The sequence below is a fragment of the Prosopis cineraria genome, unplaced genomic scaffold (assembly GCF_029017545.1).
Source record: "Prosopis cineraria cultivar Desert tree isolate PC_DT_omini unplaced genomic scaffold, ASM2901754v1 PC5, whole genome shotgun sequence".
Lineage (NCBI taxonomy): Eukaryota > Viridiplantae > Streptophyta > Magnoliopsida > Fabales > Fabaceae > Prosopis > Prosopis cineraria.
The window spans coordinates 5,424,883-5,496,971 of NW_026555336.1; the positions used below are offsets into that span (position 1 = coordinate 5,424,883).

The 72,089-nt window shown below is 32.2% G+C and overlaps 2 protein-coding genes and 4 non-coding genes across 8 annotated transcripts; 4 read left to right on the forward strand and 2 right to left on the reverse strand.

Moving 5' to 3' along the window:
• The first annotated feature begins 22,823 nt into the window (after positions 1-22,823).
• On the forward strand, positions 22,824-22,908 carry LOC129312235 (small nucleolar RNA snoR14). Its single transcript, XR_008593484.1, has one exon. It is a non-coding gene; the product is annotated as a small nucleolar RNA snoR14 (small nucleolar RNA).
• A 158-nt stretch (positions 22,909-23,066) lies between these two features.
• Positions 23,067-23,160, forward strand: LOC129312233 (small nucleolar RNA Z101). Its single transcript, XR_008593482.1, has one exon. It is a non-coding gene; the product is annotated as a small nucleolar RNA Z101 (small nucleolar RNA).
• Positions 23,161-23,801: 641 nt separating this feature from the next.
• On the forward strand, positions 23,802-23,935 carry LOC129312234 (small nucleolar RNA U19). Its single transcript, XR_008593483.1, has one exon. It is a non-coding gene; the product is annotated as a small nucleolar RNA U19 (small nucleolar RNA).
• A 160-nt stretch (positions 23,936-24,095) lies between these two features.
• On the forward strand, positions 24,096-24,228 carry LOC129312236 (small nucleolar RNA snoR138). Its single transcript, XR_008593485.1, has one exon. It is a non-coding gene; the product is annotated as a small nucleolar RNA snoR138 (small nucleolar RNA).
• Positions 24,229-24,526: 298 nt separating this feature from the next.
• Positions 24,527-32,865, reverse strand: LOC129311496 (type I inositol polyphosphate 5-phosphatase 2-like). The gene is made up of 10 exons (XM_054953826.1): positions 32,335-32,865; positions 31,827-31,966; positions 30,479-30,584; positions 30,290-30,388; positions 28,678-28,777; positions 28,475-28,579; positions 26,890-27,667; positions 26,368-26,517; positions 25,344-25,486; positions 24,527-25,185 (listed from the first exon to the last, which is right to left on the reverse strand). The coding sequence occupies exons 2-10, from the start codon at positions 31,890-31,892 to the stop codon at positions 25,026-25,028; spliced, it is 1,707 nt and encodes a 568-aa protein (XP_054809801.1). The 5' UTR covers positions 31,893-31,966; positions 32,335-32,865; the 3' UTR covers positions 24,527-25,025.
• Positions 32,866-61,808: 28,943 nt separating this feature from the next.
• LOC129310983 (tobamovirus multiplication protein 2A-like) lies at positions 61,809-70,853 on the reverse strand. Of its 3 annotated transcripts, none has more exons than XM_054952893.1 (7): positions 70,663-70,853; positions 69,781-70,029; positions 68,482-68,581; positions 68,220-68,300; positions 68,039-68,143; positions 63,295-63,504; positions 61,809-62,188 (listed from the first exon to the last, which is right to left on the reverse strand). In XM_054952893.1, exons 2-7 carry the CDS (start codon positions 70,008-70,010, stop codon positions 62,081-62,083), a joined length of 834 nt encoding a protein of 277 aa, XP_054808868.1. In that variant the 5' UTR covers positions 70,011-70,029; positions 70,663-70,853; the 3' UTR covers positions 61,809-62,080. The 3 variants fall into 3 exon arrangements, with proteins under 3 accessions (XP_054808868.1, XP_054808866.1, XP_054808867.1); XM_054952891.1 differs by having other exon boundaries at positions 69,781-70,095; positions 70,663-70,851; XM_054952892.1 differs by lacking the exon at positions 70,663-70,853 and adding an exon at positions 70,558-70,574 and having other exon boundaries at positions 69,781-70,095.
• Between the last annotated feature and the right edge of the window lie 1,236 nt (positions 70,854-72,089).

Genomic DNA, 72,089 nt, shown 5'->3' on the forward strand with positions numbered 1-72,089 from the left:
CAGACGCACGGTGAGAGCTCCGACAGACCAAGAGCTTTCAGAAAGTGAGAAGAAAAGGATGAGACAAACCGAGCTTGTGGAAGAAAAAGAAAGCCAGTGAGGTTCTGCGAGTCAGACGGTTTTATTGTGTTTCAAGGGCAATATCATAATTTTATAAAAATAATGAGGGCAAATTAGTCAACAAATTTAACTCTCCCTCTAAAAAACCCCAATTTGGAGGGAGCCAAAATAAGTGGAACCTCCAAAAATTTTGAACCAAATGAGAGAAATGGAACCCCTTCCCTCCCTTCCATTTACCTCTAACCAAACAGACCCAAAGACCACATATTTATTCAAAGCTGTACTGTTTTGCACGTGGAGCTTGTTAGAAAATGACTTTTCGTGTTGTGATTGTAGTTGACGCGTCGTCTAATACACAAGCCAAGTCCAATAACCAGCCTGATTTTGAGACGCCAGGCTAAAAAACAACAGAGTCAAGACACATACATACATACATACATACATATACATATATGGATTCGCAAGGTTGAAACACATGCCTCCTGCCAAGTTGGTAATTTTAATCAAGCCCAACAGATAGCTTGAACCCAATCAAAAAAAGTTAGGATTGAGCTTAATTATATGAGCTTTTTTTAAAAGAACAGAATACTTTAAGTTCGATTTGAATAAACCCAAACTAAATTAAGCATGGCCAGCCTGAATTATTGACTCTAAACTAAAGCCATGCTGCAACTGTACACACCGTCCTGTCCCGTAGGTACCTTTTTTAGGCAAGAAGTGCCTCCACTTCTCTCTCTCCTTCCACACTAATACAAAAAGAGATATTTGTGCCAATTAAAATTGGCTATCAAAACCAGTTTTGCAACCGGCGTATATAAGATCAATGTAAAAAGCCTGTTAATTGCTACATTGATCATACAATTGATATAGATATGCACATATATGTACTGGTTGTGACCATAACCAGTGTATATATACTACTTTTTTAAAAAAATGTCACATATCTACATCAATTATGACTATAACCAATGTAGATATATGACATTTTTTTTAAAAAAAAATAGGGTAGTTTTTAGGATAGCTCTTATCCAAAAAAAAATTCCCTTGTTTAGACAATAATATATTTAAATTATCTACTATCTAAAAAATACCTATATAAAACAACATAGCAAGAAAATAAATTTAAACATGAAAATATTAAAATAGCTATAAAGATTATCAAGCATTTAAATAGTTTTCAAGTATCGCAGTGTTCAAGGCATACACTAAATAAATAGAGATTATCAATATCATTACCAAACTTATTTTTCTGCCAAGCATGTCATTACAAAACATGCCCTTCTTAAAGTTTTCCACTAAAGTGCGAGTATGTGCTGGCCTAACAAGTGTCCCCTTTTTAAGGGGATCCCCAATTTTGACTTGTTTATACAATCCAATTAGTTGATCTACCATATTTTGATAAAGACTGAAGAAACTACAATATTAAGAAAGAAGGAAAAACATGAGGTAATTGGTATGTGATGCAGAAGCCAAGTAGTAGTCAATTAGTATTTGGCATTTATAATAGTTAAATAGGCATGTACCATTACATAAATACAAAATCCTTAATGCATTAAAGAGTTGGATATGATAATAGTGAAAAAACCTAAAAAATTGCCATTCCTAAACTACAAAATATATCCGACGAAGACAAATTGAAATGATCTAAGATAGATGAAGCATTTTTTTAGTAAAATGCATTAAATACTATTAGAACTCTCATTTATGCGTGGACAAGTACGATCTAAGTATGGATGAGCTAACTTCACTTTAGCTCACTTAACACTTCACCTAATCCAAGCGTAGACTGGTTTGGGTTTAACCATGTTTGATAAAGGTTGAAATACTAAGTTTCATTATAAGCTTAAAACAAGCATGGGCAACTTTTAATTCAGGCATGGATGAGTTTACTAAGGCACCTTACCTCACTGTGATATGAAATATGTAACATCCTAAGGAAATTTAACCCTAATAAATTAACCATGATTATTAAGTGATTTGATGTGATGTGTAGCTGGAGAACTATAATAAGTGCATTTAGTTATGATTTCAGCCCTAACTATAGGTTTGAAGTGAAGTTGGGCTACCTAGCCTCAAAAGGAGAAAACATGAATGAAGTTCCTTTGTACCATATATGGCAGCATGTGACACATTTGCCGTAGCGCACATATAACAATTGAAGGAAGAGGATTTCTCTGTACCATGCACCATGGTGTGGCCAAAATTTTTGATAAGTGACTCGCGAACAGAAATAGAAGTCAGAAAAGGAAGAAGAGGAAAATGAAGGAGCTCATTCTTGCTCTATTAGGGTTTGCCATATTGGTGGTTTGGGAGTGTTTTGTGTAACATCTTGAATTTCTTAATCCTTTAATTAGCTATTAATCGGGGATAAAGTGGTAATTAGTAAATGATTAAGAATTTAGATGGTTGCTTGATAATTTGTGTCCTTTAATGTTAAATGAATAAATATGGGTGGAAGGATCATGTTTCGGGTCTAAATGAGTGCACTTGATGAGAATAATTCTCATTGTACCATGTGTCACGACAAATATTGCTTGCACCATGGCATATGGACTAGAAAGTGACTTCTTAAGTCATGAAATTTCATGAATTTAAGAAGGGAGAAATTAGAAACACATGGGACAGAGTGGAGAAGAGTAAAAGGTTAGCTAAGGCAAGCTATTTCAGGGCATTGAAAAGCATCTTCGACTAGTAACTTATCAAGTAAGTTATGTATAACTCTTACCTTTCATTTTAAAATTTCTTTGAATATGAGTTATATAGAAATTGAATTAGTGAAATTTAAGGGATTTAATTCTTATCCAATAGTAATAAAAATGTTCTCGAGAGTTAAATTAGAGCTTTGCGACTAGTTTAGAGCTGAACAATAGAGTTTTGAACCCGTAAGCTTATTTTAGCCCTAATGTAAGGAAAATAGGGGTGGAAATCTTGGTTAGCTAAAATGGGATCATATGAGGTAATGTAAAGTGATAATTTAATGATAATGAACTTAGAATGGATAAATGGAGAGAAATAAATAGCTAGTTTTAGTCATAGTTAGTAATTAAGCACTTTTGGTCAATTTAGACTAATTGTCTAAATTGTGTATAGATTGGCGTATTCCGTGAGTGAGTTGAGAAAGGAAGCTTGTAACAAGTTGTTGTGGTAATATAAACCCACATGTAACCTTTCTATTAACAAAAGGGTTGAGGTAACCGAATAACTTCATTTATTTGATTATTTATTGTAACTATGTGTGAGTATGCTATTTAATGCATGAAATGGTTTCAAACTAAGGATGATTTATGACATGTTGTGAATGTTGCACGAAAATAGATTTTGATTGAATAGATGAGTGAAAATAGGTGATCTCATACTTTACATATATAAATATATAGACACTATATGTTGTGGATACATGTATGAGTGTGGAACCTATGATTAGCTTGAAAAGCATGATCATAAGGGTAGGAGTTTATCGTGTGAAGTGTGGTGATAAGACCATATGACATATTCTTTTTAGTGTTCGAGGTGCAGTGTTAGAGAATTATATCTCCTTAATGCCTTTCGAGGTATGGTATTAGAAATTATCTTCTTAATGCCTATTAAGGTGCGGTGTTGGAGATCTAGACTTCTTAATGTTTGTGTGATATGGTGTTAGAGTTAATGATACTCTATTATGTGTATTGGGAGAAACTATAATCCAGAAGTGTGATAGAACACCTTTGACTGGGTCTTCTACCACTAAATGTGAGTTCAAGGCTAATAAAAGTGTATATTAGTATAAGGGGAGCCTATGATTTTGAGTTAGGGTGATTTGGAGGTTCGATCGGTAGTGATCATGCTATATGTAGAAAAGTAGTGCAAAGTAAAAAATAAGTAAAAAAAGAGTGAATTGACATATGTAGTAGAAATTTGAAATGAAATGTCTGATATATGCTATGTTAAAAGATATATTATGCTTTACTTTTATATAGTTGAATGTAATAGTCAATAGTAGTGACTTATTTTGTTACTGAGATTTTTATCTCACTCTCGTGGTTACATTTTTATAATACAAAGTGGTGATCAGAAATAAGGGTCTGGACCAGCATAGTGGTGCTATGACTACAAGACCTCTAAGTTTGTGTAATGAAGTGAATCCTTAGTGGAAATTATGTATATAAGTTGCCATAGGAATCGCATGTATGTTTTGAGTAGTGTAATAGAGAAATTGTAGAGATTTATGATGATAGTTGTGAATCTTAGCCCATGTGTGAAATTATGTGATGAAATGAGTAATTAGGGCTAATATTAAGTTGTGAATATGTTATGAATATGTAAAGTAATAAATTTGTGGTGATATGTGGTGAAAAAAAGCTAAGTGAGCTAAATTGTGTTAAGTGGTGAAATTTTGTAAAATGTGATTTGATATACATGTATGTAGGTGATGAAGTGTGGTCAATAAGGTGTAATAGGTTCTTTTGAACTTGATTCAAGGCCTTTTGTGGTTTAATAAGATAAATGAATTGATTTGAGTGTTTGGGTGAAATTCTTTTAAAAAGTGATTTTTTACACTTGGGGGTTCAAATTTTGTTCAGATTGTTAGATCGTGTCCAAACTTGTCTCATTAGCTTATGAGATAAGCTTCATGTGGGCACTTGAATCACTTTGATCAGATGTCGGATGTGAAAACGGCATACACTAGAAGTTCGTCATTTCTACTGTGAAATGATAGCAATAAATTCGGACTAGCATATGGTATCTCACGCCACAGTGTATGATACAGTGAAAGTTTGGGCTTGTGGTTTTGTGCCATATGCCACGGCACATGCGCTATCTGCCACAATGCATTGCCCATAACTTGACCTGATTTTATATTTTGTGGTGCATGCAATGATGGTTATGAATGCATATGATGTTTTCTTTGCATATGATGTTTTGATAATTATGTAAATGAGTTTTGGGCTCAAGCTTTTCAAACAAACTATTTCATTATTGTGTAGTATATTAGAGTGGTGATTTAGTTAATCTTCTCCTGTATCTCGCGAACATAGGGAAGGGTTATATTTTGGTGCTAGAAAGCACCTAAGGTAAGTGGCCTACACTCTTTTCCTCTCTCTCTCTCTCTCTTTCTCTCTCTCTCTCTCTTCCATCATTACAAGGATTAAAATTAAGATTTTAGATGTGGTGATGAATTTTAGTTCATATAGGTTATGGTTTTGAACTCATTAATTTAAATAGAATTAATAGGAGTTGTTTAGGTTGTTTAAACCTTGCACTGATGGTTTTATAAGCTTTTGGTTAGTAAGTTTCATTAATGTATGAAAATAAGGTATTAAATGCGAGTTATAGGGATCGTTAAGGAAGTAATGGAAATATGGGAGCTTAATGAAGCTATATAATGCCAAAGAAAGTTGATACACGCAATGGGTAGGCTTAAATGTGAGAAATATGAGTATTAGTTATTTTAGACATGAAAAATGAGAGTTAAAAGTGTTTTTATAGCAATGTTAATTGAGGTTGGACTTTATTAATTGTAGATTAATCATATGAGCACCACATTTAGCTTGGCAAGCAAGTTTAGAAGCTAATTATTGAGGGCTAAACCTTTGACCTCTCAAAGGTTTGAGATAATCTGGAAAACCTTACTTTAGGTAGTTGTTTGTTGATTGTGAAAATTTACATATTGGCATGTATAATTTGATTGTAAATGAGAAAGCATGTCATGAGTGTGGATGTTTGGTTGAATTGTGGATGTGTACAAATCTTGTTTTGATTTGAAATGTGAATTTAATTCAAAATGTTTTGCAAGCTATGACATGTAATTGAAATAAGAAGCATGTGATATGGATGTGATGATAATATAATTATGTTGAGGTGTGAGTACTACATGCCAGGAATGGGAGAATGTTATGAGGTTAAAAATTGAAATGGATAATGATTGAGAAAAATAATATTGATGCCCACTTGGGCAACGTATTGTCCTAAACCTAATGTGTTGATATTAAAATAATGAAATTATGAAATGAGTGAATATTACACATTACATGATTAGTTGGCAGAGTTCGTTTAAAGAGAGGAGTAGTTAAAATTTATATAATATTTATGGTTGCCTTCTGATACTTGAGAGTAAAGTCTTGTCCCATAGTTTGTTAAGAGATTAGAACCTAGCTATCTCCACTAGTTTATCAAGGAGGTTAATTTAGGGTACAAAACAACCTAGAGATTTGAGAGTAGGGGAAACCGTGGTTCGATAGTGAGTCATATGATTTTTAGTCGGGTCACACCTTACAATTGGTGAGCTTATGTAATCCAATCACATAGAGCCCTATTAGATATTATAATCCATGATTTTAGTTAAGGGAAATAAGATGGTTTTATCATGCATTTGTGTGTCATATGGTTGTTTAAGTTTGTGGCAAGTCGTGATAATAAATTAGGCCATTGTCATATGCCTATATGTTTTATGGCAATGAGCCGTGTAATTTGAGATGAGAATTGTGAAAATGAATCAAATTGAGAAATGACAAATTATGTTACATGTAATAATGTATATATTGAGAAATCAAATCCATTTATATGTGTTTATTCAATTGATGTACAACTGTAAGGGGTATGTGTACCTTGATTATTGAGTAGCTAGACTCACCCCTCTATTTCAACATTTTTAGGCTCTAGCTCAGGTGTGGAAAGGAAAAAGCTTCCAGAGGCTTAAGAATCTAAGGTTCCTATTGTAAAGCTTCTCATTCTTAATTATTTTGTGTAATGGATAAGTATATTATTAATTAGGATGCATTTTATTTACACTTACACTATATAGTTGTTTATGATGTCTAGAATATATTTTAGGCCCTAAGATGTTATTTATGATAACTTGTAGATATTGGCTAAAATATTAGTGCAAGTATAGTAAAATTGATTTAAACATAATATGGATGATTTCTTGTGAAATGCAATGCCAAAATCTCTCCCTTCTATTTTTGGTATTAAGGGATTAAGGAGTGAAAATTTGATATGGTGGTGTATATGTGCATGTGGTGTGCTGTACAGGTAGTTTTAAGTCCAATGAGTATGGTTTAGGTATTAGAAATGGCTTTTGGCAATTACGTGAGGTTTTGGACACCTTTTTGGTTACGAAAATGAGAAAATGTCGTGAAAGTATTTGAGTATCCAACTTTCTTGGGTGACTTAATTTGGAAGAAAAACATATGCCATTAGTTAGTCTATGAAAAGAGCTTTTCATAAACACTTAGATTATCTCATTTGAATATTGGATGAAGAAATGAGACATTTCAAAAGTTGCTCAGAATTGCTGTCATGTGATAGCAAATTGTAAAAAACGTGCAACACATCGCAGCGCATTTACTCATGCCATAGCGCACTGCTCTAGTTTTCATATTATAATGTTTTTCAACTGCTTTTGACTCTATTTCACTCATTTGAGATATCACATGTTTTCTAAACATTATTTTACTTTGACTAAAAGTTTAATAAAGATTTTCATTTACTTTAATCTATGAAAACTTAGGATCCCATTTCTACAAAACTCAAACTTGGTAATCTTTATTGGGATTAGACCTTGATTACCTTGGTTTATGGTGAAATCGTGATTAATATATAGAGATATCTCAAAACACGCTTGGGTACTTCTAAGCTTGAATTATTTGTTTAATGCTAAGGCCTACTTTAAGTCAAACTTGAAGACAAATGAGTATTTTATCCATTCAAGCATGAATTTAACAAAATCTAAGCATGCATTCAAAAATCTAAGCATGGATTACTTCTTAAGCACCCTTCAAGCTAATACTTATGATCAATCAAATGTGGATAAAAATAACATCCAAGCATAAATCAGATTACAGAAGCTTATCCAAGATGTTTCTCTATATTGACCTACCAATCAAGTATTGACATAAAGATGTCTAAGTGTGAACCATCATATAGTGTTATATCTTCACTTCTAATATTCTGATTCAAAAGTAAACTAATTATAGCTCAAGCTCAAATGAGATTCACTAAGTCCTATATGCGCATATAATGATTAAACAGACGTGGAACACTTACAATTCCAGCATGGATAGAACAATGTAAATCATGAATGCTTCCAAAGATGTGTCAAATATGCGTGGATATATCTTATCTTTAAGTGGATGAGATTTTTAACCTTAAAGGACTTATGAGCTTATGATTTTTTATATAATGCATTCTTACTTCAAATATGTTCTTAATCTCAATTAATTTTCAAAAAATATATCTAGAAGAATAAAATAACCTATGTAAGTTTTATTTCTTCTCTTAATTATTCTTTCTTTCTCATGAGTATAGTATGCATGATATGACTTTAGTCTTCTTCTTCATGCTCACTTCCATTTCTTCGTGTGCAATATGCTTGAGATAATTTCATTAAAGGTTCCTCATGCACATTCTTTCTTCTTGAGGCTTTATCACTTGATTCATGATATTCAATCTGTATAATTAACAAATATATTTCTCTTTGTTCTGTTATCATCAAAATACTTGGTTCAACAAATCTAATTGGTAGCCAATGTTCTATAAAAGGTAGATAAAACCAAACTTGATTATGTTTTCCTTCCCTTCTCTTCCTTTTCCTCAATAATAACAGTGATCAGCAACAAAAATACCCACCACAATAGAAAACCCACATTTTGCGAGCTTATAAAAAGAAAATTAACAAAAAATTGAGATAAATTCCAATAAAACAAACTGTGTACACAACTCCTATCGAATAATAGTGAGCGAGCAAAACATAAGATACAACTCTAGTAGAATAAAAAAAATAATAAACACCCTCAAATAAAGCGACATTCCTTTCCTATAATTTTTCAAAAACCCTAAAGGCATGACAAAAAAAAAGAGCAAGAAAGAGGGAGTTAATGCTTATAGGAGTCATTACACTATAGTTAGAGAGCTTCCTAAATTTGAGAGAGGATGCTTTGAATCTACAATAACCAGAGTTTATGTAACACTCTAAAATGTACTAATACTAAATCAGCTGAAGGATCGCATTTTGAAATGAAGCATGTATGCATAGTGAGGATTTTTCTCACTGCGCCACGCACTATGGCACAAGCTGTATACATCGTGGACATGATACAGATTAAATAATTGATATGCATGGTCAGCTTGTGAATTCTAAAGAGGAAAGGATAGGAAATGTAAAAGGAAAGGAAGAGAGGAGTATTGGTTTTTAGCGCAAGAAGATTTGAGGTCTCGAGAGACATTTCTAACCAATAGCTTATCAAATAAGTTTCATACCACCCTTAGCTTTTATTCTACACTAATTTTTCTTAATTTAAATTATAGAGAAATTGAATCAAGAAATTTTAAGAAATTTATTTCTTACCATTTGATAATGAAAAGATTATTAGGAATTGAATTAAGGTTTTACAAGTGGCTTTGAGTTAAATGATAAAGCTTTGAAGTTGTAACTATAAGTAAGCCCTAAATTAGTGATAAAAAGGGGTAAAAATTGGTGTGAATTGGTTTAGGAATTGATAGAAGTGATAGAAAGGGGTGATTGGATTGTAAGGAACTTAGGTTGACCACGTGAAAGGAAAGGAATAGCTAATTTTGGTTTTAAGTAATAATTAATACTCATAGTCAATGAGATTAATTGACTAATAGTGCTAATAATGCATAGATTGCTATGTTGTGCATGTAACTTAAGAAAGAATGTGTGTGGGGACATTAATAGTTGAAAGAAATTCAAGGTAATCTTTTCTTGTGACAGAAGGTTGAGATAATCGAATAACTTATCTTATTTGATTATCTATTAGAACTGTGTGAGTAATATAGCTAGTGCATGAAATTATTTTCAGATTGAGCATGTTTTTGAGAAACAAATGATTGTGCATGAAAAGGGATTTTAAAGAAATAAATCTATAAAAATATACGACTATGCAACTGTATATATAAATGTGTATAGAAACAAGCAGTTTGTATATGAGCATGATCATAGAGGGTGAAAATTCACCCATAGAGAGGAGTGGTGAGAAGTCCATATGGCATATATTTTCTTCAGTGTCTATTGAGGTGTGATATTAGAGATTATCTCTTTAGTGCCTAAGTAGCTTACAATGTTAGAGATTAGAGCTCCATAGTATTTGTGTAATATAGTGTTAGAGTAATGATGCCTTGATCATTATGTGATAGGGAGAAATCATAGTTCGAAAGTGGGACATAATACCTTTAGCTAGGTGATTCTACTACTAAAGATGCGCTTAAACCAATGAGTGTGTATTGGCCTAACAGAGCCTATGATTTCGATCAAGGTGATATGGAGGCTCGAATGGTATTTGATCATGCTAGTCGTGATTGTTTTATAGGAATATGATTTCTATGAAGTGAAATTATATTATAAATTTTACTTGTTTATATATATATAAGCAGTACTTGTTTATGGTTACTTGTGATAGTTAATGGTAACAAATTATTCTATTTCTGAGATTATTATCTCATCCTGTGATTACATTTTCATAGGTACTAGTAGTGAGCTGGGAAAGGGAAAGACACCGGATCGGCATAGTAGTGCTATTGCCCTAAAATCTAGAGGTTGCGTAATGAATACGGATTTTGTTGTAAATTTGTAAACGGTTAAGTTGCCATAGAACGCATATACATGTTTCAGTTGTGACATGTGGTGATTTTGAGAATCTTAACCTAATGTATGTGAAAATATGCTACTTGTGGTGAATTTTGTGATAATAGGCTAAGATTTGTTTGTGAATGTGTGGTGAATGTGAAAGTGGTGAATTTTGTAGTGAATTTGGCCAAGAAAGTATTATTGTGTAAAGTTATGAAAAGCAACCCTTTATTATGTAAATAGGCAATTTAATAGCCAAATTTTGATATGTACGATTGTATTATTAGTCAATCAGGTGCAAATGGTCCTTTTAGATTTAGTTCTAGACATAAAACAGCCTAATAAGATAAAGTATGTGATTTAAACACTATGTTGCTTGAATTTTTAAGGAAAGCAGCTTTATGCACCAAATTATCCAAATTTATATCGAACCATTTGATCATATTCAAACTTCTCTTATTACTTAGTTAGCTTATGAGATGAACTTTGTGTGAGCGTTTGAATCACTTTGATCGAATGTCATATGTAAAAATGGCACACGTCGAAAGTTTACCATATTAAACTGTCATATGATAATAAATTCTTATCATGTGGCCCATAGCATGGCACAAAATGGTGCTCATGGCTCTGTGCCACATGCCATGGTTCATGTGGTGCATGCCATGGCATATGGCACACAGTATGTGAAGTAGTAGTTAAATAGATATTCTGTAAATATGTATATCAAAATACATACAAATGTATGACTATACAATGCATCATCAACACACTACCTTACATCTTCCTTATTTTCTCTAACTGAATTTATAAGCTGACAATTCAATAGAATCGAATCCATGTGACTGGATTGGCTAAAGCTCACCAATCATAGGAGGCAGCCCCGACTAAAAGTGCCTTCACCTACTATAGACCACAGATTCCCCCTTTCTATAAATACTCGAAGTGTCGTATGCCCAATCTATCTCAAATAGTACTGAAACTTTTAAACAAATATAAAACTATGCACCAAGGCTTTCATGGTGCTAGTATACTATATGAATTTTTAAATAATATTTTCAAATACAACACTAGGGTGAACCCTCACCCTTTCATAATGATCACGTCAAACATATGCTCAACAATTTTACACATGGCCATAGACATATAATTTACACTCAGATGATCATTTCCACTATAAACCATACAATTTTGCAAGTACATGTACATGAACATAGGATTTAGCGTAAAACCTTCAAAACCATAATTATATAAAACATAACTATTAATTCCACTTCACATAAAATTTCTAAGTTATAATTTCATATTAATACTATGTTAGTTCAAAATCATAATAATAGCTTTTGCAATTAACATAAAACCATCCAAATACATAAATAGAGAGTTTAGATAATTCAATTACCTTAACTCTTTTGCCACAAAAAGGGTTATCGTGGTAAATCTTCGCTTTACATGTGTCTACTAGCTTAACGGGCTCGATCAAAATTTAAACTATAAGATTAAACATTTAATCATCAATTTTCACTATAATTAACTTCTTTTTAGCATAATTTTGGGTACCCATTACTTCTAAAATTTCACTATATCACTATCAACTCTACCAATACACTTCATTAATCCCATTTAGCATTTAAACACTTAAAAAAGCTCAAATCTTTACTAACATTATTCCAAAACTCTCAAATTTTACTTAGAGTTCTTCCAGGCCTTAATAAAAAATTTTAAATTACTACAAAATCCATAAACTAAGGCTAAGAAACTTAATTTAACTCTCCATGACCTTAATTAAGGCAATGTGTTTGGTTACAATCTAAGAAACTTGAAATCAAGTCCCACATTACCCCAAACACTTAGAAATTTTACATAATGAGGGAGGGGATATATAGGAAGTTTATCCAAAGATGAATCTTACCCAAAATGCCTCTAAATGGCTCTCAAGATCAAGCTCTAATAGATCATAAGTCATCTTCCTTTCTTGTTCTGAAATCAGACACAACTCATATATGATTTAACCTAAAAATTGCCCATACGCCACGACGCAAGGTGTATATACCGCGCCACATGGCACAACAAATGCCATATGCTATTTGGCCACCCACTTGAGTCCAATTGACCCATACACCATTTTAGCTCCCTTCCAAAGCTATCCAAAGGTCCAAAAACATCACAAACTTTAAAACCCTTTTAAACATTTTAAAACCCTTCTATGCATAGAAATGCCTGTGTTTTGCACCCTGTTCGTGCATGGTTGAGCTCTGTGCTATGCTCATTCGAGCACAGTCAACCTTTAAAAACCTAATTCTACCCTTTTTGAGCTTAGTTTGGCCCAATTGCATATTTTGGATCCTATCTAACCCTTCTACTTTGTTTTTGGCCCAATAAAACTCATAATTAATTGCTTAAATATATCATTATCCTCAAATAACCTCAAATGTATTTTTATTTTTAAATTTTACCTTAAAGTAAATTTTGAATCCTATTATCAAATCCTCAAGTTCCTAATTCATTTCTTGATTAAAAATTAGGATGTTATAGTTCTTACCATGCTCTAGTAATTAAACATGCTAACATTGAATTAGCGGGGAAGATAGATAGCGGTGCCAAGAGGGAGAACTTTTCTTTAGATATCATGAGACATGATGTGAGTGTGGGCGATCAAGATCACAAATATAAATGGATGATGGAGATTTCACCACTAATCTAAATGACATTGTTTTGAATAAATAGAAGGGGAAAGAAGAATAACAAAATGGAGATACCCTATGCCCACCTTGTTCCTGGCATTTTTCATGCATTCATATAGGAAAGCTTTTTTTTATTTTTGTATTTTTTTTCAAATCGAGATTGATGTATGGGCATATATGGAAAGATAAAATTCCTAATGAATATATACAAAAAATAAAAATAAACATGATATCTATTAGGGAATGATAATAAAAAATTGTTTAAGATTGGTTAATGACATGAGAAGTATTAGTGAGAAGAGTGAAACAAATAGTCTTGTTCCTTATGAAGAGAAATAGAGAAAGACCAATAAGGATACTCAAAAAAATTGTTGAACAAAACCTTTTGATTAATAATACAGTTAAAGGCTTGGTCAATGGTAAAGCTTTACTGAGGGTGGGCATATGCCCCCTCACCATGAAAATTTACATATTAATAAACCAATTTTTATATTTAATTTGCACCCCTTACATTTTGATATTTTAAATTTTAAGGGTTAAAGTATATTTTTCTCCTATACTTTGCTTTAAAGAGCATTAGACACAGTGGGGCATTTTTTCCCTCGAATCATTTTCTAGAGGATCAAAAATCTCCCTCCATTAATGATTCACTAACTCTTCCATTTTCTATTGATGTAGCATATTCTTTGGTGCTAATTTATCTTTAAACTCTTTTTCTAGGAGTATTGGATACCTTGAAGTGTATTTTTTTTTGAAGAGTGCTAGACACCCTGTACTAATAAGTGGGGTATTTTTCCCAAATTATTTTCTAGAGGAGCAAAAATCTTCCTCTGTAATCCAGTACTCCTCAAAGGAGAGATAAGGAAAAATGCTCTTTAACCCTAAATTTTAATCCTATTTGAGTCTTAAATAACAATAAACTAATTGATCAATCATTCTACAACATAAAATCATCATAGATAAAATTTATAAGATATGTAATTATTGATTAATTTTTTCATTATTAAATTATTTTTCAATTATTAATATATATTTAAATAAAACTTTCCCCTTTGGCCTAGGGTCTTAGGTCTACTAGTGGGCTTAGTTGTTAATCAAGCACAATAGCAAGTATTGTGTAATCTATTTAGCCAACACCACATAATAAGATAAGGCTTGTTATATTCTATGTCAAACCTAACTATCCATGTGAATGCAAAAGGGAGAGCAAGAAGGAAATATCAAGAGAGAAACTCAATCCATTATGTTTTATAGGATAGTCTAAAATAGCACGAGACAACATTTACAATTATATAATTAGAAATAAAAATCATAATTATTTTAAAAAAATAAATAAGGATAAGGGAACTCATCCTTGTTAATGTTTGATTGAATTTAAGGATAATTTGAATTGATTGTGAGATAAATACAATGTTCTCACTAATTTTTGGGATTCGCTAAATCTTTTCAATTATACCTAGAAGTACACATGAGGATTGTATTCATAAACATATCATACTTATTAAAGGATTACAAGTTGATAACATTAACTAAGAATATAAGATCATTGTTAACAAATTCATCTAAAATGTGTAATGAGCTAAACAGGTTTGCACATTAGAATATTTTCATAAGAGATGAGATAATTAGAGTGGATGATAGGGGGAGGTAGTTTAAAGTCTCCCTTACAATTTTGTAATTAATTCAAATTTCAAGATAATCAAGGGATTATCCCAACAAATTACCAAAGGTATAAGTTTTACAAAACAAAAATTTCAAGTTGTGCCAATTTAAAACATTACACTAAACCTTTGTCATTCAAAATTAAGGTTAGTAGACACATGTGAAAGCATGGGATCTAAAAAAAAATCAACACATTTTCATATAAGTTGGAAACAATCAAACAGTGTGAAGAAGAGGTGTGCTTCACAGCTTGTATGCCTTTGTGCCATAGGCCACAACATATTACACGATTTTGATAGCATTATTACTATCATATAACAACAACTGGGGCAAACTTTTGACATACTCCGTTTCTCCATCCGATGTCCAATTAAGGTAATCTAGCTATTTACACAGAGCTTTCTCATAACTCTAGGTATGAGCTTTGGTTTCACAATCAAATTATTTCTCAATCAAAATTTGAACACTCATTTCACAATTCACTATTCACAATTTACACATATCTTGGGAGAGTTGTGGTAGAACATAGGCTTAGAAAGAAGAACCTGTACTTAAAGTTTTGTATTTTTCATTGATAAACTGTTCTATTATGTCTTGTACTTTATCTTTTATCAATAAACTATTCCAAGTTATTCTTTCATGTCTTCAAGATGTTGATTTCTAGATTAATTTTTTTACACTTTCAATTTTTATACTCTCATATTTGATTAAGGGGGAACCTTACATTGAACAGAACTAAGAACCTTAATCTTAAGGTTTTGTCATCATAAAAAAGGGAGAGATTGTTGCATCATGTGTTTTGATAATTTTAAAACTAAGAGAAGAGGTGTTCGTTATGTGTGCAAATAAATAAAGAATCATAGGTCAAGATAAAATCTCAAGAAAATGAAGATTTAAGAGAAGATGAAGATTTATAGGATAAGTTATTTAATTCTCTTGATTCAATATGAAAACTTTGAGAGTTTAATCACATATCATTATTAATAAAATGAATGCATCCTCTTTAGCTCATAAGTCTCAATTATGCATGATAAGACTCATCTTTGTACATTCAAACTTACAAGTTATGTCATTTTACCTTGTAATGGTTTATAGAAGTTGAGTGTTTTCATTGATTATAGAATCATGGGTGATTTAGTATGGTCACTAGCAAGATTTATCATGTTAGGCACACCAACTTATGTTTCACGCATAAATTAGACAGTGATCCATGCCAGATTTATTACTTGTATTTGTGTGATGCCTTGACATTACTCCTGTGTTCTAAATCATGCAAGCAACCCTATAATCTACACACCAAAATTGTCAAGTTGTGTTTCATTGCATTTTGTCAAGAACTATTTCACGTGTGAGAGTAGAAGGTAACCACATGTGATTTGTCATTAGTCCTTTTAAACACATCTTGCCAAATTGAGTCTTAAATCATCTCAAGCCTAGTTTAGCTTATACACTTACGTGATTTGTGATTCATTGTACCATATCTCTCGATCATGCAAAACTTACTTGAGTGCATATTATTTCCACACGTGATATGTATTTCATAATGGTTTAAGTTTTGCAACTTGTCATTTCACACATGAGTATTGTTGTGTTTCACACTTGATTTGTCTTCTCGAATGGTCTGAGTTTGAAATAAGCCATTCCACCTATGATTGTCTATTATTTCCACATGAATTTTGTTATATAGAATTGCTTGAGCATTCTTCCAGCTAAATCACATGTGAGAGCATGTTGGTTTTATGCAAGTTCTATTACACAAATTTAGCCTTATCATTCTATTAGCCAAATCACGCGTGAGGACAAGTTGGCCACATGTGAGTTTTATTACACAGAACTAGTTTTGGCTATTTACCAACCAAATCACGTGTGAGAGCATGAGGGTCACACATAAGTTTTATCACATAGAATAGGTTGCATATTCATTTACTCCAAGACATGAGATACCTTAAGATTTACACTTGAATTGTCACATATGCATATCTAAAACTTTGATATAAGCCATTTCATGCGTGATATATAAGGTTGCACGTAAGAAATGACATTAATGGCTAGTAACTCTGTTTTAATGGACCGTCAATTGCCAAAACTATATATGTGATACAATTCAAGTCTAAAAAAAAAATTTTTGATCCCTGAGCGAACTTTTCCTTATCTAAGCATTCAAAAAGCTTTCAAATTGTGCTAAACATTTAACAATCATTTATCATTCTTGAAAAGGATTGTGAAAAAGCTCTCACAAGCTTATAAGCTTTCATTTATAATCTATCTACGCTTTAGGAAAGTTTTTTTTTTATGAAAAATTAACTTACTCTTTTGAAATCTTTAAAAAAAAATTTTAGGTGTTTGCAACAACTTGCTGGATTGTAGCAAGGATTGTTGTTAATTCAAGACAAATTAAATTTTGTAAGTTATACTGTGGTGGCAAGCATCCATTGAAACTTGTGATTTTAGTGAAAATCTCAAGTGTAATATTAAGGACTGTATGTAGGCCAAGTTTGGGCTGAACCAAGATAAATCTTACATGTTTCATCTCTTTCCTTGTCATTCAAGTTTTTCACTCTTTAAGTTTTTGAAAATTATTAACTGTTATCCAATTCACCCCCTCTTGGGGGCTAGCCTATTGAATAATTTATGGCTCCTAACAGAAAAAAACACATGGAGTCATAAATGTTAGCTTTAAATAGCTCAATTAGCTCCCATTAACTCTATATGAGTCAATGGGTTTGAACTCATAGTCTCTATCGACTAAAAATAATCTTTTCTAACTAAACCCTAACTCCTAACATTATAAAAATGCAAGAGGAAGAGAGGGAAAGAGCTTAAAAATCTTACCTCTAATATTTAGAAGCTCTATAATACTCCAAATGCTTGAATCCTCTAAGCTCTACTAGAGCTCCTCGTGCTTCTCTTCATTTTCTCCCTTTTTTGTCTATTTTTTGAGTTGTAGAACACTCTTATTTTTGCAGAAAAATGATTATACATTGTGGCACATGGCATAAAAAGGTTTATCCCAAGTTGGTTGGCATACATGCGTCGTGGTAGATGAACCACAAGCCATAATGTATGGCACAAAATCACATCCTTTAGATTTTCTTGCTTTTTTGCATCCGAGCAACCTGATGTCACTTTGGATATGTAGTTAGGATTGAAATCACAATCAATCATACTAATTGGACCCTCTAGTTTCACACCACATCAATAAACTTAATTACCTTAATTAAGCTCATTTAATTAAGTTTAAATTTTTAAGATGTTATAGGTAGAGATCACCATTATGGACAACATCTTAGTAAGATGTTCATGCAAACCAATAAATTGTATCGTTGAATTTACAAATTCAAATTTTATTGATCATCTCAATGACCAATCTTATTTCAAAGATGAGGCCATATCAGTACCCACATTGTCAATAATGAATAAGGTCAATAAATATATGCTATTCATTATTCTTTGAAATGATGTGTTGTATTTAAGCTCAAATTGTGTGTGTAAGAAAGATGGGAGCACTAACCAATAGACAACATATATTCTACTTAGTTTCTAAACTGAATATCAATGTTTGGTTTAACAAGTCATGCATTGAAGCTTAAGATTGGAGCTCCTATTATACCTTAATTTGAGAAATATTAACAAGTCCTTGGGTCTTTGTAATGGCACATATATAATTGTTTCTTAAAATGAAAAGCATGTTTTTGAAGTGCAAAAAAAAATTTCAAGATCAAATGTTGGAATAAAGGTCTACATTCCAATAATTGACATGTCACTTTTAGCCTCTTAACTACCATTTACCCTTTACAAAGACAATTTCTTATTTTATTGTCCTTTGCCATGACTACAAACAAAAGTCAATATCAAGGCTTGCTTAGTGTTAAACTATACTTACCAAGACTAATTTTTACACATGATCAACTATATGTTATTATATCTTAAGTGCAAAGTAGGCAAATGTTGAATGTTAGTTCTTGAGGTAGATGGAAAATCCCACAAATGTGACTTTTAATGTAAAGTACAAGGAAATTTTTAATAATCTAACTTTTGTATAATAGCCACTTATATTCTTATGTGTTTCACTTTATTCTCATTTTTTTAACCTATCATTCTTTTTTAGAATAACAATTTGTTGTATTCCATTCAAATACAAGTCTAAAATTTCTTGTATTATCATCGCACCATTTTCTTGGTTATGGGTTCTCATAGATTGTTTCTTGATCATGTAATTTTGTTTTAAATAGTTTTACTCATGTCTAACATGTACTCATTTCCTTTTGCAAAACACTTAAAAAAGTTTGAAAAAGATTGATAGAGTTAGGAAATAAGTTAGTTGAGTTCATGTATACTTGGCCCTTATAGGTTCAGGCCCATAAGTTTGGTTTCTTTAAAATTAATCATTTTTTGAAATTTAGCCCTTATTTAAAGTATTCAAAGGCGGGCCTATAAACCTTATTTTTTTAAAAAATAAAGTTCAATATTATAATAATATAAATTAATTTCTTACTTTCCTTGAGTAATTTTGTTTGAAACAATTAAATTTGCAATCTCAACTTCCACATCTTGCTATAGATATTATCTTGAGAAAATATAACTTTGAGATTCTGCATTTTGTTATGTCCTTGCACTTTTTTTAATGTTTTAAATTTCTATACTTTTGTTTTTTTTTGAATAAAGTATAGGGACCTAAAATATTAAAAAAAAGTGTAGGGATTTAGAATATTAAAAAAATAAAAGTGTAGAGACCTAAAATACTAAAAAAAATATAGAAACTTATAACAAAAACTCATAAAGTGCAGGGATCCAAAGCTATGGTTTTCTTATTATTTTAAAATAATTAACAAGTACTTATATATAAGAAAAAAAATTAACAATTCAATTTTGTAAGGAATTAAATAAAAATATTTCATATGTTGAAAAAAAAACTGAAAAAATAATTTTATTATAAACTAAATTAAAAAATAACCTTTGTATGTGGCCCCGATGCTTTAATCTAAAAATTACTTGGTAAGTATGACCTTATATGGATCCTTTCCTCATCCGTCTTTTTCATTTTCTTCTCCTCATATCATCTATAAAACAATTATTATAATAATAAAAAACAACAACAACAACAACAACAAGCCTTTATCCCACTAGGTAGGGTCGGCTACATGGATTGCAAGACGCCATTGTGCTTTATCGTTTATCAAGCTTTTAGAAATATTATTAATTAAGAGATCACGTTTAACAACTTCCAAGAGTGTTCTCTTAGGCCTTCCTCTACCTCTCTTAATCGGACTCAAAGTTATATGTTCCACTCTTCTCACTGGTGCCTCCCTTGGTCTTCTTTGTACATGCCCAAACCATCTCAACCGATTTTCTACCATTTTTTCCTCAATAGGTGCCACCCTCACTTTTTCGCGTATGTGCTCATTTCGAATTTTATCTTTACGTGTATGTCCGCACATCCATCGTAACATTCTCATCTCTGTTACTCCAACTTTATGCTCTTGCTGTCCTGTTAGAGCCCAACATTCACTACTATATAACATTGCCGGTCTGATAGCAGTGCAATAAAACTTTCCTTTAAGTTTATTAGGCACCTTATGGTCACAAATAACTCCTTTAACTTTTCTCCAATTAAACCACCCAGCTTGAATTCTATGTGAAATATCTCCACTGATTTCGCCATCATTTTGAATAATGGCTCCCAAATATCTAAACTTTTTCACTTGAGGTATAATTTGATCTTCCAATTTCACTTCCAAATTATTGTCGAATAGTCCTTTACCAAATTTACAATATAAATATTCCGTCTTACTTCTACTCAGACGAAAACCTTTCGACTCCAATGTTCTCCTCTATAACTCAAGTTTGCAATTAACCTCTTCTCTTGTCTTTGCTATAAAAACTATATCATCCGTGAAGAGTATACATTTCGGGATTTCCTCTTGAATATGTTCCGTCAAAACATTTAAAATCAAGTTGAACAAATAAGGACTCAGAGATGATCCCTGATGTAGTCCAATCTTTATAGGAAAATCCTTTGTTTGACCACTAGGCGTTCTTATACTAGTTTTTACCCCCTCATACATATCTTGTATGGCTTTAATATAAGCAATCCATACTCCCTTTTTTTCCAACGCTTTCCAAAGCACTTCTCTTGGTATACGGTCATAAGCTTTTTCCAAATCAATAAAAACTATGTGTAGATCTTTATCTTTACAACGATACTTTTCCATTAATCCCCTTAGTAGATAAATCGCCTCTGTAGTTGATCTACCTAGCATAAAACCAAATTGATTCTCAGAAATACTTGTCTCCAATCTCAACCTGTGCTCAATTACTTTCTCCTACAATTTCATTGTGTGGCTCATGAGTTTAATCCCTCTATAGTTAGTACAATTCTGAATATCTCCTTTATTTTTATAAATAGGAATTAATATACTTCTCCTCCACTCATCAGGCATTTTCTTGGACCGTAAAATCACATTAAATAACTTAGTTAACTATCTCACCCCTTCTTCACCTAAACATTTCCACGCTTCGATAGATATACAATCAGGTCCGTTGGCTCTGCCATTTGCCATTTTCTTAAGAGCTTCCTTTACCTCCTTATCACGTATTATTCGATAGAATGGCAAATTTTGTTCTCCTTCACCGGTTACTAAATCCTCCAAGTTACTAGATGAATCCTCTCCATCATTGAAAAGTTTAGAAAAGTAAGTCTCCCATCTATTTTTAATTTCATCATCTGTAATTAAAATTCTTCCCTCTTCATCCTTAATACACCTTACCTGTTCTAGATCTCTTGATTTTCTTTCCCTACTCTTGGCAATCTTATAAATATTTTGCTCTCCTTCCTTCGTCTCAAGGTTCTTATAAAATTCTTCAAAAGCTTTAGAACAAGCTTCACCCACAGCTCTCTTAGTTTCTTTCTTAGCTATACGGTACCTCTCCCAATTTTTTTCATTGTTACACAAATATATGGCTTTAAAACAGTTCTTCTTATACTTGATTTTGTCCTGTACACTATTATTCCACCACCAAGACTCCTTATCTCTCGGACCAAAACCTTTCGATTCTCCCAAAACTACTTTTGCAACCTCCCGTATTTTTTTAGCCATATCCTTCCATATGATGTTAGCACTTCCCTGAGATTCCCAAATTTCTTTATTCAAAAGATTTTGCTTGAAAATATCTTACTTCTCACTTTTTAATTGTACCACCTAATCCTTGGTATTACTACTTGTCGACATATAAATTTTAATTAAAAAATAACAAATAAATTTAAATTGCTAAAATTTAACATGTCTAGTTTATAACTACAATAAAATAAATAAAAAATAATTTATATAAAATTTAATATATTGTAAACCTATGGGTTGGTCAAATTTTAATAACTTAAATTTGTTTATTTATTGAGGATACTTGGGCCTAAGATAGGCCGCTTTGGGTCAAGCTTTGTATGTCTCCCGTATGCAATTTTTTCCCCACAAGAAAAAAAAAAAAAAAAAACAAGCAAACGCTCCGAACCCTAAATTTTCTGGTGAATAACCCTACGCTGTATCTATAAATTGCCGGGAACATGCCGCTGTCACCGTAATCGCTGGTAACGAAAGGCTAATCTGTTAGTGTTACTCTTGTAGTTTTAAGTATTTTCTTGTGATTTGGTGAGTTCATTTTCCCTTCCTCTGGAGGGCTGATTCAAAACTTAAGAGAAAAAATTGAGTCTATGATGAAGCAATTGTGCCTGAGGCGGATCTGATCAGATCTCGTCGCTGATGGCGGATGCATCCACTAAGAAGCTCCGGGCTCAATATTTTCCTCGAAATCGATCCTTCATATGGTTTTGTAGATTAAGTAGGTTTGATTGTGGGGGAAAAGCGAAGTGATTATAGCAATTCATTTGTCTGTCAATCCACTGATATTAGTGTGATGTCACAATGAATCCCGACAGGTTCTGATCGCTACTTTTATTCCCTCCAGGATCTTCTTTTCATCGTCTGTAGCCCCTCCCTCCCTCTTGATATCAGGTCTAGATTTTTTTTTTGGGAGACGTAAAATTCAGCTGTTGAGGATTAATACCTAACATGCATGGATTTTGTAATTTAAAATGGAAAAAAAATTACGGGCGCGTGATGAATCTTAAACTTAACAAATGGGTAATTTGCGTCTGAATAACCATTGATGCTATCTCACCTTGGAGACCTGATGCTCGTAACTTCATAGCCATCATTGTTTTGTTTTGCTGATTGCTTCTTACATTGATGATTTTTTATTTTGATTGCTTTTTTTTTTAATATCTATATGCTTGAATTTGCGTTGGTCAGTGTTCTGTTTTCTCTTTTCCAAAAAGACGTCTGCCAGTGAAGTGAGGAATGTCTGATATTCTACCCTCTGCATGAATTTTTTTTATTCAATCTCTCCTTAGTTTTTTGTAATAATAGTGATTTACTTGTTTGTGTTATATCATTATTTCGGTCTCTTAGATTAGTTTATTAATGATTAATGCTACTTGGATCTTAATTAACCCGCATATAGCAAGTAAGTGAAGGTGCTCTTATTTAAAGGTTTTCAGCTATGCACCATTAATGGATTTCTTCTTCAGCAGCTGAATTTTATTTTCTTCATTCTTTCCTATATGGTTGTCTCATCTAAAGTACCCCATTTCAATTTAAATGGCTGCATAGTCTCTTGTTAGATTACAAGGTCTATTTGTTAGCCCCTAGTTATGTCACACTGTGTTATAATCTTGATGATGACAGAACTTTTGTTTGTATACTTGTGTTGATACTTTGATAGGTATGGTGTTTTTTGCTGCCTCTTTGAGTAGCCACATGAATTTGACGTTGAGATTTCATTTGTGGTTTAGTTAGGAGGCACACATAAAACAAGTCCGAGTCATCCGTTTTGGATGATTGGACCCTTTTAGAGGCCTTTTGAAGGGGCTCTGTTTTTCTCGCCTTAGTTGCCCCTCAAGCAGCCTTTAACATTCTATTCAGAACTCATCTATATTCATTGAAGGGATCTAATAAGTTCTATTTCTAATTTAAAGTTGCATTATTTGGCATGATTTTATTATCTGAATGCAGGAACTGGAATATAGTTTCCGGTTTCCCCGATGGACAGTGAAAGTTGTAATTCCATGTGCTGCCATCGCCTTAGAATAACCAGAAGGTGAAACACGACACCATTCTGGTTCAGACAAAGGCGCATATTAACACGAATTAGTTTGAGGGTAGGGAACGCTTCTTCTCCTGTTCCATACCTAGATGGCTTCGGATATTACCCAATTATTTAATCCGATTAATTATTATTCATAGCATAGTATTTTGGCAGTGAATTACAGTTGATTAGTTATTCATATTTTTCATTGGAATAGCAAGTGACAATGGTCCGTCGGTCAACAAATTTAATAGTACATTTTTAGAAGTCTATTGGTAATGATTTTAACACCCTTGAGGTATTGAGAAAAGAGGTGATTATAACAAATTCAATATGAAATGTTTGCATTAGAACAAGCTTATAGAGAGAGCATTGAAGTGTAAAATCTGCTCCTGTCAAGGCAAAATCTGTCCGGAAGGCGTACTAAAACAGCTGAACATGGGAATAACTTCCAAACAAAAATAGAATGGTAGCAAGTATCCATTCTAATGTATAGCTTGTGTAAAAATTTTGCTGACAGTAAAGGGCTTTACAAGAACTGAGGGAAACAGCCCAATTAAGAAAGCCTACATTGTGCGTCCTTGTGCTTTCGGCTTCAAGCTCCCTGTCGGAATTATTGCCGAGGCAGACAGCCCAAGCATCGGAATTATTGCTTTTGAATCTTGCATCCTACTGTCTTCACCGGAGGAAAATCACGCGCGAGTACATATTTAAGTGATCATTGCTGTTTTTGTGTTTTGGAATAAAAAAAAACTCATCTGAACAGTGGGCTTCTTCATAGAGAAGGGTTTCTCATGTTTGACTGGAAACCTGTTTGGTGTGAACCAATGTTTCTATCAAAGAAAGGTGAAGCATATCCGCAGTAAGAGTGTCACAAATCCCCAACTTCATCGAGGAAAAACCTCAGGGTATACGTTTGCTCAAGTGAAATTAAGAGCTCTCCGGAGCTTGCGATGGTCAAATACTTCAACTTCAACAGAGAAGATAGAACTAACTGGTCGATGATCTGAAAGGTTTATTTCAGCGCGCCCGTATGAAAGTTGTCGTATTCCTCTACCTCGCCACAATATACGATCACACCTGCATTGGTGAAATCTAGAATTACTTTTTCTAACCCACATCCCACCCCCTTGCACATCTATATGGATTTTCTACAGTTACAAGAATAAATACATATTTATGATATATTCAAAGTTTGAAAGTAAAAGGATAATGAGAGTCTAGTATTTTTTTGGTACCAAGCTGGGGATCTCTTCTTTCCTTTTGGGTTATCACCAACATATCTATTTGAATTAATCTCATATTTATAAGTGGGTGGGAAGTTTATCAATCCCTCTTTCCATCCATCGAATACATGCCCACTTCGCAGTTCTTTGCTTAGCTGCAGAGAGACCAAGAAATTAGAAAATTCTGTGCGGAAACTTCTAACCCTTCAGAAAATAGGATACAAATAAGTAGAATCGTCTAATTTAGACATAAAAGCAGCTACAGAAAAGAAAACATTATATCCCTCCTGTCCCATTTATAGGACAGAATTTTTTTTTTTTAATTTTATGTATAAGTTAAATTATTAAATTTTTATGTCAAATTTCCCTCTTTAGTCTTTACCCTACATTACATGTTGGTAAAGAGAAAGGTTGTCAAACTTGCCACTAGCCACTTTAATTAAACTTATAAAAAATGTATAAGCTCGTAACAATTTAGTTTTAGTAATAAATGATTATTAAAAATATATAATTAGATAATTAAAATATGAAATATGATCATAGTTTAATTTAAATATTTTAAATATAAATAATTGAAATTAAATTTCTTTTCACATCGATAAATTATCATGAAAATTTTAAGTCAGGATAACTTTTAATATTTCTTGTTTTCTTTTTAATATCCTTAACAACGAGAGGGTTCTGTGCAATGATTTAAAATTGAGGGGAATTTGCATATTTTAGCCTTTGAAAAATAGACAAACGCTCTTTAGCTGCTAGAGTAGTAAATCTTGCTTAAATGGTAGACTCCACGAAAACGTAGTAGATATCTTGTTATCCCTCACATTTGAGAGTTGGATACCTAGAACGACTTTATCTAAATCTAATTCAAATCATATTACAAATATGTCAAGAATATAAGGTCAATTGCAAGAAAACTATGCCGACAAACATAAAAACAAAAAAAATTGCAAGGGAACTGTCCTTCAGCTTTAGACTTATGTGAAATCACGCGCATGACTCATATTATGCAGAGTCGAGGTTTCGTGAGTCTCACCTGGTCATTCTTCATCAGTTCATCCCATTTCTTCAGAGCCACCAGTTTTCTCACCTCCTCATCCCACATATTGATACGATAATTTAAATCCCCGAACCAGAAAATTTGACTGTTGAAAGGAGAATTAGATTTCAAATGAGACATTTTGCCCTAGATGTACTTTCTTCTGTTAAATTCAGTTATAACCCCACTCAACAGGATTTCCCTCCAAATACTAGATTCTAAAAACGCATCCATATCATGATAGTACACTATTCACGCTTATGACCGAAAACAAAGAAAGAAACAAAAGAAAACTATTAATGATGAATTATAGCAAACACATGCTGTCTGAGTGTGATTTTCCACTATTTCTATCTCGTAGTGCATTTCCGAGTCGAAACCAGATCAAGCGACATGAATTATGGATGAACAAGATGCACTTTGCATGCATTCATGATCTTGAAGGAATATATGATTAAAAAACAAGCATTCTTACTCGTGAGATGCACTTTGCCCCTCCGGTTTGTGTGTGTGTGTTCATACTCTAGTGAGAGTTTGAGTAATGCATACCTTGTTTCCCATGTAGCCCATAAGGCCAACTCCAACAGGGGAAACTTTCAAGTTATTAACGTACTTTCTTAGACTACTCTGTGCCCAAACTGATACATGAATCCCTACCATCTGTTTGCTAACAATCCTTACATACTTAAGACATGACGATTTCATTGTGTATATGCTATTATCCTCTAGTTTCCTTGGAAATTCATCAAGAGTGTCATTTTCTTCATTGGAAATCGTGTCACAGGCATTAGATAGGGAATCGACCACTTCGGGAATGAGTTGCTGCACATTCCACATCGAACAAAGGTTTTCAGAACTGTGGCGTGAACGTTCCATTCCATTGCCATACACTAAATCATTCTCTCCCTCGTTAAATCCAATTCTTGCTGAGCTGCTTAGCACTTTTCGCAATTTTGAATCTGAATTAACAACTATTTGGGGGACTGCATCTAATGGACGTTCAGGCCAATCAAATTTAGTCTGATGATCAATGCCACACATTTCATATGACTCAAGATTCTGGTCTATCTCAAATAGTACTTCTTTCAGTTCTTGCTGTTCCTGCTCAGAACTGTCAACAGTTCCTATATATGTATTTTGTACCGGGGAAGCAGGAGCACTGAGGCATTTGTACTTACTTTCTGGTTCTGAATATTTGTTCAGAGTTCTTCTAATAATTGCCTCCCATTTTGAGATGGGTGTATTATCCTCGGCTCCCAGAACGTTTCCCGCATTCAATGGGACAACTTCCTGGAAACTGTCAAAAAATGAACATCCTCAGAAGACGAATTTCACAACCATATTAGAGATGTGGAATCTTAAAATTGTAGTAACTGCAATTAAGGCTGTCTACAAACAACTCAATCTATCAGGCTTAATAAGCAGTAGGTTAGATGTGTGGAAGCATAACTTTGGACCATTTAAATCCATTCTCTGAGATGATTCCAATGTGATTTAATATCTCAATTAAAAACCATTGGGCTTACAGAATGCTGAGTATCCACTTTCTTCTTGACGTGTATGTCGAACATTGCACTGGCAGGTCTCTTTCATAGACTGATCCAGTAAATAGCTAGCAATGCAAAGTAATACAAAACCAGATAAGATGAAGAAAAGACGCTCTTTATTAGTTTACTTTTTCTTTCTTTCTTTTTTTTTTTTTTAATTGACAAGGCCATGGTTAGAACCGTACAGTTACACACAAACCAGCATACGCCTAGAGTCCCTACAACTTATAGGTGGTTCGTTAAAAATCCTAACATTATTAATTAGTTTTACTTAGTATAGTTAACCAATAGGAAAATCCAACTACTTTATCATCAGCAAGATAGTAAGAGAAAATCCCCATATAACCTCTCAATATAGATGATAAGTAACATGTGCTACTTCAAAATTTTGTTAACATACAATTGTCATTGATGTATAAAATGGGTGCAGATGAAGAATTAAGTTGATGAGATTTTCAAGAAGAAAATTTTAAATATTTATTTTCATTTACTTTTGGCAAATAAAAAACAACAAAGCAAAAATGGTGAAGGGCGAAGCAACTTGAGAAACAAGTTACCCAAGAATGTAAATATCTGCTGGTTCTTCGGTACAAAGCCAGACATCAATCTCAAGATCCTCCCGTGGAAATCTTCCAGCGACATTCCAAGTGCCAATTGCTACTCTGTAAAATAACCAGATTTGATGGTGTATTTCGTTAGTTTTATCGGTAAATTATTGTGTCGGGTATGACATGGTATTGTAACCAGATAACCGGCACACCTCACTTCCTTTGTATTTATGTACTGAACTCGCATAGTTTCTGACTTTCCTCTTCGGTGTCTCCTCTTGTTGCCCTTGGAAGATGTATCTGAAATCAGAACTGTCTTTGATTATAACACTCTAAAGTCTAAACTCATCAGGTGTAATAAACATTTAATCTCTTGAAATTCAGAAAATTAATCACACTGGTTGCCTATAGTCATACGGGTTCATATGCTCCTTGCTTGCTTTAACATATTTTCTGTGATCCTTATTATAGAACACTTTTAACTATTTTATACATCTTTAAAAAAGTTAGCTTTTTTTTCCCCTCTTAATATCATATAAAAAAAAAAGAGATGTATTTTCATCTTTACTTTTGACTTTAAATAATAATACAATTATATTAAATACCTTCACGCTAATCAAAAATGATAAAATTAAAAAAAGTGATTTAATTATTATAAAGTGTCTTACATTTTAGACCAAAATTTTTTTCTAGAAAGTGTCCTACAAATAAGATTGGAGAGAGTATATTGAAAAATACAAGGTAAAAAAAATGCATATTGAAAAAAAATGCTTATGCTGTGCTTGGCTTGCAGAGGAAAATAGAAAGGAGAGAAAATGGGAGGAGAAAAAATAAAGAGAAGAAAAAATGGGAGGGATACAATTTTTTCTCATTACGCTTAGCTGACTGAGAAAAATTATTAATTTTATATGAATACAACAATAACCTTATTATTTGTAAAAATATTTATATAATAAAATTTAATATTTTAACATATTATATATATAATAATTTTTATCATATGTTATTGACTGAACAAGAACATAATTAAAAATTATTTTAATACATAACAATCTTAAAATTTGAAACTACAATCAAATATAAGGTACTTAACTGAAAATTATTTTGAAAATTTAGAATTATTATTTGTTTAATTAGTCTAAAAATTAAATATATTGCTTGTTTAATAAAAGTTCATGATCAAAATGTAAACACACTATAGATATCATAATAAAAATAAAGGAAAGCAAGGGATAGTTACAAAAAAATTGATGGGTAAATTTGAAAGTGAAATTTTCTTTTCAAAATCTCTCTATATTTGGAGAGAAAAGTTGAAGGTAAAAATATGTGGGTCTCATATGTTATTTTTCTTTCACTTTTCTCCCCTCTCCACTTTTTTCTCTGCAGCCAAGCAGGAAAAAAAAATTATTTTCCTTCCTACTTTTCTCTCCCCCCTCACTTTTCTCTCCATCAAAGCATAACAGCCTTCCAATATGCTATATTACCTTGGAAGTCCTTTTCCCTTCATATTATTATATTTAATGGAAACATGAAATTCCCAAGCATAAGTTGGCCAATTTTGACTCTCGATACAAACTAAGTCATGCTAACTGCAATGAGCTGCTATCTCTAGATGTTTGAGTTATAACAAGCTACCATTATAATTATAAATAATGTAAATAATCTTATAACTAGAGAATCCAGAGTAAGCAATGCAAGGAGATAAGATAAAAGACCCCGTAGAGGCACACAGTTTCAAACATGAAATTAATATTTATTATTTCTCCCCTAAAAGGAAAGGAACTAGATTATTGAAAAGGAACTAGAATCAGAATCAGATGTTACCTGACGTTTGCTTTTGACTTGGAAGTATGGATTGACTCTCTTGCCTTCTATGCGGAATGTCTTCTCGCACATACATTCTTGAGTCTTTAAGGGAGTAAGCTGGATGAAATTTCCGAACGAAATAAAGGAAAAATATAAGAATATGATCAAGTTAGCCTGCAAAAAATTAGAGCAGAACTCAGAGCTCACCATCATCTTCACTCTCTGTTTCAGTCTCCACTTCATCTTCACTAAAATCGTACACCTTGGGCTTTATATTTAACCATTTCTTCATCACAATGGAAGGCCAAAATGGCTGCAATGAAATTAAAATAGGAAGTTTCAAGCACCCTAGGTTTCATAAACACAAACAACCAAGTAAAGGTAAGTTTCAAAAGTGCATTAAATCACACCTCGGAGCGTTTTCCTCTCTTTGTTTTCATGGCCTAAGGTCAGAAAATTCCCACAGAACTTCAAAAAGGTTATGTACAGTGCTAGACTCTGAAAGCAAGCCCCAACATGGAAGAAGCCAATGACATTGAAATTTATAAGAGGTTTTCTTATCTGACTATAACCGAACAAAAATGGAGTTATTGAATGCCCAGTAGAGGGATCATCCACATCAGGACCTACAAGGTAGGACAGAGAATTTGCGTCCGTATTGGGAAGACATCCGGGACTGCAACTTGTCCAAGAAATCGGATACTACTGGTCCTCACTCACAATTTTTTGTGATAATAAAACACAACAGATTTTTTATTTTATTGAAATTTCGATAACCATCCACACCAAATGTCGTTTTCACGAGAACGCTTAAAATGGCAATTTCTGAAAGATAAATCATCCAGAGAGTTTCGATATGTTTATACTAATGATAATTACTGCAAACTCAATCAAGCAGCTAGGTAATAATAAAAATCAACCTGAAACTTACATAAAAAAAACCAAATGGGCAATAAGCTAGTAACGGAAAATAAGCCTTAAGATCATCGGCTGGTACATCAACGGACACCGAAACTGATGAGACTAGCGACGAAAATGCAAGAAAATTAGATAACCAAACGTAGAATATTGCGTACAATCACATCCAAGACTGACCACACAAAATAGGAACGACCTTTTATTGATCAAAACAAGAGCTGGCATTTGACTCTAAAATGAATGGATGCTAAGCAATCACAGAGTAAATTACAAGAAGACAATATCAAGGACAGCTGTAAAGCCATGGCAATTACTAATCATTTCGATCTTATTTTCTTTTCTGTGCAAGTGCAGATTCATGTAACGCAATACCCTTTATCCTTGCTATTTGTGGAAATTAACAAACCCCATAAAGTATGACGAAAGAGGGACCACAGATAGAAAGTGGAGACGAGGCTAGCACACTATTTGTGAAGGTAAGATCGATAAATTTTCAACTGCGAAAGCGTCCATTTCATTTAATTGACGTCAAACAAAGAAGCAAGGTGAAGCATCTGAGTTCGAATACAAGTTAAACGGTAACTTCAAAGATTAAACAATATTAAAAGCTTTTTGAGTATTAAGAAAGGTAAGTTACATGAGAATGGAGAGACGCGCGCATGATGTGCCATGCTGTTGTTAGCGTTAAAATCCAAGTCTCCATGGATAGAGAAATCTAAAGCCTTTTTTTTTTCCCTGCTCAAGGATTTTTCTGATTTGAAATATTCATGATTCCGCCTAATAAATTGATAGAATATTCCATCAGTGACTAAAATAGTAGAATGTTAGAGAATCAGATAGAACAAAGCAGCAGCAACATATTTATCATCCCGTTGAGGGATCAATAAGCAGCGACCAGACTACCAGAGGCACAATCAACATATTATCATCTAGGCTAAATCTTAATCTTTAATTAAAAAGATCAATTGATATAACCTAGGCCTTCGATCTGAAAATCGACTACAGGGACGAAAAATCTTAAAAACTGACAAAAATTCCGGGGTTACTGAGAAAGTAATAACAATAGTCGCTGGTTAAAAACAGAGGTGAGGAAGCTACAAATACATTGAACAAATACAGATCGAGTGATGCTTCAGGCCACTAACATGGTACCATTGCGTTCAGTAGCCGTCATTGAATCAGAATTTCATTTCATGTCTCCTTTGTTGACATGATTGCAGGCACGAACGTACATCGTCTTCTTTTGAATGTTCGCCCTTTCTGTGACTGCGGCTGGCTTAAAGCTGTTGTACGACTGGCCTCCACCATGTACGATACATCCACGTCCATACGTGAAGCCAAAATTGAAGTAACATCATTTAGGAGAGAAACCTCTAAATATTTAAATCGCTATATGCACGAAATCCGGAATCTCACGTATCTCTAAAGATATGTCCCAATTCATACTCAGAGAAGTACTTTTGAGTGTATTTGGATTCATCAAATATCATGTAATTACACGCGCGCGCACTCTTGTTTAAGGGTTCACATTTTAATTAAGATCAAAAATCAGATCTGAGGGTCAAGAAACAGGAGAATAGAAGTAAGAGGAGTAGAAAATAAACTAGACAAGCACTCCATAGTTTATGGAATCTTATTCTGCCACGCTTGATTCACTTGAATCTCACAAATACTCTAGTCCTGGAGTATGGTCTCTTCTTCACTGTAAAAGTAATCTAAAGGATGATTTTGATCACAAGAATAGAGTTTGAATACAATTGGCGAAGATGGAGTTGACAAATTTATGCATTTCGATTTCTAATTCTTAATTCTAAATTATGTGAAGTCGTGCAAAAAAGAAAAGCCATGAATATGATGATTTGAATTTTTTTTTTTAAAAAAACTTACAGTATATGTCAAGTTAGGATTATTTCATTACCAAAGTTATCCAACCTAGATGAGGTTTCTCTCTGCAAAATTATTCTTTGAGAAAAGGCCAAACAAATGCCTAATTTCTGATCTTAAATTTATTTCCTGGACCACACCATAACGAACATTATGCTCCAGGCCAGATCGAGAATGATAAATTAATTGCAGCAAATAATAGGACACATGTATGTACTTGGATGGCTCTTGGTTAATATAATAGTATAAAAACCTAGACCAGACTGACCAGTTTAGCCTGTGAATTGGTGATTTGGTTTCTTTTTCAGTCTAGATTTTCACTTAAACCGGCTATCTACTGACTCAATGTGACCCAATTGACCCGAGGCCAACCTGAGATAATCAAAAGCTAGGTTGTTGGGTCAGTTGGGTCATTTTTTTAATTTTTCTTTTTTAAAATTGTAAAAACTAAATAAAATAAAAATTCAGTTTGAAAATTAAAAAAGTAAGGCAATGGAGGGCAAGACAATTAAATTACATTTCACTGTTTGTAATTTAAACTTCAAATAGAAGGCTTTAATTGTAAGTTTGAATTTAAAAGATTCGGTATTTTTTTTAAATTAATTGTGTCTTAATTATTTTAATCTTTCATTATTTGTTGCTGCTCATTTGTCTAACTGTTGCTTAGTATTTATAAATTATGACTGTCATTGTTGATAATTTTAGTGTTAGTGATGATTGGTTTTGAATTTTTTAATGATTGAAGGGTTGCAAATTGTAGTTATAGGATGAATATTTAGAAAGTTGTATTTTATTATTGTTAGATTTTTAAGTGGTTATAATTCTATAATTATTGTTGTATTTGTATCTTGTTTTAGAGACTAATCTTGAATTTGATTGAATATTTTTATAATTGATGTCTTTTTTATTAAATTATATTATTTTAATCATGATCGGTTTGCCCTCTGGGTTGACTCCCAATTTAACTGAGATTAATCAATAACTTGTAACCTGTTGGCTTGACTGTTCAATGACCGGTCCAGTTTTCAGTACCTTGGTTTTTTATAATAATAATAATAATAGAATATATTTTCTTCATAAAAAAATGTAAGGAATTTTTTAAGAAATATTTTTTATTCAAAAATATAAAATATTTTTAGTCTTTTGAGGTGTAATTATTACATTTTTTTAAAAGTGCCTTATTGATAAATGACTTTATATTTATTATAGGGTGTTTAATAGAAATAAATTATAGAAAATAGGATTAGTTTAAAAGTAAGTAACTATTTTAATAGAAGATAAAATTCAGTTAAAAATATTTTACATTTTTAAATGGAGAGAGCATATATGTTTTTACTTTCTGCCCATAAATACTTCATTGAATTTAGGGCTTTAAAATGTTGAGACTAGCTAAAGCGGGAGAATTTTTATGGAGCTTCTCCCCTCCCTCCCCACCCCCAAAAGGCAAAGCAATTTTGTTTTTCACTTTTATTTTATTGTTTCATTCCAAAATCATTTAAAAAAATTTAATGTCAGATAATTTAAACAATTGTCCATTAATATTTTATAATTTGATGAATTTGGGTGCCTAATCAAAAGCCACGCCCTTTCCAGATTCAGCATAATTTCAAGGGGGAATGGCATTAAGGGCTTTAAGAATAGACTTTATTGCAATTTGAGCTTAAATGAATCTGATATTACTCTACAGGCCTTAAGGCCCTTATTGCCAATTTTCTTGAGACCAAAAATACGATTTTGCCCTTTGTTTGATTTAAATTCAAAACTTGCTTGAACTCTCAAAACAACGAAATAGATCATTCACGATATAATATCTACTATGCACAAGACAATATCCACGCATCTCAACAGAAAGTCCATGTATTTCAAGTAGTTAACTAGCCTTGGCTTTAGCAAAAATGACTAGGCAAATCATGCATGATACAATATCCACTATGCATAATACGATGTCCACGTGTGCTAAAAAATCATACATTTTCAGTATTTCACTAGCTTAGACTATAACAAAATGATGTTAGGCAAACCATGCACGACACAACATCCACTATGCACAAGACGATGTCCACACATGCTCAACAAAAGTCTATGCATTTTCAATATTAAGAAGGACAATTACATCATATATGAATAATTTCATGTTGGTATTAGCCTAGGTACTAACAAGTACCCACATGAAATTTGACACAATATTTCAAGTCTAATATATACAAAAAGTTAGCAACTATATCCAAAATATCTAACAGTTACTTTTACAAATACAAACAAAAATTTTTTGTGATTCTCACTTATCCAAAAAATATTATTTAGAAATGTTTTCATATACATAATTATAGTTACTTGTGTACACTAAAGAAGTACAATGTAACCACTTCTCATGCTGCGTTAGGATTCTTGCATGTCTTGCGACTATTTCCAGCCCTCCTACATCTTGAACAATGATAAATTTTCTTATATTAGAAAACTCTATCCTTCTTGTTCGTAGCCTCCTGAGAGGACAGCTAGTTAAAGACAATTGCAAAAAAAAAGTTGTGATATATTTTTCACCTGAAAGTCCATGTAATTCCAATTTATCATTATGCTAGGGTTAACAAAATACTGAAGTTAGGCAAATAACGCATGATACAATATTCACTATGCACAATATAAGATTCATTTATTTTCAACTAAAAATTCATAAGATTCTACTTTATCAATAGGTTAGGTTTGAAAAATACCAAAGTAAGCAAACAATGCACAACACAATATCCACTATGCACAACATAAGGTTCATATATTCTCAACTAAAAGTTTATACAATTCTACTTTATCAGTAGGCTAAGCTTAACAAATGCACAAATAGGTAAACAATACATAATACAATATCTATTATGCATAATATAAAGTTCATTTATTTCAAATAAAAGTTTATAAAATTCTACTTATCAATAGGCTAGGCTTGACAAAATACACAAGTAAGCAAACAATGCACAACACAATATCCACTATGCACAACATAAGGTTCATATATTCTCAACTAAAAGTTCATATGATTCTACTTTATCAGTAGGCTAGGCTTAACAAAATACACAAATAGGTAAACAATGCAAAATACAATATCTACTATGCACAATATAAGGTTCATTTATTTTCAACTAAAAGTCTATAAAATTCTACTTTATCAATAGGCTAGGCTTGACAAAATACACAGTAAGCAAACAATGCACAACACAATATCCACTATACACAATTATGCATAATATAAAGTTCATTTATTTTCAAATAAAAGTTTATAAATTCTACTTTATCAATAGGCTAGGCTTGATAAAATACACAAGTAAGCAAACAATGCACAACACAATATCCACTATGCACAACATAAGGTTCATATATTCTCAACTAAAAGTTCATATGATTCTACTTTATCAGTAGGCTAGGCTTAACAAAATACACAAATAGGTAAACAATGCAAAATACAATATCTACTATGCACAATATAAGGTTCATTATTTTCAACTAAAAGTCTATAAAATTCTACTTTATCAATAGGCTAGGCTTGACAAAATACACAAGTAAGCAAACAATGCACAACACAATATCCACTATGCACAACATAAGGTTTATATATTCTCAACTAAAAGTCCACACGATTCTACTTTATCAGCAGGCTAGGCTTAACAAAATGCACAAATAGGCAAACAATGCATAACACAATATTCATTATGCACATATTAGGTTCATTTATTCTCAACTAAAAGTCCATAAGATTCTACTTTATCAGTAAGCTAGGCTTGACAAAATATAGAAGTAAGCAAACAATGCACAACACAATATCCTCTATGCACAACTTAAGGTTCATATATTCTCAACTAAAAGTCTATACAATTTTACTTTATCAGTAGGCTAGGCTTGATAAAATGAAAAAATAGGCAAACAATACATAACACAATATCCATTACGCACGATATAAGATTCATTTATTCTCATCTAAAAGTCTATTAGATTCTACTTTATCAGTAAGCTAGGCTTGACAAAATGCGCAAGTAAGCAAATAATGCACAACATAATATCCACCATACACAACACAATCTTCACATATTCTAAATTGAAAGCCCATGTGTGTTCAGTTTATCAGTTGGCTAGGCTTAGCAAAAAGTTTCTTAAGTTTATGAATAATAAAAAATATATATATAACATAACAAGGTCCATTTATTAACAATACAATGTCTATCTATTTCACATGATTTGTGTTGATTAAACTGAACATTTGAAAAAGTTTCTCAAGTTAATAAAGAACAAAAGGTCTGGATATAATATGAAAGTATCCATTTGTTAACAACACAAATTCATATATTTACAATACAAGGTTTGTTGATATGATACACACAAATATCCACACAAGTTAATTGCAAAGTTTGCAAAACGTAAACTCCATAAATAACAACATAAATTTTATAAACAACATCTACACTAAAACATTTATATCAGTTGCAAAAAAAATGTATCAGAAACAACAAAAAGTTCATAAATAACAACTTGTTTTCATTAAATGAATGTGAATGCATATATTATGATTAGATAAAATGATATGGCTCAAACTCTCTCTATATCTTTTTTGATAAAATAAAATTGATAATGGCAGATATAGTACTTGATCAATTCTTTCCACATTATGGCAGATCGTTTTAAGAAATTGGTTGGCGTGAGAGGAATGTAATTGGACGAACACCTAATCGTCTTCTCCATACCCATCTGGATAAAAGTGAATCACTCACTCATACCTATTAAACGAAAAAGCTTTAAATGAGAGAAAGAAGGAATAAGGAGGAAGAAGAAGAGAGGGAATAGAGAAGCATGATAGGGAGAAAAATGAATTTGGTTATTGTATCAGTGTTAAAAAGAGGAAGAGAGAGAAGGAACAGGGAGGAAAGAACAGAGGAAGAGAGACAAGGACGAGGGAGGAAGAACGGAGGAAGAAGAAGAAGCAATTTTCATTTAGTAGCTAATTATGGGAGGGACAAATTAGTCATTTCACCAAAAAAATATAATTGCAAAAGAGGCCTTTAAGCCCTCAGAATAATTTTAAAATTTATTAGGCTTTATCTACAAAATTCTTGCTTTTTAGGGCCCTTAATGCCATTCCCCGTAATTTCAAAGTGCTTTTCATTCAGGGACATGGGGAAGGACAAATTACGCAATTGTCAGAAACTAAATAATAGGTTGACTCATGGAATAACCCTACTGTTTAGACTCAGTTTAACATGTGACAAGTATACTCAACTCCATACAATACAAAAAATATCACAAGCTTATTGATAATTATTTAGTTGTTATTTAACTATCCTTAATTTTCAATGAACTTTACAATATTGTTTTATGAAAAAAAAATTAGATGAGTTGGGTTTAGAAATTTATGTAAATTATGATATACTTTTAAACTCAAAAAGTACTTAGTAGAAAAGTACTTACTACTTATCTTGATATATTTAAAATTACTAAACATAATTCTCCCATTTCATAAAATTTTAAAAGTGCTTGAATATTACTTTAGCCAATTTGTATATTTATTTTTTTGTAAAATTACTAAATAATTATATTTACATAATAAAAAAATATATATGCATTAATTTTTTGGGTAATTTGAATGACTTTTAGACAATTTCATATTTCGAACGAGGATTTTTAGTATAACATATGCGACTTAATGGTCAGTTAATGGTTATGAATGGAAATAAAATCTTAAAGAGGGGATATTTGTGTTTCTATACATTTTCATATTAGGGAGGTTTGTATATTTTTTTAAAAATAAAACAAAGGTAGATGTAATTAAGGTAAATCAGAGAAAGGGTCAGAATTATTTTACTCTAATATTAAGTACAGATCCAAATTAAAATCATTGAATATGTTTTGGATGCTGATAAAGATGATGTCACATTCTATATCTAACTTTCCATATTTTGATATTTTCTAGCAAATTTTGGCAAAAATAAAGTCTTTGCCATGTAAATTTTCTTACGCTTTGGCTTCTTGCTTTATTCTGGTTATTCCATAAAACCCAATCTTACAAGGAGAAGAATGAAGATATAATTGCACTTAGAATGACTAAGGTAAGCCATGCCTATTTTGCTCTATAGTGTAGTCTTGAAGTATGTGGATGCAAGTATCAAGGGAGTTGCAATCCATAAAGACAAGTTCTTAATATCACCCACATTGACAAATTTGGATTATAGGCAAGTCTAAGTTGATTTTGGATTTGATTTTCTCATTGGTTATTTTTAGACTCTAGACTAAATTTTTAGTTGTTGATGTTTGTTCTGGTTTTAATGATTTAATAAAAAAAAATTGTCATCAATTGAAAGCCTCAACATTTGATATGAATTTATCACTTTGGTCACATTGTCCTTGGTTATGATGTGAGATTCTTTTCAACTATCAGAGGAGTTCGAGGGAAAATCACATGACTCCACTTTTATTGCGCAATGCTGATCAACACTCTTCCTTAGGTATTTCTATGTCTTTTATATTTTCATAGTAAACATATATAACACATACTAAAGCAATAAGATAGAAGGAAGATATGCTTATTAGATGCCATAAGAATATTGTGTTTATTTGTTGGGTGATTTAGCAAATGCAAAAGAAAATTAATATATATATTGCCTTCTTCTCGACATGCAAATATTATACTCGCAATATAGTCTAAAGTCAACACCAACCAATTGTGCTTTGCAAGTGGTGTAATGAGGATGAAGTAAGACACATTGTATCTATGTTTACATTTTCTATTGTGAATATATTTATTTAAAGGCATTTTTATTTTCTTATTAGGTGCAACTTCCCCTTATAACATGCTTGCTTTTATGATAAAAACTACTGAATATCACGAACAGCAGTACTTCTAATCCTGGAATTAATATTATGAGCACAGGAAATCTAATTACTATAGAATTTATTTGTAAAATATTGATACAAGATTCAAAGATTAGATTACAAGCACACACAACAAGAAAAAAATGCAAAAAGGGAAGAAAAGAAATAGAAATATCAAGGAGATAGAGAAAAGGAAAATCACTTCAAGGCCCTTGAAGGGATCCAATTACCAAGATATCATATGAAATGTGTAATATTTGCCTTGATATTACCAAAACATAGCTCATGAAGATAAGACACTGTTAAATAACAAAGATTAGTTAATTCCTTTTATGAAGATATCACAACAAAGGTTTTAAAAATTAATTTAAAAGATTGGGATTCTCAAAAACATTTTTGAAAAGGCATTTGAGCTCAAGTTAGAGTTTAAAACAAGTAAAGCATAATAATAGAAGTAAAAGAACAAGAATCATATTATAATCATAAATCAAGATAGGGCAATTTGAACACCTTTTAAATTGCTCCATCTACCACGGTGCACGTGTAATCCGCTGCGGCACAATATGCAAAGAAACACATGGTGACAATTCAAGCGTGTATACACAAGAGTACCTTATGTGAATTGGAGCACAGAAGCTTCATCAAGGTATCACAAAACACAGGTGACAAATCACGTGAATTACTATTGATTTAGGCGTGAAACATTAGTCCAATATGCTTAAGTGACAAATCATGTGCGCAACCATATTGAATCACGCGTGAATTATCATGTAGAGAAAAGCTCACTTTCTATGATCCAATTCAAGCTAGAATGACATTAATTCCAGCTTGAATTGACTAAGACAAGTTTCTAAGATGCATAAACAAAATTTACGAGCCTAAGATGATGCATTAATTTGAAGAATGATACATGTGATCAAGCTCTCAAAATTTTCACATTAAATCTAAGAAAATAAATAACTTATCTTATAAATCTTCTTCTTTTCTTGTTTCATCATGCCCTTGACGTTTTGCCTTCATCCATGAATCTTTATATATCTGCACACATAAAACACACCTTTTCTCTAGTTTTTAAACTATCAAAATATATGATTCAACACTCATACCTAGAAGGAATTTAATAAGTGGTATATACCACGAAATAAGGCCCTAATTATTACGGTTCGAGGAAGGAGGTTTAGTGTTTATGATTTGAAGGATTATCTAGAAATCTTTGGGAAATAAGAATCTTTGAATTAATAGATTTACTTAATAATTATTTTTGGTGGTGTTTCAAGGATCTAGATCAAGATAGTTCATTGTAAAAGGTTCTCTATAGGGGTTTATAGGTGATCAAGCAACACTATGGTTCTAGTTCAAAGATAGATATCTTATTTTAATCCCTTCCATTCTGATCCCCTTAGAAGAGTGGCCACATGTTTAGGATTCCAAATATACCAATGCATTGCTATAGTAAAAAAATATTATTTTCAAATTAAGCGAAAGGATTGGGAAATCATTGAAGGCTAACAAGAAGACTCTTATTAACTTCACAGCTCAAGAAGCTCTTTTGAAAAGGGGAAGATTTGCAAGGATATGTGTGGAGTTAAACCTTTAGAAGAAATTATTGCCATGATTTATTGTGGTTAACTCTACTTTTCAATGTAGTTTTTATGAAGATCTAAACTAAATATGCCTTCACTTGTGAACAATACGGGCACTTAAGAGAAAATTGCCCCTGGCAATACAAGACAAATGATAACCAAGGAACTTAGGGTGTTTTCTCGGTTCCCTTAGCTAGCCAAAAAATAATCCAGTGAAAAAAGAATCAAAAGCTAAGAATCCCTCTAAGACGTGGAATGCTTCAAAATAAGTTAGGCAAACTCATTTTTGTGAGAAGGGATAACTATTGGATAAAAATGTAATGACCAAGGTAAAAAGGTCAAATTATTTACAAAGCAAGAGGATAGTTTTGACTTTGGCATCACGTTATCAAATCTTGGATGATCTAGAAAATATACAAGTACATTAGAAGAAAACTAAAAAAAAAAAGGGAATCAAGTACTTTTTGGCTAGATAGGGAAGAGATGCAGAGTCATTTAATGCTAAGAAAGTGGAAAAGAAAAAAAAATCAGTGTCACATGCCTTAAGGGGAAATGTAATATCCACCTTGATATTATTAGAACAGCACTCTATAAGGTCTCTCTTACTCATTTACAAATTAACTCTAAAATTTGAGATAATCATGGGAATAACGAAATGAACTACTAAGTTTGTGAAATTAAATAAATGGAATCTTAAGTTTGTCAAAAACTTAAATGCTATAAATTATTTAAAAAACCAAAATCAAAGAAAGAAACACCTGTATATAGAAGCATGGATATTATACAAGATAAAATAACATCAAATTAGGGTCAGAATAGCAAAATTGATTATGGCACAATTACGCTATAGTATAAAATTTTATGCTGCGGTATAAACTACATAACTATAACAGCTTCTTAGCCAACTTTCTGATGAGCACCAATTCTTCATTCGACATTCGATTGAGGTGATCTAAGTGTCCTTAGAAACTTTGAGCTCTAGTTAATACACTTGTTCATATTCAAATCATTTCTTAATCAAAAGTTCGAAATCAAAATGTAAGCTCACTTATTTGTGCTTTCAAAATATAACTAAGGTGTCTAAAACTCAATATAAGTGTTAAAAGCTCACACCAACCCTTAGACCACATTCAATGGACTATAATAAACGTATACAATGCACCACAATAATTAACCACACACAAATATCACATTTTCACTACTAAACTCCTTGATCATAAAACATAAGGGGGAGCCAAATCATGTAATTTCATATCTAAATCATCATTATTTACAAACATACTCATTCCTACTCGTACAAGTATTTTTGTCCTTGCAAAAATATCTCAACTAAAAATATACCATATGCACTATGTCTTAAAATACACATTTCATATTCAAGATTCAATTTTGTAAGTATAGTAAAATATGAATATCGTAGTTAACAATATCATGACAATTACACCATAATCAAAAGTAACTGAGGCCTTATAGTAGGAAATTTGATTCCTAAACCTCATATACCTTTCACTTGTCCCCACAGAGCTAGCACCTGTAAAATGTTAAATAAGGGGTGAGTATAGCCATTTAATAACTAAGGTTAATCTAGCCTATACAAATGCATGCTAATTAATCATAGTGATGCAAAGTAGCATAGTCAAATAAAGTTTGTTCACATATTAAACCAGGTAACTCATTTAGTCACAAACCTAGCAATCATGTGATATTAGATTATTTAGCATGTAAAGGTCACAATACTAACAACCATATGGCCATATAATTATATGCATCAAAACACATATGAGGTCATAATACTAATAACCATCTGCCCTGTCAAATTATGTCAGACTACAATAATAACAACCATGTGGCTGGATATGATATACATGATCAATGTCAACTTTATACCCTTTTGATACCTCTAACATGAAACTGGTGGCTATTCGGTGGGCTATGTCTATGAATTCAAACTTCCAAGCCTTCCACTAGTAAAGAGCTGCTCGACCAAGGCTACTACACTTACTGGTGTGATATGGTTTTCCCTAAATTAACAACTATGGGGTTTATACCCTTAATCTAGCTTTCATGATTGATGGAGATTAATTAGGTTTGAGTCCTTAAAGAACAAGTAAGACAGTCCTTATACAATAATGAAGCAATGACTAACTCTTTATTCCAACAGTTGGTAGACTAGCTAGCTTTCGATTCTAACAGTAATCTGCCAATTGCCACGTGAATTTACAAAATCTACTCCTCTCTTTATAGGCAAGCTCTTCACCTTATATAATCATGCCATGCACAAAAGTTCAACATATAGCATGCAAATTCACACTCACCAATAGCATGCAACTTTTATTGATTAATTCATTTTTCATATCATGCTTAATTTAGAGGTGGGAATATAGGCCAACCTAGCCCATATGAGTTGAGAGAGACATATGGGTTGGGTTGAGTTTAACCTCTTTTTATATAGGTTAAAAAAATCCCAACCCAACCCTTGAAGGTTGGTGGGTTAAATGGCCAAAACCCATTTTATTCATTTTTTAAATTTATTTTTTATGAAGTTTTTTACAAAATATGCTAAAAATTAAGTGTCAATTTGATATTACTTATAATTCATTCTAAGTATACCAAAAAGATTAATTTATAATGTTTGTACGAATATATAAAATTGATCCCGGCTAAGTAAATTATGCCTAATATCGTTTATATTTATAAAATTTTCTCCTTTTTTTTTTTTTTAATTTTAAAAAATAATATGGGTTAGACGGGCCAATCTTAACATATGAAGATTAACTCCTATGTTCACAAGTTATATAGCCCAAAGCCAAAAAACTCTCTTTTATTTGGGTCAATTTTTTTTTAACCCAACCCAACCCTTAGAACCAGTTGTTTAGGCCAACCCATATAACCTGACCCCATATTCTTGACTCTAATGCTTATCAATATCACAAACATAATCATGTTTCAACACAAGTCTCAATTCATAATTTTTTTTCATAGACACTCTTATATACTTTAATATCTACTTACAATGACAATAATATATAACAATAATTCTCAAAAATGTCATTCACATCGATTTCATCACATCATATAAATTTATTGATATTGCCACAACTTGCATCAAATATAGTTTTATAATATATCAAAGTTTTTAAATAACTCTTTTTCACATATAATCAATTAATCAAGTAAATGCACAAAATAAATTTTTTTTATTACCTCAAACATTTATCCTTCAATCAATACCATTTATGGCACTTTAGGGCATAATTTGAGAGGTCATAATTGAGAGGCCACTCTCTTGGATGCATAAAACTACTATGTCTAGGCTTGGATAACTTAAACCAATTCTCAATAGTTCCATTTAAATCATAGATTCAAACCCATAGCCTTAGGTCCAAAAATCATTATTTTCCAACCTTAAATCTTACTATCAAAACATGTTAGAGAAGAAGAAAGAGAGATAAGGAAGGAATACCTAGGTGAAATCAAGATTTAATCACCTATAAAATGCCCAAAAGTTGATGCCCTAGCAGAGCAATTACTTTCTTTATCACCCTCCCTCTGTTTCTAGAATTCTCACCCTATTTTAGACCCTTTTTTCACATTAAAAAAAAACTGATTTTAGAAATTATGCTATAGCATAATATACTAGGCAAAAATTCAATTTTTTTCTCTACAACTTGAGCCCAGATGACCTAATTTACTTCCAAACCCAATTCAAAGGCTAAAGTCAAATCAATAGCCGTCTCTAACTATTTTCAAACCCATTTATACTTAAATTTATGTATTTACCCTTCATTAGCTTAATTAATTAAGGGATAATTTTTGAAATACTACATACTCCAACAACACCGTTATAAAACCCAATATTAATTAAATTTCTTATGTAAAGTTATCACAACATAAGGGTTTAGAAAAATTAATGTAAAAGATTAGGATCCTAAGAAATCTTTTTTAAAAAAGATGTTTGAGCTTAAATCATGATTTAAAACAAGTCAAACAAGGTAGCAAAAGCATAGGAATTAATTACTGCCCTTAAAAGCATAAATGAAACATTTGAAAAATTCCAAAAAATGCACTGTCACCATGGTGCAAGTATTACCCAACTCGGTAGATGGCATAGAGGGACTACATCCCTCTTTATGCGGTACACCACAACACATTCCTACTGTCATAACAGCTCCTTCGCCAGCTTCTAGAGTGTGTCATTTTGCCATTTGACATTCAATTTGAGCGATTCAAATATCCACACGTAGCTCTTTAAGCCTTCTAGCTATTAGCACTAATCTCATATCCAAACACACGACCATTTAAAAGCTACACACCCAGACACAAATTAGTCTATTTTCCTTCCAAAACACACATAAAGGTGTCCAAAACTCCCCAACCTAGTGCTATTAACCTTAAAACCACTTGAACTAACTCAAATAGACTACACACAACTTAATAGACCAATCCTACCACAACAATAATAGCCCATTCAAAAAATTGGCTATCAAAACCCTAAATTCACCATAAATTCAAGTGTTAATAACAAATTACATATAAACATTCCCATGACCATTCCAACACGTAAACAATATAAAAAACATCACTTACACTAGTATTTTAACCTCTTAAAACTATTTTATCACAGTTACAACATTTTAGGTTGAGATACTTACGTTTAAACAACAATTCTTATGCAAGTGACCTCAAAACAAAACATGATCTTAAGTTCGCATATCAATACAAATTCGTTGTATTACCAACAAGTAGAAGAGCTATACAAACCTGAGCTTTTCAAGACTCAATATCCTTTTCTTTCTCTTTGCCTCTAACGGAGCCTTTCACTTATAAAATATAACCACAAGGTCAGATAAACATCTTAGCAACAAAATAACTCGTAACAATGAATTAATATACACAACTGTAAACAAGTAATGCTTATATAAGCAAAAATATATTTCATCTTTACATAAAAACATTCCATAACTGTAAGTCATTTCTACATTCTAGTATGGACTTTCTACCATATGAACCTCCACATCACCCTGACTAAAAGCATAGACTCTTTTAGAGCAGACACACATACACATTAGCCTGAGCGCACCTTCAGTAGTAGAACCACTCAGCCAAAGGTGTCTTGTCCATCTTCTGGACTATTATTCTAAAGCCACATCACACTATTGCTAAGAAGTGTAAGTCTCTAACACCGTATCCCACGCAGGCACTAAAGATAATTCCAACACCGCACCTTACTAGGCACTAAGAAAATAAGTGTGATATGAATTTTTACTACTCCTTCCTACTAGTGAATTCCTATCCCTTATCATGATCATACTCACTTCTCATAAAAATCACATACTATACCCAAACCATAAATTACTCATATAAAAATGCTTTCATAAATTCATTATTTTAGAAATTATTTTCCATATACAACATCCTTATTTCATAATATGCGACACTCTTAAACATATATGTAAAAATTACATATTTACTTACAAACAATTAAGCAGTTAATCAAATAGAAAAATTATTCAGTTATCTCAACTTTTTTTTCACAAAAAGGTTTATCATGGTTAAATATTTGCTCCAAAAGGTCCACTCACATAGCAACAATGCCCGATTAATATTTAACTTACGAGATTAAACATTAATCAATAATTATTACTCTAATCAAACTCCTTTTTAGCTAAATTTTGGGTACCCACTATGCCCAAAATCTCACTTGATACTATCAACACTTCCAACATACTTCATTAATTTTATTTAGCACCTAAACACTCAAATAATGTCAATTCTTTACTCACATTGCTTCCAAACTTTCATATTCCACTTAGGGTTCGTCCAAACCCTAACAAAAAAATTTCAAATCACTATAAAATTCATAAACCAATGTTTAGAAACTTAATTTCCCTCCCCAAGCCCTTAATTAAGGCAATGAGTTTGGTTATAGCCTAAAAAAACTAAAATCAAACCCTACATTACCCAAAAACTATAGAAATTTTGCATAAATGAGAGGAAAGAAGGGGAGGGAGCTTACTTAAGGGAGTAGTAAGCTAAAAATACCTTTAAAATGCTCCAAGTGTCAGGACCTAGTAGACCTTAAGTCCTCCTCCATCACTTCTCTCTCATTTCTTTCTTTTCTCCTTTTGAAATCATACATATCTTGCGTTTAGTTTAATTTCTAAAATGTATCGTGCATCACGGTGTAAGATGCATGTGCCATGGCACATGTTACAACAAAGGTGGCCATATGCCATTTCACCACCCTCTCGAGCCCAATTGACTCGTACAACATCCTACCTTATGTCTAAAGCTGTTTAAAGGTCCAAAAACCTTATTAGTATCCTAAAAATATCATTAATTCATAAATAACTAATTTTCTTACCAATTTATCCCTTTAAATACTTATACTTTCAATGTTGAATATTAATGATGTTACAGGAAACATGTCCAAGATAAGCTAAAACAAAGTTATAAACCTATTGGTAAGGAAAATGTGAGAGCAAATGGGCATACAGAAAGTGGCTAGAACTAATTTTTAAGAGAGGCAAAAAAAACTTGGGTGATAGGCCTAATACTTAGGTAAGTAAAGGAAAAATGCTTGTAAAGAAGTTAGACCAGAGATCACATTATGTGGTTAGTAGGCATCTTGACCAAATTAAACCTTCTTCTATTAGCGTAGTTGATGCCAGTCTAAACAAACCTCAAAGTTCCCTAGCTAATTGACACTAAGGGACATGAAGCTTCAGACTCGAAGAACTTAATGCCTAAGGGGAGCATTCAATGCTTAAAGATCCTAAACTACTTAACTCATGGGCTTCATTGGCGTCTTACATAGAATTGAAGCAAGGAGTGACTTGCTTAAGCACAACAACTATACTGTATAATATCCTAAAGGAGCTAATCAATAATTCAAGTTTGTCCCTTTTTATGGTTTGGTTTTAATGATTGTTGCTTCATGAAATTATCACAGTGTTGGTAGTAAAGCTTTTATAAGCATACTTATAGATTTTGCTTCTTCATATAGTATTGATGTTTCCTGCCTTCTCGAACCTCAGATTAGTGGAGAAAGAGATAATAGGGTGGTTAAATGATTGGGTTTTGGCCATTAGCTTTATGTGGAAGTGATGTATTTTTCTTGAGAGATTAGGTTCATTGAAATAATAATGTGTGCAAGGTTGATTATAGTTCTAATACCCAATTTCTTCACTGTAAATTATCCGATCCTAACACTCGTGACTATTTCTTTTTTTACTTTTGTTTATAGAGTGACTTGTGTTTCAAAAAAAATTTATGAGAGTCTCTTAAAGTAATAGTGGATTTAACCAATAAAGCCAGGTTGATTATTAGTAATTTCAATAACTTTTTGGATAAAACTAAGGGGTGTTTATTGTCTATTCAAGTTATGAATGATTTTTCAAATTACATCAGTAAAGCTAAACTTATTGAGATTTCTATTATGGGAGATAAATTCACTTGGTAAAAAAGATGTCAAAGAAAGGTTGGATTGGTCATTTATAATGCTCTTTAGCAAGTAACTCACCCGTACACAAGATTTTTCCATAGTTTAAGGTTCAAATCAGATCATAGAATCTTAGTTATTGCTAATGATGAACCTTCTAGCATCTTGTGGAGGGAGAAAAGTTTCTTTTATCATGTGGCTTAGATGTTGGAAAATGGTTTTTTTGATCTTGTTCATGAAGCTTGGGATAATATAAGCTAGCTTGAAGGTGCTAAACATTTTAGTAACGTTGTTGGGAATTAGAGCAATAATGTTATTAGTAGTATTTTGAAAAAGTGGAGATAACCTCTTCATAAGCTTAAGGGTGTAGATAAAAAAATGTGAAAATGACCATGGTGGCTTATTTCAATTGGAAAGGAAACTTTGGAAAGACTACTAGAAACTTTGTGCTTGGGAGGAGATGATTTGGTTCCAACAATCAAGGTGTGAGTGGCTCCAATAAGAAGATAGCAACACAAGGTATTTTGTACTATTACTATAATTAAAAGGAGGAAAAGTAATATTGTGAGTGGATTCATGATAACCTCACCTTGAAAAAAATGGCTAGTGATTATTTTAAGAATCTCTACTTTAAGGATCCTAATGTCTCAAGTTTCACTGATTGGCTTTAAAATTTCCTTAGCCTCTTGGTTTGTGTTTTGAATCATATCCAAAGAGAGGTTATTGATGTGGAGATTAAGAATGATGCTTTTAACATGGGTGTTTTTAAAGTCCTTAGTCCTAGTGGACTTAAAGCCTATTTCCTTCATGATCAATGGGGCATCAGTGGTAGAAAAGTTTGTAATTTGGTTAAACAAGTCTTTACCAATCCTAATAAATCTAGGAAGTTCAACCATACTAGTATTGCTCTTATTCCTAAAGCAGATCATCCTACCTTCCTAGATGATTTTAGATCAATCTCACTCTATAATGTGAGCTTGAAAATTATCACTAAGATTATTGCTAATAGGTTAAAGGAAGTGCTGAATACTCTTATTGAACCTAACCAATGTAGCTTCATTGAGGGTAGCAAGGGTGTGATAATGTCATTATTGCTCAAGAAATCATACATTACATATAAAGTAAGAAGGGAAAAGAAATACTTATGGCAATTAAAATGGATATGGAAAATGTAACATAAGAGAGGACTAAGAAAATAGAGATAATCAGGTAGAAGCTACTGATTGCTCAGGGTAGATAGAAAAGTTATGCAAATAGGATAAGGAAACCATTAGAGTTTATGATGGGGGACCTATATTCTTGACCAAAATTAGGAGATTGATTAAAGCCAAGAAAATTGAATCCCCATTTCATTGATCCATTCAAGATTTTGGAAACAAACTGTGTAACATTTTAATTTAATTTTTAGAGTTAATTAGAATTAATAAAAAATAGAAAGAATGTTTGAAGGTAGATAAATTAATTAAGATATTTTTTTAGTTTAACTTACAATTTAATTTTGTGTTAAGATTTGTTTTTACAAATTGAAAATAATAATAAAAAAAGGAAAAAAGGAGAAGAGGCGGTGGAGTATTAGAAATAATAATAATAATAATAATAATAATAATAATAATAATAATAATAGTTATAAAAGAAGAGGCAGTGGAAGGAGTATATTAACATGAAAATTTTGCTTTTTCCCATACTCACACTCACACAAGAAAGAGAGAGAGAGATATATATATATATACACACACACACACATATAGAGAGAGAGAGAGAGAGAGAGAGAAGGAGAAGGAAAGGAAGGATAAGGAATTTAAAGAATTTTGAGGTAAGATTTCAAGCTCAAAACTATTTCTATTCCCAAAACTTCTTTTATAAATACTTTTCCTACTCATCTAAAGCTTTTTAATGATAATAAAATTTTAATGAATAGAGCAAATTTTAAAGTTTGAACTTAGAATAAGTATTGACTTTTAAAAATAAAAATATTAATTAGTAGAGATAAATTAGTACTTAAATTCTATCGTCTAGATTCATTCTATTAATTGATTTGAGGGTTTAAAATTAAATTTTTAGCTATAAAATTTGTGATTTCTAATATATAGGATATCTATATTGATTAAATTATGTTTTTGGAATTTAGATAAGTTAATTTAATTTAATTTTGGATTTTTATCAGAGGGATTTAGATTGAAGGATATGGTTGTAAATTTGAGAAGTTTAGTTGAATTTTATATTTAATTGATAAATTACAATATATATATATATATATGGTATTTATATCATTCGATGTCGTAGATTAATCTGTTATTGTGGTTAAAAAGTTCCCTACACGTCTGAGTTAGTTATAACTTGGGAAAGAGGTAACATTAGAATATCCTTTCATATATTGAGATACTAATTTTTACCATTGTGTATATATATTAATACTTGTGTGATCTTATTATGGAATGTGACATTTGTTTTATGTGATGTAAAAGAGGTAATAAGAATGGCTAGTAATATGATTGTTTGTTTGAGATTGATGATTAAATATTTATTTCGTGTGGTTTGCCTTCACTTTTTAGGATGACAGGCACCTCCTTTTAAGGAGGGGAGTCCTATTTTGATGGTAATTATCTTTAGCCGAGTATAACCTCAATTTAGACTCCAACTAGCAATAATAAGGGAGTTGGGAGCCATAAGGGTGAGGTTGAGAAATATATCACTATTGTTTTAATTTGATATTGATTTAGAAATTATTATATAAGTGTGAATATTGCATTTCTTGTTTTGTGTATGGGTTGTGAAATGCATATGTATATCTATAGATATGTTTGTGAACTAGTTTCAAAAAGTATATTGGTATATGTTAAAATAACCAACTATTACTGAGATTTTGATCTCACATTTATTTTTATAATTTTTTAGGTAAGCAATCAAGTGGAGCTATAAGGAAGGCATCGAAAAAGTAAGGTTGAGCTTCCTTCTCTCGACTTGGCACGTGATTTTCTGTTTATTTTGTAATTATAGTTGCCATGACCTAGAGACCTTGATAAATTTTATTTTGGATAATTATTATAGGTTATTTGACTATAACTACTTAATCTTTTTTTTGAGCTGGATAACTTTTAAACATGTCAATTTGGACTATGATTTTCTATTAGGCCAAGCCCATTTATTTTGGATTGTACATATTAATGGTAAAAAAATGTGTGTTTAGTAGAGTTGATTATATCTATAAACTATTGTTGAATCCTGGACTTGCTACAAATTTTTTATTAGGCTTCATCTGCCCTAAGCCTAGTGGTGATTGTTAATATTGATATCATTTTATTTGGACAGGTATATTTTTTTAAAAAATATTTATTTATAAAAAAATTGTGATAAAAATTAGGTTTGTTATAGATTGGACTGGTTGCCTATTAAATTGCTTTACTAGCTCATTTGTCGGGTGTTCATGACATCTTTCATGTGTCATAACTCAAGAAGTACAAACCTGGCTTGTTTCACATTATTGAGCCTGAAAATGTTAAATTATGGGAGAATTTGACTTACTATACTAAATTGGAATGAATTGTCAATATAAAGGAGAAGTAGTTGAAAAAACACCATTCGCCTAATGAAGGTAATATGGAAAGGAGTGACTCATGGTGATAACATTTAGAACATCGAGTAGAAGATGAAGTAATAATACCCTAACCTATTTCAATAAGTATGTCTTATTTTGATTGTTTGAATTTTAGGGATAAAATTCTTAAAAGAAGGAAAGAGTTGTGACATCTTAAAAATTTACTCTTAAATTAATTAAGTTTAATGAGGGGTAATTAAGTAAATTTAGGTGCAAATCAATTTGAGGATGATTAGAGAGAGCTAATGGACCTATAAGTTATAGTCTTTAGATTGAGTCTGAAGTTGGTTTAGGCTAACTAGGCCCAACTAAAGACTTAAATTCAAATTGCCTTCTTTATACCATCTACCACAGTGGATGGCCCGTATGTCGTGATGGATGCCCAATTTTCATACTTACTAATACAAGTCTGCATTCATAAAAACAAAAGAAAAGGAGGAAAATGGAAAGAAGAGTGATGGGAACTGGTATTTGCTGCTACAGCACAAAGATTTCCAAGGTTCATATATGATTTAAGCTTGTTTACACTTAGTTAAGTATTTATCTACATTCCTCTCCCTCTCTACTTAGATTTTGAGTTAGGGTTTGTTATAGAGAGCAATTTTTGGACTTATGAGAATATATATCTGAACCAATTGACTTAAATGGAGTTAATAAGAGTTGTATCTAAACCTAGTTATGATGTTCTTGCATGTCCTTGAGCTTGGGCTCACATTTATGGATGAAAATGAGTAGTTGGAAGCTATAAATGTGATGGTTGAGGTTGTTGAAGGCCATTATTGTTGTCCATTAAGTATGATAAGGTTAGATAGAGCTAATAGAAGTTAATGCACCTAATGGGTGTGAATAAATATTAGTGGTTGTGAGTTTTGGATAATGGAAGTTTTAGGAATTAAGAGTTAGAAATGAGTTAATGATGATGATAATGGTGATTTGTATGCTTAATTTTTTATTAATCATTTTATACATCGTTGGATCTTGGTGAAAGCTTTAGAACTAAGTTGATATTAAGGAGCAAATCTTTGATTTCTCAAAGGTTTGAGGTAATTTAGGAGAAATGTAATTTGTGCATTATTCTTGTTTGATTAGTTATAGAGTTTTTTCAAATTCAATTTTAAAAATCTAAACTTACTTTCATATTCATTATAATATTAATTATGCTTTAGAGATGATAAATATGAGTGTGGTAAAAATTGATGTTTAAAGTGAACTTGAGTAAAATGAGTTTAAATGAGACTTTACAATGGACATTATGATGATTTATGTAATATGTGGATAATGTGGTGTTACATGAACATGATAAGATAGCATGAGATTATATTATAAGATGATGGCTTTGTGGTATATGGTTATTTGCTAGGTTATAAGTAATGATACTTAAAATGAAATGATAGCATGATGTGTTGTATTGCTTTTAACCATGATGGAATGAATGCTGGCATGCTATTTGTTTTAAGTAGGAGTGAGCACTGATTTCGTTGGTTTGGTTTGGTTGCTTTTTGAAAATATTGATAGACTAAAAAATAGCAATGATTTAAATTGAACCTAACTAAAGTAGGAAGGAAAATCAAACTAAAGTTTAATGTTTTGGTTTGGTTATTTATTTTGATTATTTACTCCAGCTTCCTTAGCATGAGCAATTTCACCATAAGCAGACATCTCAACCATGAAATTAACAAACAATAAATTAGAAGCAAGAAGAGGTAGAGATCATAACATTGAACAAATAAAGCGAGATAGAGTTCCACCTTACAAGTTGCATTGAACAAGGGTTGAAATAGAGAAATGCAAAGGCACGAAGAAGAAAATAGAGGCATGGAAGCACAATTACAGAGAGGCACGAAAGGGAGAAGAAGTTGAGTTGACACCTAACAGACAAAGTGAGTGCAAGAGAACGATGAAAATCAAGATTGCAACCATGAGAGCTTGAAGAAGAACGAAGTAGAGAAGTGATGAGGATAAGGCTTGGAGTTTGACATTGAGAGGGTGCTGTGATCTGGAGAAGTGAAAAGAGAATGGAAGCTAGGGTTTTTTAACTATTTTACTAAACCTAAATAAGATGGGCCAAATGGATTGGGCCTTAGCTTTTTACTAAACATAAACAAGATATGAGGACTAATGGTTTTTACCAAATATTATAATATAATTATGATTAATCTGTAGCAAAAATGTATTATAATTAATAATATAAATTAAGTATAATATTTATAAATAAATATAATACACTTTGGTAAGTTCAGTTTGTTTGGTTTTGTAATCTTCAAACCGAACTGAACCATGCAAACCAAACTTTTAAAAGTAAAAAAAAACTAAATCGACCATTTAAATTGAATAAACCAAACGAATAGATCAAACTCAATAAGGTTTAGTTCAATTTTGCACACCCCTAGTTTTAAGCATGTGTGCGGCATGATTGTGAATTAGCAAAAGTTTGTCTTGGGAGAAGGAGTAGATATAAATCCATATCGTATAACCACCTTTCAATAATCAAAGGCTAACCATTATTTCACTCTTTGTCAAGGGACTTGAACCTAACTTGTCTTCACTTGTTCTTCGAGGAGACTAGTATAGAGTTAATGACACCATAGGGATTTAAGATGGAAAAACCATGGTTCAAAAGTGAGCTTAGTGAACTTTGGATAGGTTACTCCTCACAATAGATGAATATGGGAAGTCCATTCACACATACGAAGCCTATTTGTTTTAACAAACCACGGTTTCAATTAAAGGTGTTAGAAGGTTATAAGGGAGGTATTGATCATGAATATCATTATTATTAGTTACACAGTTGATAAGTTTATGACTAATATATCTATTGAAAATTGTGCTCTATGACTAATCATTATATTATGAACATTGTTATTTAATGAATTTTTTTTATTATCATATTAATTACATGTTCACTATGATAACTATATCCTTGGATAAAATATAGTGATTGTCCTAAATGTCCATGGTCGGTCATCTATAAGGGATTATAGATGAAACAAGACTAGTATAACTTTGATTAATTATAGAGATATAAATCAAAATTGTAAGCACTTGAAAGGATATAAGGTGCTAAACCAACCCGCTATGAGAAAACTGCATGATACAAGTCATAAGCTTATCTCATACATAACTATGACCTAAGATCATCATAAATTCCTACATGATGACCATTAAACTTTGACCTAGTCAAAAGTCAACTTTAACTGGGTGATTATAAAGGCTATGATTGAGTTTAGTGATATTCATGAAGAGGAATATGAGTAGTCAAGGTGAAATTTATCCTTCACATTAATTAAGAGAAATTATTGGTTCTCTAGATGAGTAAGACTGAAAAAATGTATGTCCATACTATAATGAAAAAGGTTTTTTTTATTACTATAGTCAATCCACTCAAAATCGAGAAAATAACAATTAGGTAAAAGAGAATGACAATTTCATGTTTAATACTTGACCAAAATATCGTGTGACAAAAGGGATATGATATAATTATATAATGGGTTACATTGGATTATTAATCCCTATATGAATTGGGTAGTCATAATATCTTGTTAGAAATCACTTGTGACTTGTGAGCTAGTAATGTTATTGGCCTACTCCCAACTTCATATAGGCTTATAGGGTCACACACAAGAACAACCAACTTAAGCTATAATATTCAAGTTTATTAAATCTATAATGTGTCTAGATTCAATGAATGTAATGCTTCATCTAGGGTGAACAAATTTTACACACACACACACACACATATGTATGTATATATTTTTGAAATATATACTCGTGTATATATAATATAATATGTTAGTTATTAAATTTAATTTATCATATAAAATAAATTTAAAACTAACACAATAATATAATATAATATAATTGTGTTAGTTTTAAATTTAGTTTATATGATAAATTAAATTAAATAACTAACATGATATAAGAAGATATCATATTAGTTTTATAATTTAAATTTATGACATGAATTCAAATTAGATATGATATCATAGATTTAATTTATGAGATAAATTAAATTTAATTTTGTTGGCTGTAAAAACCCTAATCTATATAATATAGATAAGGGACAAGTTTCCAATGAAAAAGTCTCTTGACAACAAAACTTTAGAGCTATAAAAATACTTTAAAGGAGCGTCTGATTGATGGACCAATATTAAAAGTGATAGCATGCTGTTCGTGTTAGAAAGTTGTTCATGTGGATACCAATAGAGGGAGCCAATCTGCATTGTCAACTCCTGAGATCCAAACACTTCAAGAAAACTCAAGAATTTTGTCGCTAGGAAAAGTATTTCTTTTATTCACTTTGACTTAAACGAATTTATTCGATCTGTGATTGTGATTGGGATTTAAATTTTAATTTTCTGTTGTGCCTCCTAATCTAACAATATCTCATACTGTGAATGGGTTGAGTTTTGGTTTTGCATGGACTATATTGCTAATGTATTCCACTTAACATTTTTTTATGATTGATTGACATCCTTTGTGCTAATTAAACTATTGATAAGAGACCATTTATGCATATTTATATATTATTTCTACTCTTATATTGACTATTTAATGTGTGAATTGAAGATAAAATATCTCATATAAAGATTTTGGTATATTTTTAGAAAATGAGATAAAATAACATGAAAAAGGCCTTAAAATGCGACACTCGAAGTCAAAGACCAATTACTGGGCTAAAAATATTCGACTAGGGGCGGATGAACTACCTGAAAACTTAACTAAGGGAAAATGTGCAAGAACTAAAGTAGAACTCTCATTCTCAATTATGTCTGCGTCATCTAAGCACAAACAAATACAAAATAGGAAAGGGACACCTTGCCTCATCGACCATGCACAAATGAAAGGAAAATAGGCCCTGAAATGTAATTTAAATAATATATCATCATATCTAAAGAGATAAGATGTGATCTAGACAGATTCTAGGCTTACGGGAGTCAAATTTATTATAAATAAGCCTTTTAAAAGCCTCTCAACATATTCAATCTTACATCTAGAGGCTAGGAGGCATATTATAGAGTTGGAGGAGTCTTTTGAGATGGGAGCTTTCTCTCCTTTCTTCTTCTTTAGATTCATTTTATGTCTTTTATGTGGGATTGTAATTTTGACTCTATGAGTTCTTGCTAAACTCCTAGTTAAAGTAGGGAGTTGTTTAGCTAGGATAGATTTTATTCTTTATTTAGTTTTGATTATTTTTCTCATTGAAAATTGAGTTTTATCTATAAATTTATGTTTTTTTATATTTATCTCTCATTTTAATCACTTTTTATATATACGGCTAGTATATAGATTGTTTATGGGTAGTTTGATGAATTGAAAGATAAAAAACTTACCGAGACCTATTTAGATGCAAATAACTAAATTAGAAAATTTAGGAGTTTGTGATAGCTTAGATCATAGCTTGATGGTTTAGTTAGATAGTATAATTTAGTGAGAGCTAAATTTAACTTTAATTAAATATATCTTAATATATTGAAAGGTAATTAGAACACCTTAGAAACAATTGTCACTATAAAAGAAGGGAAGATAGTTAACTAAATTAGTATAACCTATCTTGGTAGGAAAATCTTGATCCCTAGTTCTTGTCTAATTGATTGGTTCATCATTCTCATGGCTTTTATTAATTTTTTCATTTGGTTGCTTTATTAAATTATTAAATATTTTTCAAAAAAAATCCTTATTTATTTTTTTGAAATAACAAAATTCACTATCTTCCTCTAGGTTAATCCAAAATACTCTAATTTATCACTACGTCAATCTCGTACACTTGTGAGGCTGATCAATTATCCTAGTTATTGAGTAATTGTACTCGTCCCTCTTCTTACCATTTTACAGACACTAACTCAAAGCAGGAAAGAGGGAAAGTACTAGAGGCATAAGACTTCATGTTCTTATAGTAGGCCTCTAGCTTTTATTTTGAATATGTGTAATTGAGACTTGATATTGCCAACTAAAAATTGATATTTTGATTTATGCATATACTTGCACTAATTGCATGATGAGTTGAAAGATTGTATTTTAGACCCTAGGTTGTGTGAGCTGTGATTGAAATATCTATCAAGGCTAAAATATTGGTGCAAATATGAATATATTGTTTGGAGGATTGTAAATGAATTATGATAAAATTTAATGATATTTACCTCCTCATGTTGTTTTTAAAGTCAATGTGTTGAAGGTTGAAATTGTGAATTTTGTGTTTTTGGTTGGCCGTGGTGTATTACAGTGGTTGTCGTGAGTTTATTGAGTATGGTATAGGTGTCAATATGAGTTTTTGGTACTTGGGTTATGTGTTGGGACATTCTTGGTTGTGAATTGGTGTGAAAATTGTTTTAAATGCATTTAGGTGTCTAACTGATGTAAAACAAAAAAGTGAGAGGGAAAGAGAGAGACAAGAGAAGGAGGAGGGAAAAAGAAGGAGGAAGAAGGCTGAAACTCTCAAAAACTCTTATTTAATAATTCTCAAAAGTTGCCTATAAACGAAAAATCCAACTCTATTTATAGAGTTCTAAAAATAATAAAATAATAAAAAATTAAATTCAAATCCCAAATCCTAAATCTAATTTAATATTAAAAATACTAATATCTAAAATAACAATAAAATAAATAATAAATCTTGATTCTAATGAATAAAATCCTTTATCAAATATCTCTAATGAATAATCTTAATATCTTAAATAAATCTTAATTATCTTAATTAACTATTATCCCAAATCCCATCACTAACTTTCTTGTATAAAATAATTTTAAGAGTAAAATTAGTGTCATTAGCTAGTGTAGGAAAAGAGATTCCTGGGGATACCTAAATCGCCTCGAATGGACATTGAACAGAGAAATGGACCACACTAAAAGTTCAGCTCTAGAGCTGTCAAATAACAACAAAATGCTATCACAAGCTGTGCAATATGCCGCGGTGCATGGTACAAAGAGAGTATGTCACAAGAAATTCCTCTGGTTGTGTCATTCTTATGTTTTTCCAACCTATTTTCCAATGTTTAAAGTAATGTATGGTATCCCATGCTTCCGTTATATTTATACTTTGATTTAAACTAGTTTACTTGGTTTTAAAGAGTTGAAGTTTAAAACTCAGGATCCCATATTTATAATTGCTAGTTGCAAACTTGAGTTTGGTTATTCAATTTAACACCACATTTACTAAGCCTATTTTGGTTATTTGATCGGAGTAATTAGGGTGACATTACCAAAAAAGCATATGATAGACTTGACTGAAGCATGATTGGGAGAACTTTGTTGGACATTGGTCTTGATCACATTTTTAATAAGTTTATTGTGTTTTATGCCTCTCTTATTAACTTCAATCATGCTAAGGAATTTAGTGATGGCTTATGCATTAGGGTCACTATGAATCTGGGAAAATATCTTGGTGTTCCCCTCCTTCACCAAAGAGCTTCTAATAGTATTATCACCCCATCTTGTAGAAGGTTTGCGGCAAACTTTCATCCTGGAAGGGCAGGTTCCTTTCTCTTACTGGTAGAGTTGTGTTGATTAAATCTATTATTTCTATGATTCCTAGTTTTTTAATGCAATCTACTATCTTACTTAAGGGAATTCTAAATGATATTGAAAAAATTAGTGGGATTTCTATTGGAATCCATGTAAAGAGGTAGAATGATAAACCTCATTAGCTTGAATACTCTCAAGAAGGATAAAGTGGAAGAGGTTTAAAGACCTATACCGACAGAACTTGGCTTTTATTATGAAACCATGTTGAGGTTTAGTGATGCTCTTTGGGTTATAATTTTAAAAGTTAAGTACAAATGTGGTAACGGAATTTACCCATTTGTCGTGGAAAAAAGGAATTCTTTTGTTGTTTGGAAGAGCATTGTTTTTGTTTGGGAAAATTTCATATTTGTGATGGATAGGAAAGTGTACAATGCTCAGAGTAGTAGAGCATAGTGGGATCTATGGATCCCTCTTAATAAGCCTCTAATCCAACATGTGGATAAAAATCATCATCTTCCAGACCCTAAAGCTTTTGTGGATTAGTTTATTCAAAGCAATGGGGATTGGAATTATAGTGAATGGCTTAAATTTCTACCACGTAGGTTGTTAGGATGATTATGATGGTCAAACGTCCTAATGGGAACCAAGAGGATTGTTTTTTTCCTGGAGAGTATCTTTTGATGTGAATTTTAATGTCAAGTCTGCTTATCATTTTCTTCAGTAGAGGAGAGATTATCCTACCGAGCCTATTTGGAGGAAGATATTGAGATGGCTAATTCTTGAGAAAATTAAACACTTTTTCTGGCAAGTTCTCCATGAGAGACTCTCCACCAACTCTCTTAGAACTGCAAGAGCTTTATCTGTAAGTGCCAATTGTTTGTTTGAGTGCAATAGTGAGAAAACAACTATTCATACACTATCACTTGCAGTATGGCTAAGGAGAAATGCTCAATAACAACTTCGGTTTTGAAACAAATAACAAACAGGTTTGGCTACACCTTTTGGACCATTTGTTGGCTTCCATGAAAAAATAGATGCAAAGGTACACGGGAAGGGAATCATCTTGAAGCTGTTAATATTGTACATAGTGCTAAATTGCAACTTGCTGAATCAGTGGGAAATGGAAGACTGAAGCACAAGATTTTCAAGAGTATAGATAGACTGGAAGACAGAAGGAGCCCACCTCTTGAGGACTACCTTCGACTGAATGCGGATGGTTCGGTGGACTATCAAGGGCATGCAACATGTGGTAGGTATTCTCAAGGTAATTGGATTTTGGGATTCCAAAACAAATTGGGATTTTTACCCCTTCCATTGTAGCAGAACTTTTTACTTGTCTTCAGCTTCGTAGGCAATATCATATGGATAAAACTACATGTCATTCTGACTCATTGGAAGCTATTCACTTGCTCCAAACAGGTGGGGATCTTAATCATCCTTTGAGGCCTGACATTATAGAGATACAAAAGCTGATTGTCTTACATTGGGATATAGAAACATCTTATTCTAAGCTGATTGTCTCATATTGGGATATAGAAACATCTTATTCTAATCATGAGACCTCACAGGTGGCTAATTTTCTGGCTAGAGATGCCCGTAATGGGACCTTTGACTTGTGCATTTTGAATGAACCTGCTGTTGGTTGCCTGGCCTATCTTTGGGCTGATAAATAATTTGTAACCTGCTAAACTTTGGCATTCTCAGGTCTGTTTGACCTCTCAATTAAAAAAAAAAATGTGAAGGACTCCAATAAGACTAGACAATTAATTTAAAAAAAAAAAACAAAGAAAAGAGAAGAATAGAAAGAAGACGAAGGAGGAAAATGAGGCCTATGCACCTTAGAGAGCACATCACTACCCAAAACTACACAAACAATGCCACAATGTCATTACGGATATTACACAACAAAATGGAGCTGCTGCTGCCATGTGATATAACAAGAAAAGATGCAGAAAGAAAAATGCGAGTTGTACACAAACTCAACAAGACTACTTTTCTGACAAACTTCTAGTCTCAATGCCATTGCCCATAAAAACAATCCTTGGAAGTCAACCTAATATGGCTTTGGACAGCAATCCACAAAGTGATTACATTATGGTGCAGCGTTTCCTTTCTTCAGTTGGCTGAGAGTTTCCTTGCTGGAGCCTATGTGACTCAGATGGGTTGTATGTGAATTCTGAAGTATCTAGCCCATACTGGATGAAGAACAGTATCAGTCAGATGTAAAAACAACATCACAAACAAAAAGCAATAGAGATACATGCATATTTTCTGATTATAGCTGAACACACTGATCAGACAAGGTGCAAAAAGTACAAGATGTATATAACGGAGCTAAGCATAAGGAAATGTCAAGGCAAGCCTTGCATGACACCGCAGAACAGTGACATTGCAGTACTCTGAGCAACTAGAATGTGAAAATGTCAATGCAAAAAGCATCTTCCAACTTCTCCGATAGAGTTCCAACAATTCATGAAAAGATCAACTCAACAGATTGTATACGAGAATTTCACAATAGCTCATGAAATCTTCACAAAAAAATCCTCTAAGAAAAGCCATTTCAACAGTATTAAAAAAAAAAAAAACCAGAGCTATATATAGTGGAAATTGCAATACTGGGACAATGATGAACGGTTCAAATATAACAGATGGCACAAGGAAAATCCTACTAAAAGAAAAATATTTGGATGCACAAATAATGAAAATCTAAACTGATAAGGATCCAGGTCAGCATAACAAACCTCTAATCACTTGTCAAAGAAAAAAGAGAAGGAAGATAAGTGAAACCGATGCTTTTATGCAGATTATTAGGTATATAGCTAATTTAAATTAATTACTTGTCGGATTATTTCGTTGTTAGTTGCTGAATAATAGGAGACCTCAACTCTGTTAGTGAGGTAGTGAGGTCTACCGTGCAATTCTGTTAGTATCTATTAGTCCAGACTTCTAGGCAATTATTTCGAGTTATTCAGTTGTTGCTTCAGTTTATAAATACCCCAGTTGCTATGCCAGGGGGATATCGTTGAGAAATAAATCATATTTTCCTCTGGAGATTCTCCGACTTTGGCTATTGAGTTCTTTAGGGTGAGATTCTTGCTCTAGTTAACTTAATAGATTCTCCTACTATTCTAAAGTCTTTACCATAAACATCCTGCGCAAAACTCATATCTCAATCGTCCTTCAATGACCATGGGATCATAAAGGCATCTCTTATAGAGTCAAGACAGACAGTTTAAGCAGTCCCACAAAGATAGTTTATAAACTAAAGATTAAAGTGAACTGCAGACAAAAGAGATTGCACCTTTTCCCTCATCCTAGTACTCCATGCATCATTCCTGCCAGGGCGCTGGTCAATCGCACTGGGAACTGGTGCACCTGTTGCTGGGCCTGCTGGTCTGTTTATCAATGGCTGCCGGATTTGGTGCCTTGGATTAATGAACTCATCATCACTGTCATAATCTGCTGGCCTATTTGAGGCCCTAACAATAAGGGCTATCAAGAAAATAAGGGCCTGTAATTGCGAGATAGTTTTTACAAAGTATGTCATAAAAATTTCACCAATTAAAGGTCTTGAACAGACAGAAATGTATCACAGCAACAAACATATATGCCACATTAGACCAACAGATACTGTAGATAAGAGACAGATTGCAAATCACTATAACGGCAAGATTGCAAATCATTTTAATGGCAAGATTGAAGCTTCAACGGTCAAGTCTCAACAGTGTGATGGTGAAGATGATAAGGAAACAAATCCCTTAATTGGAAAGCCTCAACGGTCAAAATAATTAAGATATGCCAATGTTTTACAATTCTCTTAAAATGATTTTCTTATTGGCATCAAAAGCCTTTATACATATCATACAAATCAATGGAAAATTAAAAAGCTCCTTCATATCTTTAAGTTAGTCATAAGTTTTTTAATTTCAAAGTTGGTATGCCAAGCTACCAAAATATTCTTATTAAGCTCCATCTGCACTCTATTCTCTCTTGCCTTCTCTCTTCCAGCTTTTTCTTTCCACGTTAACATCAAATCAACTGAAAACCAAAACTGCATTTTCTCAGTCCAAGGGTAAGGACCCTGAGGGATGATGTTACTGTGAGCAATAAGTTTTCCCTTGTTAATCAAGTTAAAAAAATTGGCTGCTTGTCCAGTGATACAAAAATAATAAAAGCAATGCCATTTAGTTAGTTATTAGTTGATGAGGGTAGTTAGGTTGTTTAACTGACTCTTAATGATTTTACTTAGCATTTCCTGGAATCCTATAAATATAAGGGTGCCTCCTCATTTGTAAATAGCCTACCGCCATAATGGATGTCTATTGATCAGAATCTGCCTCTACTCTCTCGCTCTCTCTGGTTCTCTCTATCTCCTCTGTTCTTCCTCATTCTTTCCCAATTATGTTCTACTTCTCTATCTCTCTTTTACTTTCTTTCCTATTTTCTATAATAACATTGTATCCAGAGCCAGGTTATTCTCAGCATCATGAATATGAAACAACTTTCTCATATAGCAATGGAGCTTAAAAATATAGCTGTAGAGCTTAGAAAGTTGAGTTCTGTGAGGGAAGATGTGGCAAACTTAAGAAAACTGTTGAGGCAAGAATCATTCTTGGACGATGCCCCAATTGATTCTGTTGAAGAAGATGGGTTTGGTCCAGTTCCCTTCCCACCATGCCCAAACGAGTTCATTGATGAGCAAGAATTATTTGCTGCACCTAAAGATTGTGGGTTTTCCTTGCCATCATCATAAGAAGTGTGTGTGGAAGTGCAAGAACGGCGAGCCCAGGATTTCAAGATAGCTTCTTTGTGTAAATTCAAAGATGGAATAGGCTCGAGTAATCTCTCAAACTCTTTAGCAGTAGGGGTTGCCAATCCCATCTGTCCTGGCTTACATTCTGGGACCTAGAGCTATTCACAAGCGCAGCTTGGTCAACTCACAAAGCCACCATTACCCTCTCTATTTTCTCATCGCAGGGTTCTTTAGCATTGTCACCTTCTGTTATTCTTCCGACACTGTCAAACCCTGTTTCCTAGCTAAAATCATGATTTGCTGGTTCTTTCTTGTTGCCAACATCATCTCTGGTTTCACCATCATTTTATGTCTCAGCTTCTTCATGGTTGAGTTTTGTTTCTTCTTCACTTTTGGGTTTTGTTCGTCGGTCACCATGTGTCTCTCCTCCATCATCCTTGTTGCTGTCTAATGCTATTTCTTGGGTCCGTAAGGCCTCACAAGTCGAGACTTGTAGCCATATTGCAGTGAAGAAATGTGTATGGGTTGCGTGGCAAGATGAGACAACTTTCAAACAAAAATTTTTTCTTTGGCTTCAAATAGCTGGGTGTTCAGGCTGAAAAGTCAAAATTAAATCTGTTATGTAGGTGGCAAGCGAGGGCATTTTTGGAATAGAAGTTTATTTCTGGTGGGATTATACTATTCAGATTGAAAAGTCAAGGGAATAGCTGGTGCAGATGCTAAAAATTAAAATGGAAAAGTTGATAGAAACAACTCTCAGTGTTGATTCAGAAAAAGGTGTGAGCATAGTCACCTTCATGGGTCTGGTTACTTCAGCCCCACTTGAGGAAGCTAAATGGCATGGTGGTGAGCCCAGAAATGGTTGGCATTGGATCAATAAATTGTGGGGCGAACATTACAAATTAGTCTCGGTAGAAAGGATGCCTATGGTGTGGTATTTTCAGTGGGCTTTATTTATTCAGTTATTCCCTACCCATTTATTTGTTCTCCTACAACATAGAGAAAGATTGCTCAAGTACTCAACATGCTTTTGGGCTCAAGTATCGTGCTGATTGTTTGCATTTATTCAGCAACAACAGTGACCAATGAACAGTGACAGTGGACAGTAGCTTCCTGGCGTTTAATGCTCTCTTTTCAATATTTCTGTTGAAAAAAAACCTCAAATTGCTGAACATAACCTTTGAGGGCAAAGGTCTCTTAGGAGAGGGGTTTGATATGAAAATAACAAAAGCACATGCCATTTAGATAGTCATTAGTCGTTGAGGATAGTTAGGTTGTTTAATTGACTTTTAATGATGTTACCTAATGCTTCCTGGAATCCTATAAATATTAAGATGCCTAATAAGATTCCAGATAGGATTCCATTAAAGACTTATCCAAGAAAGAAGCATCAGAAGATAAATTAAGCTTGATTTTATTATTTGATTTGGGAATATTTTAGGATAGATTTCAGGAGATTTTATTTAGATATTTAGTTTTTTAGACTTTATTTAGATTTTATTCAGTATTTTATTCAGATATAGATTCTAAGATATTCTATTCAATTTTTATTTAATTATCTAATTGTCTAGATTTCATTTAGTATTTTTTATTGTATTTGGCTTTATAAGTATGACTAGCAACTTAGAAGCTAGCATATCATCAAATAAAAAACTAGTCTTTCAAGCCTTTGTAGATTGTCCTAAGCATAACTGCTGAGAAAAGTATAGAATAAGATTTTTGTTTCATATCATCTTAACAGATTTGTTTCTCTTATTTCCTTTTGTTATTTTTTTGAGCACCTCACAGTGTCTCCTCATTTGTAAATAGCCTATTGACATAATGGAAGTCTATTGATTAGAATGTATCTCTCCAGTCTCTCTCTCTCTCTCTCTCTCTGGTTCTCTCTATCTCTTCTGTTCTTCCTTATTCTTTCCCAATTCTTTCTACTTCTCCATCTCTCTTCTACTTTCTTTCCCATTTTCTATGACATCCAGACTCCAGAGATCATGCTTAAATACAAGAAATAGCAACCTCGTCAATATAAAACATAGAAACTCTAATATAAGATATTATTCAAACAAACCACATTATTCATAAGTCATTAACACAAAACAGTATCACTCATTTCTCAAATTTGTGCATCATCTAGTTACATAAAATTATTTGGTAGAATTCTGGTAGTTATCAGTTCATTTCACTCATCTCCTTGCTATTTTAGATATCCACCAAGCAAAAAGAAAAAATGGTTGAATTCCACATCACAGGTTCAAACATTTTCAATCCTTAATGAATGTAATCCAAAGCTTGAAGATATAACTTCTTAATATGTTTCGTGAAATTAATAGTATGGGGGGGTAAATCTGTGCATCTCTTCTCAGTGGACGCATGAGTGACTGCAAAGAAAGACATTTATGCCAGCAAAATAAAATTCCTTACTTCCATAAGCAAATCATACCACTAGGGGTGTTTACGGGACAGGACGGGATTGGGACACCCATCCCGAAAAAAGATTGGGACTGAATTTTTATCTCATGTTCTGTCTCATCTTAAAAGTCGTCTCGTCTCATTAGAAATCAAGACGAGATCACGACGTCCCGCCATCCCAATAAATCAGATAATGTGGGAGAAAGGTTTGAATAATAACATTCATTAACATTTTAAATCATGTAATTTATTAAGTTTAAAATTAAAACAACACAAATACATAAACCGCAACAATTTAAAGTCAATTATTGAATTACATCAATCACAATTACAAGTGTATAACTCATTATGATAGCAATTATAAGTGATCTCTAGGTTATAAGAGCAACAAAACAGACAAGCTAGGCATAACATCAAGTCATCGTTCTTCTTCTTTAGTTGAGATATGCTAAGTACTCTTGAGAAAATAAAGTAAGAAATACAATATAAACAAAAATTATTAAATAGATAGATATAAGAATAAATTGTATTAATATAATGAATATATTATAAAGAAAGATATTACCTTGTACTGCTTACTCTGTGTGATTAAAGTTATCAATATAAAAAACCTTAAATTTTAAATAAGAATTGCACGTATTGAAATTGTAATTGATATAATTAATATATTTAATATATATTTTTAAAATAAAAAATAATATATATTATTCAAGACAGGACGGGACGGGACAAGACGTCCTAAGAGCAATCACATGTCCTGTCCCACAAAGTACCATCCTAATTGTTTTCGGGCTAAAACAAGACCCGTCTCGATATGACCAGGATGGAACCGAGCAAATCGGGATAGATACAAGTTGAATACCCTTACACACCACTTCTTACTTACCTCAAAGATTACAATCCCAAGAGCAACCCATTTCACAATATTCCAGTTCTCCTTCAGGAATTTGTATATCATTTCAAAATCTCCAGTTTTGTCAGCTGGAATTTCCTGAAAGGTACATAACAATAAGATGACAACCATATCATCTTAAATTTCAGATCATAAATGATAATACACGACTTACTTTTTCCCAGCTTTTATCAAAGTATATAAAGGCAGCACAACCAAGCTCCACCAGGATCAGCAATACCACCAAAATTGAGTACTTTGTTGGTTAAGGAAACTATTTATAATGCTCGTGAGATATATACATGCACATGCACACCAAAGTAAAGCAAGAAAATGAAAACAGAACCTTTCAACCCATTCATGTATGGGCAGATTAATATTCAACAATTAAATACTTCTGGCATAGCATAATTCCGTAAGACATTCTACAAGGATACACAACAAAGACAGCATCCATTCCTCATCGCAATTCCAATACAACCACAACAAGAAATGACAAAGAGAATTACTCCAATACCAATGAATAAGTAAATAAACCTGCCAAACACAAATTACACAATTAGTATCACTATCATACAGATTAAGACAACATGGACTGACCTCACTAACTTGACATTATAAAACTATCAGAATTTGGTAAGCATTGCAAGTATGAGCGTGAAACAACAATTTTAGTGTTGTGAGTGAAACGAAATGCATATAGAAGAAGCAAAATATAGAAGTTGATGACATAAATGTAGAAGTTCAGTCATGAATTAAAAAAAGAAAAAAGAAAAAACAGACCAAAAAAAGGATAAAGCCACACAGGTCCATCATATTGCACAATAATGACATGAACATGATACACCTGGCTTGTTACTGGTGATTCTATCATCTTACAGAAATTCATAGATGTAATTAGTTGCCCAGAAACTGACATGTGGAAGAAATAATGGTTAGTTCAAAATTTCATAATGCTTAACATATTATAAAATGAACAAAGAAAATTAGTTAAACATGATATGCTTTATAGGAAAGAGAAAGAAGAGCCATTAGTGCATCAATTACAACAAATAATAATCCATGCTCAGCCGTAATCTTAACTTTTGAACCTTCAATTATTGCATAACTCAATCAATTAATCACATGGTAAAAGTTCACTTTGCAGCTGTGATCTAAACTTTTTTTTTTTTTTTGCCACCAGAAAAGCAAAAAAGACTTGTATTCAGCGCAAGATCTATTTACCTCCAAAAAAAAAAAAGAAAAAGGTTCATCCCCCTTAATTAGTTTTAGTACAAGATGAATGGCCCCAAAGGCCAAGCTAGGTAAGCTTGACAGCTGTAATCTAAACTTGACCAACAAGAACATGGAAGAAAATGCACAACATATAGGCCATGTCCCAAAAGCTAATTGAAGATACTGATTGCTAAAACTCATACACTCCTGGCAGAGAATCTCCATTGCAAGTTACCAAAAAATGTTCTAAAAGAAGTGAGAAGCAGTGCTCCTCAATCAACTATGATTTTAACTTTTCATAGTTACGACTTGCAACAATAGAAGAAAATTGACCCAGAATAAATAAATATATAATAATTTTCATCTCCATTAACTGATTTTACTGGATATTGCGGCCAACTAATGCAGAAAAATATGTTCAAAACATTAACTTTGTCAAGTTTACGATAGTTTGCAAGAAGGAACAACTACTCATTTACTAAACCTTGTAAAAAACCAGGAAAAAGTGCAAGCATTCATACCAAGCCTTGGGCAAGTTAATACTATCTGATAGCGACACAGCAGTAAGGATAGGTCGCCCAAATTGAATTACAGTTTGATCATAACTGGAAGGAGAAACAGCAGTTTCATCTGCAGCTCTTTCATATTCAACCAGTAGATATATTCCATAGCCCACCATGGCCAGACCAGCAAGGGTCATTAGTAAGTTCAGAAGCTTCAAAAGGCACGCCCAGAAGCCCCTACACGCCATCCTCTACCAACTACTTGCACTTCAAATTAATAACTCGATCAAAATTCAAACTGGAGGCCAATGTTCGAAAAGTTTCCGATATTTTCTGCAGAAGCCCGAAATTTCTTAAAACAACAATGAGTCCCATAACTCCGATTGAAATGTAACACATACGAACATATACTCCTTGCACCTTCCTAAAATGGCTGATAGGAATAGCAACTTCATCGTCGAATTCACATGTTAATTTAACCTCCGGAATTTCAAAAGGAAACATTTCGAACATATATAAATGAAAACAAATGAAATCCTTAATCTTATTTTGTCTTAATAATTTTAAAGGAATCAAAAGGATGGAAAAGATATCCAATATTGAATGCCATGATTAATAACAAAGCAAATTGTCCATAAATATTCTCTCTCCCATAAACTCCCAGCGCGAAAATATAAATAAATAAATAAATCGCTTCGATGGCAATTGACCAGAATTTTTCAACTTACTCCATCTCAGAAAATGCTTCAGATAATTTAGATGATTAATTCAAGTAACATAGATAGATCAACTGACCAGTAGAAAGTAAAATTTTGAGGACAAAGCTAAGTTTCAATGGTTGAAACGAAATTGAATGCGTCAACGAGGGATTGGACACAGATAGAAGCTATAAGAACTTACAGGAACGATTGATGATCTCTAACGATATCGAATACGACTTGCGAGGTTCCTTTCTTTTTGAGAGAAATCACACTATCACCGATAGGGAGGAGAGAGGGGTAAAGAAAATGAAAAGGCGAAATGATGAGACCCGCTTGCTTCTTCAGTTTCGAGAACCCAGGGTCAATTCCGTAAATTCAAAAGAAAATGCATTGCACCCCCAAGAAAGCTGTGGGCCAATACTCATCCCCAATTACACAGTATATCGGCGCTCAATGGGTAACTGATCCTTTTGTATATAATAATAATATATTAGCAAAAAAAAAAGGCGTACACATATACATACGTATATTTTTTCTTCAGCCAACCAATCGCCTTTGTATATATAATTTATTTATTTATATGTAGGAGTATGTATATATACAGCCAACGAAGTGATGACAGTTTTTGAGTTTTGATTTGGTCTCTTACGAATATACTCACATAGGTTTGGTAAGATTCAGTTCTATCCATTCCTTTATTTAAAACAAATTGAAATTGAAACTAATAATTCGAAAACGAAATGCTATTATTGGAGGGACCGAGGGAGACTTTGAATTGTGCACAGTGCATGGAAGTTTTTTGGCAAGGGATATGGTAGCTAAAAATTTTATAACCGTATTTAAAAGAATTTTTTAAAAGAAATGGAATGGTTTGAGATGGGTTTTCAAAATAATTTCAACCATCCTAAACTTATTTTTTTCTCCCAATTTGAGGATTGATAATCGAATGATTTAATATAAATAATTGAAAAAATTAATTATATAATTCTTATAATTTTTATTTAATTGTAATTCAATCTATAAATTTTATTGTTGTAACTAAATCTTTATAGTTTTAACTCAATTATAATTTAATTTCTGAACTTTAACTCTTATAACTCAATTATTATAATTTTAAACATTTACAATATTAGTATCTATATTTTAATAAATAAAATTTTAAAAATTAAAAATATTTTAAAATTTTAATTCTTATAATCTTTTTAAAGATTAAAAGGGTTTATTAATTTAAAATCTTAATCCTAACTTTTAAGATAACTTTATAAGGACTGGTATTTTAAATAGTTAAAATTATAGTGATTAAATTACAATAATTAAAGTTCAAGAATTAAATTACAATCTAATTAAAATTATAATAACTGAGTTGCAGCAAGTCAAAGTTAATTGAATTAGTTATTTTTTCTAAATAATTTTATTATAAAATTACACTCATCATCTTCACCCCCTCCCACTACTTCATCTCACTCTAGAACCAAAAAAAATAATTGTTATTAATTTTAATATATTAAATTTATGATAATTCTTATTCCCTCCGTTAAAAAATGTAAGACATTTTTAATCTTTTAAAGGGTAATCATTACTTTTTTTAAAGTACCCCTATTGATAATGACTTTATATTTATTGTAG

Coding starts and splice junctions, on each gene's coding strand:
- LOC129310983 (XM_054952893.1), bottom strand. CDS start 70,010: ATGGCGTGTAGGGGCTTCTGGGCGTGCCTTTTGAAGCTTCTGAACTTA. Junction 68,582..69,780: donor ATTAACTTGCCCAAGGCTTG/GTATGAATGCTT, acceptor TGTGTTTGGCAG/GTTTATTTACTTATTCATTG. Junction 63,505..68,038: donor TTGGGATTGTAATCTTTGAG/GTAAGTAAGAAG, acceptor TCGCAATTACAG/GCCCTTATTTTCTTGATAGC.
- LOC129311496 (XM_054953826.1), bottom strand. CDS start 31,892: ATGGAGACTTGGATTTTAACGCTAACAACAGCATGGCACATCATGCGC. Junction 30,585..31,826: donor GCGCGTCTCTCCATTCTCAT/GTAACTTACCTT, acceptor ATTTCATTGCAG/CCATTTTGGCCTTCCATTGT. Junction 28,580..28,677: donor ATAAATACAAAGGAAGTGAG/GTGTGCCGGTTA, acceptor GTTATTTTACAG/AGTAGCAATTGGCACTTGGA.